Source organism: Rhipicephalus sanguineus, chromosome 10, assembly GCF_013339695.2.
Source record: "Rhipicephalus sanguineus isolate Rsan-2018 chromosome 10, BIME_Rsan_1.4, whole genome shotgun sequence".
Lineage (NCBI taxonomy): Eukaryota > Metazoa > Arthropoda > Arachnida > Ixodida > Ixodidae > Rhipicephalus > Rhipicephalus sanguineus.
Window position 1 is genome coordinate 142,971,439 of NC_051185.1, and position 58,330 is coordinate 143,029,768.

The following is a 58,330-nucleotide window of genomic DNA, read 5'->3' on the forward strand; positions in this document are numbered from 1 at the left end:
CCCTTCAGGTCGGCCCACTCGAAATTAGTCAAAAGAGCTGTCGCGAACCTCTGCATGAAAAATGCTTTGGAAAAGTCTTGCCCCCACCAAATGGACCAATGCTTGAACCAGCAGATGACACGGCTCTTAGAAGTAGGGTATCCGAAGCTCTTAATCGTGTCGGTAGCGGAAAAGCTCCTGAGGAATCTCAGGGCGTCTAGCACGTGCGACCTACCCACTTCCCGAGAGGATGGACAAAAAAGAAAGAAGTTCGCGGTTATTCCGTATGTCCACCAGGTTTCCCACAACATTAAAAAGATCGCCCAAAGAGCAGATGTTAAATTAGTGTTTTCCGCTCCGCAGAAACTTGCCAAGGTGTGCAAGATGACAAACCCAAATCGTAAAGATAAGAAAACCTGCACTAAGAACCATAAAACTGAATATGTGAAATGCAATGAAGGCCTCGTCTATGAAATTCCTTTAACATGCAGCCGTTCTTACGTAGGACAAACGGGCCGTTGTATAAACGACAGGCTTCGTGAGCACGCCAACAATGCATAAAAAACAAAACGGGGGGATGGCTTGCAATTCATTGCAATAGTTGTGGCTGTATTCCGGAATTTCGTAAGTACAACATAATCGCAAATAGCAACAACGAAATGTCGCGTCTCATTATCGAGGCTCACAAGATCTTGGGCTTAAAAGAAAAATGCGTCAGCCAAGCGTCCATCTCACTTTCCGACAAGGAAATCGCGTATCTGTGTGGCACAACACGTGTATATTGATTGGACCGTGTTGTTGGTATTTACTTGCTTTCATGCGCATTGAGTTTTGCCAGGTATATAAGGTCACGTCGCTCTGCTAATAAAATTTGTTGACAGTGTGCGCTCCGTGTGTGTCTTTTTGTGTTCCCCGTCTACGTCTTTCCGCGCAACAGTTTACGAGTATGACAAACCAACAAGCCCAAGTCGACACCCTTCTGATCAATGAATTAACAACGTAACCTCCTTGTGTCACCCAGGATTTCGCAGATGGCCCGCCCCGCAGACGATCCTGCTACAATATTTCAATGAAGCAGCCCCAAAGGAGAGAATATTTAGAGTACTTAGTGGTATGCCTAATTTTTATTGCGATAGCAATTATATGGATACTCTCGGCGGGTTTTGGCCGTCGCCGTCATGTCCCGGATATATATATATATAAGCCACAAATAAAAATAAATTAATAGAAAATTTTCGGAGCGTGCCACCAGGATTCGAACCTGCGACCCCTCGCTGGGCAGCGTGCGGCGTTAGACAACTCGGCTTCACGCCTTTTTTTTAGAATAACAGAGAGCTGAGCTAGTTGGTAAGTATTCATTCTAAAAAGACAGGGCGTGCAAACACGGACACAAGAAAGAAGTCAGGACACCACAAACGCCGACTAACAACTGAAGAGACGCACAACGGCTGAAAAGAAACAAGGCACGAAAACTTATCTGCGCATGCCCATGCAACAGGCGAACCAATCAATCCGGCACGCGTGGCGGTCTACGTGGAAGATAACTGTTAAGGCATTTGATTTCATCTTTATGCAAGTTAATCGACGGTCGGCTCACGCATGCGCTACCACTATTCTCGATATGCCATGCTTCAATCATCAGGCGCGTTTCTTCATTTCTATGACGGTACAACACTGCGCATTCATCGAATTTTAGCGTGCACTTACAATCTCGACAATGTAAAGATAGATTAGAAGGTGAGCCGCCTGTTAGCGATCTCTTATGTTCCGACAATCTCTGGTTGATGCATCGGCCCGTCTGTCCTACGTAGAGAGAGAGAGAGAGAGAAAGGTTAAGTGAAAGGCAGGGAGGTTAACCAGAAGTTTTTCGGTTTGCTACCCTGCACTGGGGAAGGGGTAAGGGGGATAGAAAGGTAAGGAAGAGAAAAAAAAAGAGTAAGAAAAAAAGGGGGGAAAACGCACACACTCTAGCACGGGAGCATTATAGAAGCGACTGCAGCTGAAAGGGATCTTATACACCACACTCGTACGGCAATCAGTGAATTTGTTGGTGTGTTTTACGAAACAAATATCGGCCCGCTTCTTGTCTTTTACTCCCTCATTCTTCCTCTGCACAGCGGCACAAATCTTACCTAGCTTATTGGCAGCCGTGAAAACAACATTAACGCCGTATTTAGTTCCTACTTTAGCCTGTGAGATATGCGATGAATGTACGGTATACCTACGACACGTTTCTTCCTATCGCTTTCTTCAACCATGCTCGGGCTTAACACAATAGACTTCTTTAAACGTTCAGCGACGCCAAAATTTGATGAATGCGCAGTGTTGTACCGGCACAGAAATGAGGAAACGCGCCTGATGATTGAAGCATGGCATATCGAGAATAGTGGTAGCGCATGCGTGAACCGACCGTCGATTAACTTGCATAAAGATGAAATGAAATGTCTTAACAGTTATCTTCCACGTAGACCGCCACGCGTGCCGGATTGATAGGTTCGCCTGTTGCATGGGCATGCGCAGATAAGTTTTCGTGCCTTCTTTCTTTTCAGCCGTTGTGCGTCTCTTCAGTTCTTAGTCGGCGTTTGTGGTGTCCTGACTCCTTTCTTGTGTCTGTGTTTGCACGCCCTGTCTTTTTAGAACGCCTTTTTTTTTAATTCATGGAAAGATGGCCCGTTATTCGGCTTCGCGCCTTTCGTTCTTTGGAATACTAACGGCGAGCTATTTACATACAGTTTACTGCTGGCGGTACGCAGAGCTCGGAGGTGCTTCAGCGTGTGCATTATCACCCGCGAGATTGCCCGAAGGGCGCACTTTATAGCAACGCTCCTAGATTTTGCTTCAGTTTAACTGCCCTTGAGACGCGCACTAAAAAGTGGCCCATTTCTGTATCCACTCGCAATGTGAACCGCTGGGCAAACAATGTGTCGAACGCCGCCGCGCGGCAGGATACGCGGAGAGGCCACTCCACGCGGCGCAGTTTTAAAGAAGAAACAAAAATAATGTGGGCATTTATTATACAAATCTTCACCTGTACACTATCATTATCATAAGGCGTTTGGTTATGCATCCTCATCTTCGTCGTGTATCATCATACTGTGGGTTCACCGTGTCTGTTCGCTGCCGGGTACTAGGGCTTATAAAGGTAAAAAGAACGTAGGGTTGTAGCGCGCTGCTCAGACACAAAGGAATAACAACCGTGACAGTTGTTAGTTTGCGCTCATCCTGTGTATACCTGTGTGTTATTTTCGAGCGTTCTTCCTTGTGTTTGAGCAGAGCGCTGCGAGTGTCGAGTTGTGACCGTTCTTAGTTCGCGTTCGCCCTGTGTCTGTTCCTTACGTGCGTCCTTTGCGCTTGAGCGGCGCGCTGCAAGTACCAAGCTGCTTGCCGTTCTTCGTGTGACATTCTAATTGGTTGCTATCGTATTCATTGCTTCGCCCTTGCGGCGAAACTGTGACTTTTTTAAATGAGATTTCGAAGTGCCTTTTTTTAAACGGCCTCAGCTTAGTAGATAATGGTTGACATTTTCAGATTCGTTACAACTAGGGAACAAATGGCATGGTACCAGACCAGACCTGTTTAAGTAAAAATTAAGCGGTGGAGTACAGCATCATAATTTTGTGATGGCTACTTCCAATTTACACGTGGGACACCATTTATTATCCTATGCGAAATGCAAGCGCAATAATTCTGAATTCGGTATTTTAACCTTTGATGAATGTTCAAGAAGAGAACATTTTCTGAACCTCGCCGCTGTAACATAAGCTGTAAGAGGCATAACAGACAAAAATGGGCCGTCAAGCGATACTCGTGCGAGTGAGTCAGCCATCTCGTTTACAAATATACCACGGTGTCGCGGCACCCATAGCAATCGCACTAGACGAATTTTTACAGGGATTAACGATTTTAATGTATTTAGTATAACTAACTCCGAAGATGAAGTGAGAGATGAGCAAGCGGATAACGAATCAGTCACTACAACAGCTGTCAAATGACTTGTTGGAATTTTTCAAAGAGCTAGGATTGCCGTTAACTCCGCTTCAAATATGGGTGTACAATCTGGGAGGCGTAGTGGATATGACCAGGATAATGATTGAGAAAAAATACCCACGCCTGTTTTCTTATCACTCCTGGATGCATCCATTGCAATTACATTAATTCTTAATTGTAACAGGTGGTCTTCTAAGATGCCAATCAAATACTTCGAGGGCAGAAGTTTAGCATTTTTGGAAAATATGCCATCGAATTCTATTTTTACATTGAACATGGGTCTATCTGATAGAATGATCTCAGATATATTAATATTTAAAGGATCTAGTAGAGTTCAAACAAACAAAACCTAAGGTTTATATGCACGGCACCAATGCTCATTAAAAAGGGCACTCGATTCGGCAAAAATACGAACTGCAACTGTCTTAGAGTAGACTTACAAAATTTTAAATGTGTTTTAACTGTTAAAAAATTGAACCTGCAAGCAAGAGTGGGTATCCGAGCTTCTTGATAGAAAACATTCTTAGCTGTAAATTTTGGCACACCAAGCCAACTCCGAAGAGCATCGCGCGCTCTAAAAGAATCAGAGGGTTAGCCTTGTATGCTGGCCTACCAGAGAATAATACACAACCAAATTCAAGAATCGGGCGAACATACATGCGGTAAATTGTTACATTCGCATAAGATATTAAGGCGAAAGCCTTAGATGCATCATCAAACGCGAAAAGTGACCGTCGGCGGCAACACGAGTGATGCAAAAATCATGTGATGATGTCATCATCACGTCATATGGTTACGTCACCCTATGACGTCATCACGGACCACCAAAATCGGCGACGTCATCATGGCATCACATAAAAGAGACGTCACATGATGACGCCATCACATGGCAAAGGTGGGCTGATCCCAGACCACTGCAAAACCACGTGAAGTACAGAAATCTTCCAATGCCTCCAATCCTGGAGGCAGTGCAAAACCACACTGTGTGCAGATAACTTTCGCACAGGGGGCTCAGAGGAACACTGCTTTCGCCTTCGAGTCGCCTCACGCAAATGCACAAGGGACCGTCTGACTTTTTGTATACTCGGCCAGCGACCTTGCTGTGTAAAAGGTACAAATAAATGAGCTTTTGTTGCTTTTTGTTACAGTGTACTGCGTCCTCTGTTCCTTGAGCGTGAGAGACCCCACACACTATTTCCAGAGACTTCAAATCAGTCACACAAGTCACAGTAACAGTGATTTAAAACTTTATAAACACGAAACAACGTAATCAAAATAACAATAGAAGAGCACAAGTGGGAGAGCTCAACCCAGGTGCAGTGGCTAATTAGATTAGCATTGATTAGCAGTTCATTCCAATTTACATGTGTTCGACACCACTTTAGGCAAATATAATTTCTTTAATGTAATGGCTCCTACCAGCTGGGAAGTGGACAATAGGAGCCTTGCAGGTCACTTCTTTCACTCGAGTATCAAAAAGATTTTCAGTAGTTGCCTTCAGTAGCAACAACCAATGCAATTCACTTATGCAGATTAATTAAAAAGGAAATAGGGGGCACAAGGAAAACAATGCCAAAGCAACAAGGTTCAAGACAATGGTGTACTTTCACTACAGCCACAGTTGTTTCGTAATGGTAACATTATTTTCTCTTGTCAGTACTATTTCTTAACTTAAGGGCACAGTGCCTGCACCATTACAGAAAATTTACAGTTGCTCTCACCACCAAAGTTACTAAACATTTCTCCATGCACTTATACAAGAATCTACTGGACATCAAAGTCACTTTGCACTGTTGCTTACGTGTGTGACTGTGTGTGTATATATATATATGACTAGAAGAATTTACATCAAAAATACACATGTGAATAAATTTCTGTAAGGTGAATAACAATGACAAGGTTCCTTTTTCTGAACTAGCATTTGTCGTCGGCTCGAGAAGTTATGTCAGCTTTGCCCACTGCCTATGCCACAAGTTCTGCCATAAAAGGCCTCACAACACACATTAGTTTGAATTACAGCACTTACATGCTTGGTTCAATGCTTAACCTTAACGCAGACTAGATTTTGCTTGTAGCCTTCCCTAATCAGCAAAACATGGTCACAAAAGCAAAAAAACTAAAGTAAAGGTCTTTCATTCTTTTTATAACCCAGTGTTTCATTAGTGTTTTAGAAATTTTAACAAAGAAGTTAGTCGCTTTAGGCAGTAAAGAAGGTTTCATTATTACTGCAGGCTCTGTGCAACGTAGCATCAATCATCCATTGCCACAGTTTAACATTTACAAATGTGTATTGAAGACATCAAATACTGTATATGCAGAAGATGAAGCACCATGGGCTTTTTTTTTTTCAGTGCTCCATACCATGACATTATGATGGCTCCAGCACTTTCCAGTTACCAGAAGTCCTCCTCACTGTACGCCTCACAGTAGGCCAAAAATAAACTGTGATCACTGCATGACAAATTGCAGGTAATAAATTAATGCTCAGCAGCCAGTAAAGAGGCATGTGCCCTTAAACAGAATATTCCAGCTCGGTGGATGCAGCAGTTCAAGACAGCTAACAATGAAGTTAAACAAAACCAGACCTTTCATGTGACACAGCATGTTTACTTTCGGAGAAGCTGCGACGAAACACGAATGCAGAGGCAACACTATGTGGACTAGTATTTTTACTTGTTTTCTTCTCTAAGCTCACAGTTTTTGATGCTGCCTTAAAGAACACCAGTCACAGGTAGACACATGCACATCACATATTCCAGTAGGTGGTAAACAAAAAAAGAAACATCAGCAGTGGAGACAATGTTCTGGAATGATACCACATTACGTTAAACAAAAAAGTGGCAGTGTGTAGCGATTCACCAGAAAACACAACTGCCACGCTTTAATGGATATTTTAAAAAAAGCACAGTCATTTGGAGGTTGTTTTGTGTGTCTTCATCTAGCAGTCTTGCCTGTGAGAAATTATCTAAACATGTCTTATTGACCGGTGTTGATCCATGTGTGAGCCAAAGTGGATAGAAAATAATTTGAGAGCAACGGCCCTCAGGCTGCTGCTATTGGGAACGATCTGGTTGTCGCAAACTGAAGCTTAAAGGCCACCAAGGTATACCAATCTCATCTCAACCATGCCAACTGTTCGCAAGTGGTAAACGCAAGTTATGCGAAGTAATGCCTTCTGCATTACCTCGCATAACTTGCTCAGTTATCACATTTCAAGGAATCATCATCTTCACTTTTGAGCAATTGAGTCGATACAAGAACTTTCCAGCTCCATTCATAGTGCTGCCACCCTTGAGGCATTTCCAGAAATCAATATTGCACCTACAAGGGTAGTTGTGCAATTATGCTTTTGATCGTGTGTTGCACGTCAGTGTCCCTCATGCAATAATGACATGACATGTGCAAGTTTCTTAATCTGAAGATCCCTGCCACACTGCTTTGTCCTTTCCAAGCTATTATGTTTGCTTGTCATAAAGCCAATTTTCTCTTGTTTCATCAAATGAATCATTTTTTTTTAACTCCTTGATCAGCCTCGTGGCTCACTGACAAACTAAGCGCGTGCCGTAACAAGTTGCCAGCATTTGATGTCGCAAGTTGTGAGACACTTTTGATTGCATTTTGTTTTTGGCCTACTACAACTGCACACCCCAGAATGTCCTACAGCCTGTGGTGACGCTGCATGTGGGTCTGCAAATAGTCCCTCCTAGTGAAGGACCTCGGGCAGGCAGTACACTGAAACTGCCCCCCAGTCGTGTGCTGCTGCATGTGCACAGTCAGGTTGGACTTCTGACGGAAGGCGCGTGAGCAGACGACGCACTTAAACGGTTTCTCCCCTGTGTGCACGCGCATGTGGGCCACAAGGTGGCCCTCCCGGCTCAACTCGCGGAAGCAGATGTGACATGTGTACCTCTTTTCTGGCCTCCCGGGACACTTGTGCTTCTCCAAGAGCACCGCGCTTAAGTATGTACGGAGGCAAATAGGGCATTTGTGTTGCGCGGGCGAGGCCAGTGCGTTGCCGTCCGCTCCATCTAGGGAGCCCTCGATGTACTCATCACTGCCGGACCGAGCGAAATCTTCCGGTGCATCCTGAGTGTCCTCGTCGGGATCGATAGCCGGTGGGCTCCGCGGTGGCTCCGCTTTGGGATGCACCACTCCGGTTGATAGCTGGGGGGAGGCTTTGGGATAGGAGACTGCAAACCACAAACAAGGTGTGTCACAAAACCATCACCACAGAATCATTTAACGCAGGTGTGAGAATGTCATTCACTTCTGGACAATTAACTTTGTAAAATCCCTTGGACTTGCGCAAATAGCTATGTAGGCCACCCCAAATAATTTAAAAATGCCTAAAAATCGCAAAGTGACAGCACACAAGAAAACCGAGGGATGGCCATTCTCTGTATGAAGACAGCTATACCACAATAAAAATTGCATTCACTAAAACAGTGCTGTGAATGTAGGCATACCCTCCAACTTCAGTAACACTGAGCATTTCAAAACAGCAAGCCACAGTTGCTGAGCTACTAAGCAAAGAAACTACTGTGTTATTACACTGAGCATTTAGTGACCATCAAGAGAAAATATCCAGCATAGAAACAAAATTTTGTAATTAACTGTAGTCGGGTACTACTTAGAAGGCAGCAGCATCAAAGGTGGATGCACACAAGACTGCACCAATGAGCGTGCACTCTAGATTGATAAAATTTTGAAATCAATTGCAAAACAACCCAAGGTGCACTGTGCAATGGCCACCATGAGGCAAAAGTTCCGGTATGTCTCTGTAAGAGGCGTGCAGTGGTTAGAAATAGCCACTGACATCAGTGGCAGAGTGAAATGCAAAAAGGAAAGTTTTTTCTCGTCAACTGCTGAGGTTTTGAAGTTCGAAAACTAATGAACTTCCATTACCATGCCAAAATTCTTTTCATGTTCACCGCACTATTCAACATCGCACACACTCCAGTGCTGCAGAAAGATGAAAAACATTGCAGGGCCCCTTTAAGTTTTACCCAACAACAGAAGGAACACAGCAAAAAGAAAAGCTGGGAAAGTAGAAAGGCTTACAACACGCACTGTGACTTTAACTACAGTCAGTGAGAAGTTGGGTATCTAGGACAGGCTCCTCCCGAAAAAATATGGATTGCCTGCTGTTTATCATCGTTGCACACTTCCAAACAAAGAGAACAGGAAAGAAGATGTTCAGCAACAATATGCATGCTGTGTAATCAGAAGATTACAAGATACACATTCAGAAAATGTTTAAACAACTGCAAATAACAACTTGTAATGTCAAACAGGCCCACATATCAGTAGTGAACTACGTATAGAGGGCAAGCAGACCACCATGGCATTTTTGCTTGTGCATGACACCCAACCACACAGCATATAGTCGCAAAAATGGCATAACGGTAGTATGGCCGACATACGACTTTCAGATGCACAAAACAAGAACACTTGAAGAAAGGCTGATAGATATCTATAGAAAATTGTGATATCTATATTACTCTGTACAACAGAAAGCTATGCCTTTACCTAGGTGCCACTGCAGATGATGACAGCTTCTGATTATCTGGTTTAGCTAATTCTTTTCAATATTTTTTTTCATCATAGTAACACAAAATTCAAGTTCATTAAACAAAAGATGACTCTGCCAATTCTACCCATATCTTTTTCTGAGAATTGAAGGTTAACAGTGCAACCGTAACAAAAATAAGTGCTTTTACACAAATCACTACTCAAGATAAAAAATGGCTGTGACACAGTTCAGAATAGAATGAAATACACACACATAACAGGAGCTAGAGTGGAAGGCTTTCCATAAATCAGCAATTTGCATCATAGCTGCAGTAAAAGTTAACAATGTACAAAGCTCAAGCATATTGAAGAAATGAGACTGAATATATATTCAGGACAGTATCAAGCAACTGTGGCATGTACAGTACTCGCGGATTGAAATAGGACAATTTAGGGCTAAGTAACGCATATACTTTCGTTTCCACTGTCTTCAGTTCGAGTCGTATCAGCGTAATTTCAAATCGAACGCGTAGATCAGAGACAACATTATCTTTAGAGACCAGATTCATCGTGACATGATGTAGTTATCTTGAGCAATTGTACATACCAGTCGTTATACTAAAAAAATTTGATGTCGCGTTTCAATCCGTGAGCACCGTACATCTCGCACTACACAACAATTTTGCTGGCAGTGGGTCGAATGTTTATGGCTGAGTATCGCACTTTATGTCAACAATCCTATGACATAAGTTTAATTTAAAGTCACAGTGTGGTCATCTTTCAGTGGAATACTGACCAGTTGATGCTGATGACCGTCTCATGCAAAATGCAACACAGTCCAGATGTTTCTAGCTTCAAATTTCCTGATAGAAGGACTCTATTTTTTTTTTTTCGTACAGAATCAAGTATGACTTAATACCAAGTGCTCTGATCGTGAACTTAGGTTAGTAACAAAGAGCAGGGCAATGAAATGAAATAACAGAACTAAATGCTCCAAGCCAAAATGCAATCTAAGCAAAAGTGTAAAAACTGTGAATAAGTTGAAAAACCTGACTTTCATTAAAAGAAAGTACACTAGTAAGAATTTCCGTGCTCTGCTCCTATTGGAATATGCCAATTGTGGCCATCAGTCACACCTAGAACTTCATACGAATGGCTGCATTCATAGCAACGTATACATAAGCTACTCTGACCCAGAAAGAGCAGTGCTCTGAAGCCATGAAGTATGGCAATTCACGATCAGTAATACAATTATAGAGGTTTAGAAATGATGCAATAGTAAAAAACACTGTATAGGCTGCATACTGTATAGGGGCTTCATTTTACATCACAATAAACAACCACAGCTCGCACTCCAAAATGAGTGCTTTTCTAATAACTGAAGGTAGAGAATACGTTTTCTACATTCTCTCCAGACTTTTACAATTGCCGTGACACCGCAGCACATATGTGCAGCACTTGGGAATGAAGCCTTGTGCAGTTAGTTTCAGGGACAAGGCATGAGTACACGATCTGTTAGGCTAGTCAAATAAAGGCCACTGAATATTTTTTCAACAAGTGAAATGTGGCATTATCTGAGCCTAATCTCTTAAAAACATTATATAAATGATAACTCCAGCTTGCTCTAGAAATCCAAAGAGCAGGTTGCCATCCATAACCTGGAAAAAGAAAAAGTTATTCTGTTTGCATAAACTGGAGTCACTTTTATGCAAGCCAAAATTGAGCTTATTAAGCATCATCTGAATGAAAAAGTGAAGGTCCATGCAATATTAACATTTCAAGAGGTCAACAGTTCTAGAGATTGCTCAAAGTGTAGCCAATGTTCCAACCTGTCTTTGAAGCAAGGCGTGTGACCGGCTAAGTAGGTATTCCATGGCGACGTGAACAGCGCAGTGAAACGCACAAGGACGAGTAACTGACGAGGACTAGCGCTGCCCTCGTAGTTACTCGTCCTTGTGTGTTCCACGCGCTGTTCACATCACCATGTTTTTGAAGGTAAGTTCCCTTCTTAATACATTAGCCACAACCTGACACACCCGAAGACACAACCTGAAACCCCGGCCCACAGACAAAAAAAAAACTATAAAAGATACAAAAGGGCGATGCTTTACTCACAAGTGAAAATTCTTATAGACATATGTATGCACACATAGCAGAATACAGATACAGGTTAACTAAACAGCACCACTGTAATAGAAGATGCCTCACAGCATAAGAAACAGCATTGAGCTGTTAACTCTCAAAGTCTACAAGCTCCTGCGGCAACAAAATCTAGTAATATATGAACCACAAGCAACTAGCCTGAATCACCATCCTGTCGCATAGCATCACACGGCCAAATATGCTGGTCCAAGAGATAAGACATCTACAAAACAAACGGGGAGACACCGGCCTTGCATTGGCCTGTCAATTTGCACTATAAAGTAGCATGGCAGTGCAGTGATGAAGTAAATGCAGGTGCTAAACTTCAATCTCGTCAAGCGTTAGTGAAAAATTGTGAAATTACTTATACAGACATTATGGTCTGTCTTGAGTGAAGTCAAAGACTACATATGAAATTGAGAAAACTTACTTCTGCACTTTTACACCCCCACAAGCAATAAAGTGCTTTCATAGAGAAGGGAACAGATCAGAATTAATTTTGATAGCCTGCACTTTACACACAAACACTCGACACACCACTAACGTTGCACTTTGTGCCCACCAAAATGTGCTCAGCACAGACGTTAATCAAATGGGAGGCCTCATGCTCCGCACCGAAACAGGGTGTCCACGAAGACCCAGAACTTAGGGTTTCAGTGCAAAATATTCCTGGAAGATGACTGCAAGAGAATCATGCAAAGTCAACAAAAAATGCAAAAGTAAAAGATAAACATAATAAATGAAGGGAACAAGAAGAATCAGCACAAATGACACTGTCACGTGTACGGGATTGAAAAAAAAAAAAGAAAACCAAGGGCACTGAGGTTCTTTGAAGCACCAATTGTAGGGACATACGATGAAAAATTTGTTGTTGCCACTGCCTTGGTGACTCCTTGGTGATGTAAGAGGCAAGCTCAGAGAAAGGTGTAGCTGCCTGCAAGTAAATCACGTATTTCCTCCTTTAGCCAGACATTTTTGACACTGAACAGTGCTCTCGCAAGGTTTGCAGAAAAGCACGCCATACTCTCCTCCTGCTAAGAACCACTTCTAGTCAGTCGGTCCCTGAGCGATCAGGCTGTTACTCCATGCCAGCAAAAGATGTACCAAAAAGACGTTGCGTGCATCCTATCTTGCAAGTAATCTGCGGCAGCTGAAAATGCTGAGCAGAGAAAGATGGCTGGCCGCTCTGCTGACATACCCATATCTTCACGCACCAAATGTAGCAGCTCATGCTATCTCGAAGAAGTGAGAAGCAACACAATACATTTTATCACTCTTGTTTTCACAGTTCATCATGCCAGCATGGTGAAGGCCAGAGACCATACTCGTTGAAAAGTTCTATTTATATTTGCCTACACACACAGACACTTGAGCTATTTAATTTAGCGAAAATGTTTACTGCAGTATATCGGACCGATAAAATGACGAACCTTTACACAGGCTGTTCAATGCATTGTTCCGGATTGTTTTCAGTGATTCGCCTATTGGGTGAAACTGCAAATTTTTTTGTAGGAAGCCATATCAGCATTTGTGATCCATTTCTTAAAAGGATGTTCTACATCTGGCACCATGCTGTTCCCGATTCATGAGCTCCTTTATACTATTAAAAGCAGTTTCATTTACTCCTTTTGTGAATCTATTTCAGCAGCACATGAGCAACTCACTATAAGAAAGTCTTCACATTGAGAAAATTTTTTGTTTGAACAAAAATACACTGCTGATTTCTTTCAGACTTTCCACAGAAGATTGTCTATCGGTTTGATTTAAAGGGGCACCAAAATGAATAAATTAGCTTAGGTTGACAAGTTGTACTCTGAAATCTCTAGTGTCATTAATTTCACCACCATAGGTTTATTAATAGATAAGAAAATCAATGTCAAAAGTTTGACTTTTTTTACTTTTAAATTTCCCGTCGATGTCTCCGATGGTGATCACAGAATTCAAAGTGTTTTTTCATATTTCGGCGACATTGGCTCAACGAAATTTCCTGAAACTTGGTATGTTTATGTTTAAGCTATAGTGCCCCCAGAGGACAATTGACTTCATTTTTGCTGGCTAGGAACTACGTAGAGGTTAGTAGACGACGTCAAAATCTATGTCACAGGTTTGGTGTGGGAATATTAAGGTTGTGTTGCCACCCGCACTTTCTTTTTGCGTGTTTTCTTGCTTACCAAGCGCCTTCTTGTGGCAAGTGTGGCGATTTTGGAATTTTGAAAGAGTAATTTACTGATATGAGAAAAAACTTTTTTCTCTTTAGTGTCCCTTTACTCTGCTGAAAGCATGTAATAGCTTTGTGCTCAATTTTCTCGGGAGATGCGCAATTTGAATTATATTCCTGTGGCATGTGTCTTCAATCTGAAAAGCAATCTTTGATAAACAGCGACAAAGATTATCCATGGAAAACAACGTGTCATTCAGCCACTGATCGGAGCATTAAAAGCTATGTTTGTTTTTAACATGTCTCCGGCACGTCCTTGAAATCAAATCAGCAATACATAGTCTGTCCAAATGCCGTAAACCATGCCCAATACAATGAGAAAAACCTAGATGATACATTCAGTTCTTCATGCTTAGCATATTTAATAATGCTGAGAGAGTACATAACTGAAAGTGCTGAACCACTGCATATATCTGTCGGTAAGTGGAATTTCTGTTAAATGGAACTTGCAATTCTGGTTTCTTGAGGCTCCCTTTCATGCGATTCCACTCTACAGCTAAAAACACACTTTTGTCTGTAATACTTAAATTGCATACTTTTCCTCCTAGTGCACTTCATGCTTTGTGCATGCTTCCAATGGTGAAGAGGATCAAGCCGATGAATCAGTACAGAACTACATAATAGTACAACAATCTGAACTAAATCCTCTAATAAGGCTGTACAGACATCTATCAAATAAGGTTAATGCATGTCATTCCCCTGGAGCTCCTTGCTTCCATTTCATATTTTTTACAGCCCCCAGACAAACAGAAACTTGAAGAAAAAGAATGCCTACTTCTTTTCATTAAAACGTCACAGGCAGTATGCAAACTGCCAACAAGTGTTTTTTGCAGGATATTTTCAAAAATGTACACGAGATTTCTCGAACTTCTTTCTACATCAACACTAATAATCTCATTGGTAATAATTACCGTGTGTTTCAGTCACATTTTGCTTGGAAAACACATATGTTGCTTGAGGTGAGGGATCACTATCTGAAATAAGTGATTCAATTTCGTTGCTTTACACTCTACATGCTTTAAACAAATAACACAAGCATGACATCTTAATTTATTGCAGTCTGCCTGTTTGACATTTGCACAAAAATGCTACTTATCCCCAAGGTCCAGCTGCAAAAGCATTTGGAACTGTTAAACGGCAAACATGATATAACAATCATAAGCAAAATGTATTTCGAAAACTTGGCAACCTACTGCACTGAAACATGGTTATGTCACGTATATGCCGCATAGCCATTTCCTCAACAAATTAAACAAAATTAAGCCAACGAAGACATAGGGGACATTATGCGTAGTCTTTTAACTGTAGTGTAGTAATTGCTATGCAAATGAAAACCAATTGAAGTGGGCGAAAAAAACAACTTGCTGTTTGTAGCTATATACCCCATAAAGTGGACGGGAGGATGACCGCCGCCGTAGCTCATAGAGCATCGGACGCGTTATTCGAAGGTCGCAGGTTCGGTCCCTGCCGGCGGCAAGTTATCTTTTCGTCCACTTTACTTTCTTCACATTTATATTCTAAATGCTACAGATAACACCCCCTATACTTTCCTTGACGTTATTGTCTGTCAGTTCTCATTAATATTGTGCTAACAAAGAAAACGAGCCCTTAAGAGTCATCTTCTTTCCTTCATTCATAGCAAGGTCTCGTTCTGGCAGTCTTGATGCCTTCAGGTAGTATGCGTGGGATTATTGGTCAGCTGCCAGCTCGTAAAAAGATCACGTGCTACGTGACGCCAGAAAGGCAGAAAAAAAAGAGTGTTCCACACTCGCCGCCATGGCTGCGGTTGGCGCTGACTAACACTCCAATGTTTAAATGCACATATATACCCCATAAAGTGGACGGGAGGATGACCGCCGCCGTAGCTCAGTGGTAGAGCACTTAAGAACAACAAATAATATCCCCTATACCCTTCTTGGCTTCACTGTCTGTTGGTTTCATCATGTTGTGTCTAACAAAGAAACAAGATCTTGACCTACTCCTTTTCATTCTTTATAACTGTTTCCTGCAACAAAAGGACATTGGCAAAGGCACGACCATCTTTCTTCAAAGGCACATACAGAACAAACTTCCTTAATGCTATGTGTTTTTCACTGCTCTCCCTCATCACAGAAGGCATATTTCCTCGGCCACCTTCTAAAATGCCCCCATGTGCTGTCAAAAGGATACTCCATTAGGTGAGAAGCATGGCACACACCGACGAGCTTCGCTGCCCACATTGCCTAAGTCCCTGCAAGAGACAGACACTTTATCCACCACTGATCTTGGTAAATGTCGGAGATAAATCAACTTGCAAAGATCCTATCGTACTTTTTCTTCACTTCCTACCTAGTGTGAAGCTGTAGGGATTCGTTTTAATTACCATTCTATGTAACATAGGGCCAATGCTTCCAAGAAAGGGTTTCAGCCGGAATTGAGCACAGTCATTCTCTGTGGTAGTCAGGTATTCCACCAAGGAGAATCAAAAGCTTGAAACTGCTTTGGAAAGAGCCTATAGAAGCATCATGCCGGGCGAGGAGTTACGTTAGCAGCTATGCAAATATTGCGCAGCAGAAGAGTGGAATCATACCAGGCGTCACACCATGTGAACATGCAACGAGTTGGTGGTTTAATGCTGCCTACACATTACAAAAAAATCATAATTCAACATAGTCAACAGCCACAGCATCAACAAAGTATGCAGCTACATGGCTGCACATGCCTTAGAGATGTGTAGTGGGAACTTCAGTACTTCATGAAATCGATGAGTTATAGTGTAGTTTGTACTTCACAACTGTACTTGCAACAGGCAACCAAGCGAGTTTACAACGGCTACCAAGAAGGCCATTCCTTCAGCTTATGCTATTACTGTGCTGCATCTTCCCTGCTGGCCTAGAGATATTTAATTACACATGACGTAGCAAGAAGCAGCTGAAAGAATTGATTGAAGAGCACATTTCCTGTTAGACAAACATGTATTGCAGGACAATCAAAACGCTCATTCACATTTACTAATCTAAAAATGCTTTAGAACACTGTGCATACATTTCAGCTTCCATAGCGTTTCTTCAGTGACTGGCCTTGACATTAGAGGGAACAGACAAGCAAGTCTTTTATCACTTTGATTTTTCATTTCTAGGTTTCAAGCACCTTGTTTATCAATATGACAATTACACACCACAATGACCACACCGATCAGTCGTGAGAAAGCCCTGCATCAACTAAGAACAGTATCATGAACGTAATTCCAAAGGACAAGTAACATAACAGTTCCACAAAGTGCCAAGTCCTTCAAATCGAGCAAGAAATGTTACTGAGCTAGTTTTGCACACAACGATGAAGCACCGCACACGATACTTGCACAACTCTTTGTAATTGCCTTCATCTTCTTGTAGCCTGCCAGCCTACACTTTCTGAGGTCATCTGCTAGTTAGAGTTATGATTCATATAGCTCCAGTTCATTGACATTGTAATTTCTTTAGTTTTAATGATAATATCTGGGGTTTTAAGTCCCAAAACCATGATATGATTATGAGGGACGCCATAGTGGAGGGCTCCGGAAATTTTGACCATCTGGTGTTCTTTAACGTGCACTGATAACGCACAGTACACAGGCCTCTAGCATTTCCCCTCTATCGAAATGTGACCACTGTGGCCACAATCAAACCCGCAACCTTTGGGTCAGCAGCCGAGCACCGTAACCGCTACACCACCGTGGTGGACCTTCTTTAGTTTTACCAGGATGAGTTCTCACATATTGCTATTTTGCGTTGCTTTTCTAGAATTATTATTAGGTTATGCAAACAAGCATAAATTTTTCTTCTAACTACAAAGTTTAACTGAAAAGCTCCGGCTCAGCCACAGTAAAAAGTGCAATGACAAAGCTCCAGTTTGGCGATTCGCTGTTGATGACAATATTGCACTTTAATCGTAAAATGCCATTTGAAATGTGGTTTCCTATACTGAGCTGGCCGCAACAAGAGCTTGCGAAAAGTTTTCGAGATTTAGTAATAATAATTTCCGGGGTTTTACGTGCTGAAATCACAACATGAGGCATGTTGTAGTAGAGGGCTCCGGAAATTTCAACCACCTGAGGTTCTTTAATGTGTACCAAAATCAAATACACAGGCCTCTAGCATCTTCACCTCCACCGAAAATGTGACTGCTGAGGCCAGAATCGAACCCGTGACCTTCGGGTCAGCTGTTGAGCACTGTAACAACTGTAACTGTGGAAGCTATGAAAAATGATAGGCCTAAGATTAAGAGACAGGAAGAGAGCAGAGTGGATGGGAGAGCAAACAGGGGAAGTCGACATTTTAACTGACATTAAGAAGAAAAAGCGGACCTGGGTAGGCCACGCAATGCGAAAGACACATAATCAATAGTCAAGAGAGACGGAATGGATACAAAGAAATGGGAAACATAGCTGAGGATGGCAGAAGGTTAGATGGAGTGACAAAATCAAGAAGTTCACAGGCATAAAATGTAATCAACTCTCACAAGATAAGGTAAAGTGGAATCATTGGGAGAAGCCTTTATCCCGGAGTGGACAAAAAACAGGCTGGAAATGATGTTGCAAAAATTATCGTAGACCAGACTCTAATCAGCATCTTACTCCTAACCTATACCAAAATTTGCAGTGGCACCTGGCCACTCATACGTTTATGTCGGACCAACTGGCCAAACATGTGCCTCTATGCCATGCAACGAGTCAAAGGGATAAGTTTAGGGATAAGGATAGGTTTAACATGCCAAAACCACGACACGATTACAAGGCATGCCATAGCGGGGGACTTAAGACTAATTTTAACCGTCAGAGGTTCTTTAATGTGCAACAAAGTACACAGTTTCTGCATTTTGCTCTCATCGAAACGCGGTCATTACGGACGGGAATCGACCCTGCGTCCTGGCGCTTAGCCAAGGAACACCTTAGCAGCTGCTCCCATGGAAGGCATCATTTGTCTCATACCCTATCTCACATCTCATGGACAAGAAGCTGTAGCAGAAGGAAGGCTGCTACAGTAGCATTTTTTGACTATTTGCAATGCTCTCGATCAGAACAGAACACAAGCATCCTTGAAGATTGCCTTGATTCTCCAGTCTGAACAAGTTTTTCATATGTCTAGCAATGATAAGTTATCACACCATAGCAGTATGCATTTTAGAATTAATAACATAAGCAAAAACCATGCATCTCCAAGTGAATCATGACGAGTGGGCGAAGCTCTGGGTATCATATGGGTGAGTAACCGTACGTTACCCGAGCATCGCCCCATGTAATGTAAATTGAGTGACATAAAATGACAAAGAGTCGACGACAAAGCTAGATGCTCAAGTCCATAATGTGTACGTTGATGTTGCCTACTAGTATAAAGGGTTTGTGCTTGTAGGTGTCTTATATTGTTTTGTCACAATTATGATTGATGCTAGTCTATTGTTAAACCTGATGTTTCGATTTTACACAGTGCTGTGCCGTGCGCATGGACGCCTATGGACAAGCCTCGGCCTTAAGGTGCTTCGCCCCTAAAAAACAAATGGCATCAACTATAAGACAATCGCAAAAATATGGGACTCGAAAGTGTTTACGCATAGCAATATTCTAATAAAATTGCATACAAGAATCTAAAAAAGCGCAAGCAGCTGACCAAGTTGGTGCTGTTGCATTTCTAAAAAACTGTGAGTCTATTCAGCAATGGTACTCATCGTTTTTACATTACGTGCCAAGCTATCTTTTAAAAAAATGCTCAGGAAAGAAAAGTATTGTTTTAAGCATGACAAAGTGACCCTGGCTTATGTTGCCCTTGTTCTACACACAAATACATTTTTTTTTGTTCTGTAACATTTAGAGCTGCATAACGTTTTTCTTTATTTGTTAATTTGTTGAGACAACCACCTGTTTTTGTATTCATCATCATCATTGTCAGCCTGTTTTAGTCCACTGCAGGACGAAGGCTCTCCCAATGATCTCCAGTTCACCCTATGCTGTGCGAGCTGATTCCTTTCTAACCATGCGAACTTTTTAATTTCGTCACTCCATCTAACTCTCTGCCTTCCTCGACCGAGCTCCCCATTTCTTGGTAACTATTTTGTTGCTCTTACTGTCCACCGGTTATGTGTTCTACGCATTATGTGGCCAGCCCAGGTTCATTTCTTTCCCATGATGTCAACTCGGATATCTGCAACCCCTGTTTGTTCTCTGACCCATTCTGCCATCCTCCGATCTCTTAATGTTATTCCAATCATTTAACGTTTCATGACACGCTGCGTGGTCCTCAACCTTTTTTCTAGTTTCATCCTTCACGTCTCAGCCCCTTATGTTAGAACTGGCAGTATGCAGCGATTGTATACTTTTCTTTTTCATGACAGTCGTATGAACGTAGGTATATTGACATCCAACACATTATGTTTTCACCGTAATTAACAGTACTTCTGAAGCTCTCCTTTTTCACGACTGCAACGTCCCTCACGTTATGCCCTACATAGGCCCCCTGTGAGGTACTCATAAATAAAGGAAAACTCTTCATCAGGTACACCTGCAGTTAATTTGCGTTGTTATTTAAATTTTCGGACACACTTCCCTATGCTCGACTTTTCGGCGTCACTGCGAAACATAACTCGGTGGCGTCATAGTGTCAAGTTACGACTGAGAGCGGCGTTATCCACGCGCTCGTTCACAACAGCGGGTAAACGCACGGCGTCCTTTTGCCGTGCAGTTTTTGGGGAGTTTTAACGTCACTTACAGCCTTTCATGTAGCGGCCGTAAAAGTATCGCCTCTAAGGACAGCTAAGGCTGGCGTCATTTGGTTGCCCGCGTTGAAGCGAAACTGCTCGAGCAGAGAAAATATGAACGGGATGGGCACACACGATGCATGAGAGAAGCGTCGATTCCTGTGAAACATATCACGAGAAGATACTGGCAAGGTTCTGCCTGGTGTTGTGACATGGTCCAACACTAACACTGGCAAAGTGTCAACGCCAGGCAAAACCTTGCCCAAATGGTTTCGTTGTAGGACGTCCCAAGTCGGTGCCCTTGACCGGTGGTAGAGCGCTTTGGCCTTCCGTCACAAATGAACATGTTGCCGTCGCAAAGTTCGTCGCAATTTATGAAGTCGGTGACATTGAATGAAGCCAGGTTTGGCACGCAGCGGCGAGTTGTTTCTCCCGAGTCGACAGAGAAGCACTCAATGCCCAACATCACACTCGCGTACGAAAGAGCTACTTTTGACGCGGAAACCGTCGGAAAGAGATGACGTAAACAGGCTGCGATAACTGGCGCTAATCGCCGCACTTAAGCATCGAGCACTACGAGGTGAGATAAGCGGAGAGCTTCAAGAGCTCCGCGCAAGTTTGTGCGTGCTCCTTTGGCGAGACGAGTTGTTGATTTTACATGGCGGCCGCCATCGCGTAACGTCGCAAACGATGCCACTTACTGCAATGCAATAGTTATTGCCATGGTTATTGCTAAACTAAAATACATTAATTAAACCGACCTAACTTATTGCTTTTTTTGTATATAGAGTTGGTAGAGACTAACAGGTGCAGAGTTAGTAAACAAACATAGACAAACAAATATAAATATTTTTTGTGAACTACTTTAAAAAAAACCTAAATATAATTTTGAAGCGGCGCTATTTGTTTTTGCACTGCTTTTCTTATCAAGAAGAAATCCAAGCATTAAAAAAAAACATCATATTTTTGTATAGCTGCTAGCGCCGCCATTCAAAGTCACAATTACGGCTTTGATGTACCCGCCTTAGCGACGTGCGTGGCTACATGGGAGCGAAAAAAATACCCGTTCGCTTGTTCGCGTTATGTGCATGTTTGCGTGTGCTTGTTTTGCTGTTCAAGTGACGTGCTGCTGACTGTCGCATCCAGCATGGAATACTGCATGCTCAGAGTGCATTTATTGCAAAAGACTATGCGCTTCACCCCGAGGCGTGGACGTTTACGTCTGCAGCGCCTACACGAAGCGCACTAGAGCGAAGACACAGTTCGCACTACAGTGTGGGATATTCTGCTTGCGTCAGGTAAGCTATCGCTATGGAAGAGCTTAGTTAGTCTCGGTACTCTTTGTTAAGAGGTAGTTTAAGAATTGGTACACAAAAATTTTCGTTAGCATGTTGCCACTGCGCATGCGTCATACGCTAACCTCTTTGGTAGGCACGTTATATTTCGATTAGAGTACCCAAGCAAGGCAAACCGTACAAATCAAACCACCTGTTAGCGTACGCACCCGAGCAACACAAACCCTACGAACCCTCTTCTGAAGCTCGCGGTCTTGAAAAGGATAGTGCATTCCCAGGATTATGTTGTCGCGGTTACTTGCACCCGTTCTTCACCACATTAAACTTCTCTAACCGTTGATGTGACAAGCGATAGGCTGATTTTTCAGCGGTGTTACACGTTGAATGTGTTCTCTGGCTTGGAAGTCTACCGGTTTTAGGTTCTCAAAACAAAAGTCAACACGTTCTGCTTTTCAAAGCGCTCGTTACAGTGTTATGATGCTACGACAGGTGCGCGGAACTGCTGAAGCTGCTTGTTGCGGTTAGAAAACGTGAACCCAGCCGTGAAGGCGGAAGCCAAAGGCTTCTCCCAGGAAGGAAGTGTCTAGCGACACGACCACACGTAACGATAACAAACTGAAGAAGTTACATACTAGAATAATATTTTAAAACAATATATGTAGCCTGTAACCCCTGCCGTTTCTGTTTGGTGGCGCAACGGGCTAACGCAAGGCGAAAGCCTTAAAAAAAAAAAAAACTCCTTATGGGAAGGATCACGTGGCAAAAATCTGGCGCGTACTACAAAAAAAAAAAAAGCAAAAAGGCGGCGTTCGCGTGACTCGACCGAATGATCACCCGCGCGCTTCGTGTGTAGAGGCGTGCGAGCTGCGCTTTCACTTCGTCTTTGCGGCGTTCGCGTAACTAAAAAGAATTTAAGAAAAAAATTGGCCGCGTATCTGCGTGCTTCGCTGCAAATGTCGTCTAAAGACGATAGAAGAGGCGCTGCGTGAGATATGGACGCCATCTGGCCAGTGTTGGCGGTAACGCGTTACAAGTAACGGCGTTACCGGTAACGCGTTACTTTTTTCGGTAACTTAGTAACGTACTCGTTACAATTTAGAAACTGTAACGGGTAACGTACTTACGTTAACATTTTCCGGTAACGTGTGGTGTCACGTTACTCGTTACTGTTTCATCCTGGGGGTGCCGTTTTCTCAGAGCTCGCCCCGACAAATTCTTTTGTCGCAGCGTCGGACTGCTGTCGGCCTGCCAGGCATTGACCGAGAAAGCGCGGGCGGAATCGCTTTTTTTTTTTGTGGAAGTTTTGGAGACCAATTTCTTAAGACGCGCCGACTCCTTGTGTGGAGGTTTGGGCCATCGCCATACAAAGCTTGATGAAAGCCGCATAATTCGCCATGAGAAACTGTACGGACATGCTTCTCGTGGAAGTGGATGTAGCAGATGGATTGCTGGCACCTGCGCCTTTTCGTGCCCAAACGACAGGCCGTCCGAAGAGAAAGAGCAAGGGCTGGTTTACTCCATACCACGTGCTGATCGTGAAATGTTTTACGTGGGGGAAAGGAAGAACTCCCCCGAGAGGCTGCGACAACATAAAAACGATGTCCGCAAGTTTGCATGACAAAGGAGTACACTCGCTGAGCATAGCATGGTAAACGACCACCGCATCGAATTCGACAACTCCCGCGTTGTCGGCTTAAGCGGCTTTCTGTGGAATTCTGGCCCATCCAGGCGACAGCCGGTAATGTCAACCGATCTACAGGTGCGCTGCCGATCGAGAGTCGGCCTTATTGTGGAGAATAGGCGTGACCCCCAGCTGGAAGAAAAACCCTGAGAAAGAATGCGAGCGGGACGCGAAACGTAGAATTTTTTCTTGTAACGCAAAAAAAAATCTTTTTTTTACTCACTAGCCTTAATACCGCTTTCTCACGAACAGCCTTAAACCGCGATTAAGCTAACTACGGTTACGGCTAACCACGGTTGCAGGTAGCTACGCGGCAAACATTACCGCAGTTAGTGTACTAATCGTGGTTATTCCAAACGGTTATTCCACGAGAGATCGACACGGATCCGAAAATAGATATTTTAGATTTGATTGAGTATTTTATATTTTATGCATGTCCCATGCCAGTAGCCCGAAAAGGAACTTAATTTCCTATTAACTGCATAATTTACGAGGGAAAAAATATCAAACGCATTCAATACGGAGGGACCAATTTCATTACCTGTCGTTCTCCAAAGTTCACGACATTGTAAAACACAAATATTATCGTTACAAAGAAGATATTTTATGTATCAAATGTATGCGCAACAAAGAGTAAAGTAACATTGTTTGAAACTTGTAGAGCTAAGGAAACTGTTTTTGAAAAATGTCTAAATATGCGACATTTTATAGTAGCTACAAAGTTGATAAGGCTTATCAACTATGTTTTAAAAATAAATTTTGCTTTTTCTATCTGCAAATGCAGCGAAGTTTCTGGTTATTGAACTCCTGAGCGAGTGAGGCTGATCTTGAACACCCTCACATAAACGCTCGCAATTTTTGCGGTAATTATACAGGTTAAAGTGAACAAAAAATGTTTATGCACACATATTTTTTACGGGACTAGCCCATTTAAGCATTTCTTTACTACTACAAAATTCGCGCATCTATTTTGCTAGCAGAAGCACACCATCAGAATTATTGCAAATTTCTTGAGATTTCATTGATGCTTTCTTTGCGAATAGCGTTGATGATTGAATCTCATATTCTGTATAATGTCACATTGAGAAAAATGGCTTCACCATGTGTCAGAGTCAGAAGCCATCACACGTAACTCTATATATACACGCAACTTTAGGCCACTATACCATTGCTAACGGCCCGTACATTTGTGAAAGTAATACTCGTTAAACCAGCATTTTGGGTGTATTCGTTGTTTGCGTTAGAAGTTTTATGTGAAACATAAATTTCAGATTTAAATTATTGTTATTTTGGGTTCCTGCAGCAAAGACACATCGAATAAAATTTATGATTGTGGAGTAACGGCAGAGGTAACGTCCGTTACTTTTTTTCGGTAACGGTAACGCGTTACATTTTTTGTAGGTAACGTAGGGCGGTAACGCGTTCCTTTTTTTATAGTGTAACGAGTAACGTATTTAGTTACTTTTTTCCAGTAACGCCTACAACACTGCATCTGGCAATACGTCGGGAAACATGAGTGCTGTGTTGCGGGCTGGTAGTCCAGGCGCAGCAGCAGGCGAAGACCGGCGGTGACCAACGCGACCGGCGGGGACGCCAGCCAGCCCGAACACGCAGTTTGGCGCGAAGCGCCGAAGCAGAAAAAACGTCCGCACTCAACGAGTACTCTCCACACACACTTTTATTTACACGTCGCCGGGGTAAAACAGGAATGCCAGAGCGGCGCCCCATGGCATTCGTACAGTGCAATACTGAACCGAAACCGAAACACAACAATGAGCTCGTGCAGAGGGCACGGAGGAAGGCAAGTTTCAGCGCAGCTTAAGAAACTAGGGTCTCTAGAATTACGTATCTATGTATTTTCAATTAAAGGAACACACCACCTAATACTTACCTAGGGATGTTGCGCCTCAGATATGCGTAATGTTTGCTTTTTGATCAACAATGTACACAAGTATGAATCTAGTTAGCTGATCAAGATGGCTGGCCATTAGGCAAGTGGTTCAACTTTGGCCGGGTGGCTGAATCGAGTGACGTGCCGACAAACAGAAAGACAGACCAAAATTTCTGCGTTCAAGTTCTCCAAGAAAGACTATCGTCTTTAATAAACACTGCGGGATCGCGTGCCTCACTTCGTCTTAGCGAAAACCGAAACGATAAAAAAGACCATCCCCTGGCGCAGCAGAAATCATGGAAAGCTTCTGCGGTTCGGCGCAGACTGCTAGGAGAGAAAAGATCCAGCTACATGCCGCACTAATTCTGCTCTAGTCTAGAGCTAATTCTGCGGTTAATGTAGCGCTAATGTCGTCCTTTTATAGGACCCGATGTAGTTCTAAATCCTGCGCTTAATGCAGCTCCACTACCGTGAGACCTGAGGAAGTGCGTAGCATGGGCAACACAGTGATTCCCTTGGAAATCGCGCTCTTGCCAGTCTCGGAAATCGCGCGCTCGCCGGGGAGGTGGCGCCCTCTCTTGCCCGGCGCAGGTATCAGCCGGGTCTTTCAGAAGCGTTTTTCGCGATTTGAGGTAAATTAGTGCGACTAATTGGTTATTTTTGTAGTTTTTGTTATTTTAGACCTTGTTAGTTTATTTTCCACCAGTTTTGAGTATATTTAGCCTTGTTTTAAGCCTGTATTGACCACTGTGTGACCATGCCACTTGAGACAGTGGATGGATGACAAGCTGGGCCCCTAAAGTGCTACATACTTAAAAAGCGGCATTCGGGGGACTCGGCTTACTGACATCTAGGGGAGCAAAAGACATGTAAAAAGGGAGTGAAAACGTGACTTTCGCATATATATATACATGATCTAGCATATTGAGCGAGCAGTGACCCACGAAACACAGAACCTCTATAAAACGTCCTTAAAATGTTTAAAACCTCTATAAACCTCTATAAAACGTTTTATAAAAGTTTCGTGTTTCGTGGGGAGTTAATTACTGAACGTTGGCCATTGATATAACATGCACGATAAAAATAGCCACGCCACATGGGTTTCGCCTTCGAGTAGTCTTAGGCAAATGCATATGAGAAGCTGCGAGAGTTTTCCTCAGAAGGCTTTGGGTGTAGGCCAGTTGGTGATTCATGATTAGCAAAGGTAATCGCGAAAGCATATGGTACACACACAAAAGGAGACGACACGAAGCGGTACTGACAACTGTTAGTTTAATGAGACAATGCCGAGCTTGTGCAGATCAGAAACGCTTGTGCGCCATAAAACAACAAAATAAGATTATAAAAAACACAGGGCAACCTTCAACATTTCAGAAGGGAGAAAGAACGTTTGGGCGTACTGGTAGTTCATCGTACTACAGGAACCATAGACGTCAGACTCTGCCCAGGTGGCGCTGCGAAAAACGCCGCCACCAGCACCCTCATCGCAGCCCCAGTGCTAACTGGGTAGTGCAAAGGGAGCTGTCCACAAGCATATGTGTATATGCCACAATAGAACCTTTCTTTTTTGTTGGTGTTGAGGCACGGTATCCTGCAAATCAAAGACCGGGACTGCTTCTTCCGCCAATCCAACTTCAAAAAAGTAGGACGCTTATCAAAGTGAACTGCGGGTACAATGCAAAAGAAGTTTGTTATTTCGGTGTGCTGCAACTCGCAAGCACAAGCGAGCATCACACGACATTGAGTTCAAGGCAAGCCCTCCGACGTCCGTTCCCTCGCGCTGAAATGCGTTAAATTTGGGCATATACATAACGTCAGAGTGATTAAATACGTACACGATGAATTTACTTATCTTACGATCAATTGTACAAAGCTTGCTTTGTCAGGGACGAATGGTCCCAGCAATGTTTGCCTTTTCAGTTGCATTCTCCCTTCATCTCTTGCTTCCTGTGCGTTGGACTGTTTTATTACGCATCCTTGAATTTTCTCTTGATGGCTGTCTTCCATTTGTATATTCCGCAAATAGGGATACGTGCGTGTCCACTTTCGCGAGTACAACCAAAGGCAAAACCGTGGCTTCTGAGATTAGCTCCGGTAATCACGGAGGCCATGGGCAAAACAAACCTGAAGGTGGTCACAAAACATTTTGCGATTTACTTGTATGAGGCACGTGTTATTATTTTCTAGTTAAAGCGGGAACTCTGAGCCTTCAAAACGTGCGGGCACGATGGTGTGTGGTGATGACCAACTCGGATTATGGGAGGTTGTGGCGTGCGTGTTTTTCACGTGCCTTCAGTCTGCCTCTAGCTGCTCACAAAGGATAAAAACCAGCGGAAAACACAGGACACAGCGAAAAGAAGTCGACGGGACAAGCTGGCACTTACAACTGAACATGAAACCGCACTTGAAAGGCCATGCTTCGCCTAAAACGAAGTATGGTTTAGGCGAAGCATGGTTGCTCACACATGCACAAAGTGGTTGCCGGTGGGTTTAAATAAGCCTTTCAAGCACGGTTTTCTGTTCAGTTGTAAGTGCCAGCTTGTCCCGTCGACTTCTTTTCGCTGTGTCCTGTGTTTTCCGCTGGTTTTTATCCTTTGTGAATATATACCAACTATCTCAGTTCAACGCCTTGGTCTAGCTGCTCACTCCGTGTTACATGGCGCGCACCGTGGTCAAAGGCTCTGCCGAGCTTCATAGTCAAAGTTACCACGGTTCTTCGTCAGAGCTACATAAAACAAGCAGAGCCACACTATCACACTTTCTCATGCGACCGGCTGTGGAGAACGTGAGTAATTTCGTATGACGGCTATGGAAATCGACAAAACTGAACATTGTTGTTCAGTCCTTTGCGTTCGTGGTAATTCACAACGCAACAGTAGCGTTGATTGCGGCGTTTCTTCGTAGCGCGTGGAGCTTTCGCATCTGCTTTTGTTTTCGCTGTCGTTCAGCTGAGTGATCCAGCAAGCACTTCATGGCGGTTTGGTGGTGCATTCGACGAGCGGAGAGAAATTCATGGCTCTCTTTCTGAGTGTTATATGCGCAAACACATGCAATATTAAGCTCAATCGTTGTTTCACACTCGCTGGTTGCATCTGGTTCTACTGCAAACTTTGCAAGGGAGTCGGACTTTGCACTACCCAATACTGCTCCAACAGGTGGCGCTACGCGTCTTGCGAAACTCCAGAGTCTGGTGTCCATAGCGCGCAACACGAGCCCAAGACAAGATGAAAACAGGACAAGCGCTTACTGTCAGCAAAGGCAGCGTGAGAAACCAAAGAAAACAGATCTAAAGGAGCAGCAGAAGAAAGGCCCAAGTCATTAGAAATATACTTCAGAAGGGAGGATGCTTGGGCATGCACTTCAGCTATGGTTTCTGAAGTTTCCCATCCTGCCTCTGGCAATAATGACACGTGCAAAATAGAGTGCCAAAGGTACACTGCGAAGCAGCAATGGGTATTACTGGCCCCCTCAGTGACATGGGCCGACCACTGTCTCTGGCAAGTCAGATGTGCATCGCGAACAACACACTGGCGTTAACTTTAACAACTTCTTATCGCTACGTCTGGACTTAACGCTGGACACAACCTTCAAGGAAACCAGGTGTTGCAAACTGATGGAAATTGCAGTCCGGTGTGATGGATGGGGGTAGAAAGATACAGTTGAAACAGCGGCATGATGGTCTACCTTTCCTTTGCGAACGGGAAACTTGCCTATATGTCCTTTTCAATAGCAAAACTGCGGGGATGTCTTGAGAGAGAAAAAAACTTGCTTTGCATGTTATGTCGCCGAAACAAAAAGGGATGTCGAATACATTAAAGTAACATGAGTGGAAAAGCTCACTTTAATGCATTCACCAAAGATGACTCAAAGGGGAAAGCCATCTGGTGTCGCTATTTTACCACATCATCCTCATCGGAGCATGAGAGGTTACATGAGCTTTTGTACTGCATGCTGCGTTTTCAAGGCCAGCATCTAATGAGGCACTTAAAGGCCAACAGAGAGATTTCTTTACCATGTCTGTAGTCAGATGCAACATTTCAACTCTGTGGCATTTCCTCCTCAAAGGCAGATGGACACAAGCCTGCAACAATAGGCACATGCTCCAGACTGACGTCATGAGCTGTACTGTAGGAGAACATTGCCGAGTGCACGAGCAGGACTATTTCTTTAGTCATCAATGCGATACACTGTCGCGCTTAGGTCATTTAGGCTAGGCCTCTCTCTACCTCTTCAGCTATAGCCGACCATAAGTAATGGCATTTCTCGGGCTGTGTTCTGAAACGATCGCGTAAGGCGACATTCACCAACTTGTCGCCTATGGTATGTGCTGATTGACTATTTAGCAAAACCGGAAAAAGAAGGGCACCATCTGGTATTTCCGTCAACATCACGGTGCTCTATGATGCTCTTGACATGTCTGGAATAAATGAACACACCTTATCATCGTCGTTTGGTGGTAAAGTCGAGCATTTCAGCGACATACATGGTAGCTTTGGTGGGTGTGCCCCATACACGGTAGCCTTGGGGGGTGTGCGCAGCATTTTTTACGCTAAAGCTTTCAGTGAGCATTACCGTGGCGTGTTTTCAGTAATTGTTGTTTTTCGAGCGCCTGTTTTTTTGTGGTTTGAATGTGCCAGCAGCTTGAACCATGTGTTGCTCGCATGGTTTATTGTGCGCTGGTAAGATGCTGAGATGTTGAGACGATGTCGGTGCAGCAGCACACCACAGCTGAACTCTTTGAGTATGCAGTGTTAAACTCTCAGCAAAAATACACTTCACACATGGTTGCACTCCTTAAATAATATATGGTGCTTTCAACAATCACACAAGAAACGTTTTAAGCACTTTCAACAGTTCTTATATCTCAAGTAGCCAGAGCCAAACCTGGTCACTGCGTAGAAGCCAGCATAAGCTCAAAAGTGCCACACTCGGGTTGCTCTGCACTTGTACAGTGCGCTCATCCTCTTGTTTTGAGACGTCCGAACCACGACCTACTGTACTCCTGACCTGCCCAGATGTCCCCTCTCCAGCGCCCACGTTCTAGTTCACACCTCCTGCCTCTAGGGACGTAACCTATGAGCGTTGTGGCACTAGTCAGCACCTGTTCACTGATGTCTGCTTTAACGATCGTGGTGAAGTTTTGCCAGCACAGAGTGCTCATATCATGTAATTATTGTGCATAAGTGTAAAATACTTCGGAAATAAAAATACGAAAAGTGATTTATAATTTTTTTGCATTTAAAAGGACACAGCCGTCCTACACTATGCAAGTCTATGGCTTCTCACGTTAGTCAGCCAGTGTGCAGTAAATACTTAACCGCACTGAATAGCTTACTTGGCCCTCCATCTAAGTTTGCAGAAACAGCCACATAATGCCGGCAGTTCGTCACAGAGTAGCAGACAAACAGGTTATAGGAAGCGCCACCAATGGCAAGCGGTTGAACGATAGCGGGGACGCACGCTCCCATAGGACCCCCGCTATCTCAGGTCAGGAGTACAGTAGGTCGTAGTCCAACCACCAATGGCCAATGTAACAATGATGTCGCAAGCAAGTAGGTGATTCAACTATTGAACACACCAGGCTATGCGTCACGTCACGCAAGGCAACACTGTCGCCTTTTGCGATAGTTTCAGAATACGGCCCCTGTGTTCCTGAGACGCTTCCGTCACACGCCTGATAGAAGAAATGACCAGCAAATACTAGGTCACTAGTAGCACATCACCAGGTCTTCATGCAATCCCAATCATGTTAATAGAGAAATTGGGTCCAAAGTCTGAGCATTTGCTATAAGAGTCAGTGAGCAAAATAATGGATGGGGACTAAGCAGGATCAGCGTGACAAGGCAGAAAACTGGGCAAGTTGGTATGTATTCATTGTCATAGGAGTGCGCACAGTGGGGGCAGGGGGGGGCGGCCGCCCCCCCTAATCATCCAGGAGGGGGGGCGCAAAATCTGCTCCGTACATTGACCCTTCAAGTCACCTAAGAGGGGGGGGGGGGCAAAATCTGCCCCATACATGGACTTAGTAGGGTGGGGGGGGGGGGGGGCGCTGCGATGAACCTTCGCCCCCCCCCTAATGAGGAACCCTGCGCACGCCTATGTTCATTGTTACCAGAGAGCGTGCACTGACGACGGAGGCGAAGAGAGAACAACACGACACAAGCGCTCACAATCAGGATCAGCATGTATGAGTAGGGCCGACCTAAGTGGCTTTCCCTGAATATCTCCTTGTGACCCTCCATCTCATTTGGCTGGATATCTGCCACTGTCGACACGTAGTAGACAGAGCTGAACGAACAGATTGATTTGGGAATGATTCTTTGAAATAGCTTTCACTCATAATTGACGCATAGTAAAAAGCCCTCTTGGTTGGGCAAAGCTTTTAGGGGTGAACAAGCATTGAGGAAAGCAGAGGTGAGGGCACATTTGAAGAGAGTGAAAAGGAGAATTATGTTATTACTGCTAGACACCATCTACTCGCTGATGACTCCTGGTAACACCATAAGTACATAAACTCCAGTGGGGTATATTTAATACAGCTCTTTAAGCCAACCTGGATCTTCTCCTATGGCCTGAAGTATTCCACCTAACCTATTCGTAGATGGACTGTATTATTTTCTCTTACCTCTTAGGCAAGCAGGTAATGCAGGCCTGTGCATACATGTTGCTATTGAGGGAGACTTGTAGCTGTGTTTTTTCAGCTGTCGCTCATTATACGTAGTGCCGCTTTCTTTGCTGCAACACATGCATCAGCGTTACTAGCTATGGTGGCTTTTGCCTGTTGCACAAAGTATTTTACATGTGCATGAATTTGCCAAGCTTTGTGGTAGCGGCAGCACTGCTCTTAGGTGACAGAGAAGCGGGACGTGCGCAACACTTTCGCTCGTTATCGTGATGGGACCTCTTGATAGTTTTGCTTGAAGCTTTTTTTACAACTGGTAAATCTTATCTGTGTGCAAGCAGCTGACTTGTACATCATTTTGCATACGTGGCTTACGAATAGTATGGTCGGGTACAACTTGAGAGGCCCCGCCCAGATGACTGAGGCGTGGCAGCCAATCACCTCCACATAAAGAAATAGCCCCGCTCATGCACTCGGCAAGGTTCTCGAGTTGTCCGGCTCACGACGTCAGTCTGCAGTTCACTCATTGGTGCAGGCTTGTGTGTATCCGCCTTTGAGGAGAAGATGCGGCGGGCTTCTAAAGTTGTATCCGGCTATAGTGGTGCCTAAAGTGGGGATTTGTAATGAGTGCATTGATTGCTGAACTTTGGTTCCCTCGTAGTAATACTGTTTCTTCTTCTTGACTCGCAGGCACAGTAGCTGGAACTGGGCCTGGCAACGATTGTTTCTTCTGGGTTGGACGATAAGTCGCACTGATGACAGATTCGAGACAGACAAGATCCGGCCATGCTAATGCAACTTTGTTTTGCTAAGTTTGAGATCAAACAGCACTCTTCAACACATAGCTTGTGGGAGGAAGAGGTGTACTGGTGCGGCTTGTTCTGTTACACCAGGCACGTGACATAGCACACGCAAGACTTCATGGCAGAGAGAAGTCTTTCTCAAGGGCGACACATGCTGGGCCATCTCCATGCAGAAGGCACACTGTCATCAGAATCCCACCAACAAGCACTGTCGTGATCCTAGTCGGAATTTTTGCAGTGTGGTGCATACCTTGAGTGCTGGCTTTTTTTTTTGTTAATTGTATTGTGAAGTACAGTGCAATTTTATTGTGAACATATGCTTTTGTCTTGAGAGCCAGCTGTGTTTTTGTAAATTGATAGCTTAAAGCAGGTGCGACTGTTACAAGCTGTCACATATGATGCAAAAGCTCTGTTGTGGTTGTGTTGAGCAACCTTCTGCTTTTCTTGCACCATGGTTATTGGTGTCATATTTCATCTCAAGTGTCGTACTGAAACATCCCAACTTCACGCTAACTGCTAAAAGAATATTCTATGAACTTTCTCAACGGATCTAAAAAAATATAATAATAAAAATAATTGTTGGCATTTAACATCCCAAAACCACGATATGATTATGAGAGACCTTGTCTGATTATGAAAAACCACGATATGATCATGAGAGACCTTTTGTAGAGAGAACCTTTATGCCCAGTAACTGTCAGTATCGATATGTTCGTACATCGCTAGCGTGAGGTTGTGTCAAATGGTGCTGGTTAAGCAGGAAGGAAAAATTACTTAATGTGAGTACCTTTTGAAAGAGGCCCCATGCTTGATAACATAAAATGTGCTGAAACAACTGCCACGAACAGTCATTTCAGCGCAACATCTGACATAATGCACAGGTTGCATGAAATTGATTTTCTATGCCTGAATATTTTTCTAAACCTTTTGCAAACTGCTCACTGTCATTAAAGCTAAACCATGGCGAAAGAAAATTACCTCCTTGATATTTAAAGCTAAATGTTGTCAAAGCACATTTCTGCCAATAAAAATGCAAGAGTTTGCTAGGTCAACTGACAAAAGCTACTGAATTGGGAACATCAATGGACTTTTAAAGCTTGAATGTAGCACAATTTTTTACATGTTCAGTACATAAGAGCTTTGGAATAGGTCATGCAGTCACTTTTTATTTGGAAGTGAAATTTGAAAGTGGTTGGATGTAATCAAAGGAACAAAGTGGTTCTATAGTTTAAAGCAAGGTTTTCTCAGTTGTATTTGTCAGAAAATTGAAACAACGAAATTTACTTTAAGATAATGTGGGGAAAAGCTTGGCTGCGTATGTAGCTGGTGCTGGATAGAGTGAACTCAGAACAAGCTGAGTAGAACAGTTGCATGATTGTGCTTTCTACGTGAACACGTCTTTTATTGTAACATGAGTGAGTGCATTTTTAATTTCATTCTGCTGGGTGCATACATGTTTGGTGTCTTTGTGTGATGAGTTTGCACTTGAAAGTGCAAGTTTTCTTCCCACTGCATCTTGCTTGTTCTTATTGAGATAGAAGAATAATTTATGTCCAAATTGATTCATTCTTTCACTTTATCGTCCCTTTAAGGCCGCACGCTAAAACAGTTCGCACTGAGGAACATTCACTGCTGGTAAAACAGTTCAGGATTTTGGAAACGACTGAAATATAAACTGCAGTTTGATGGAAGAGGAAAGGAAATGCTATGAGACAAGTAATTGCACAATTTTGAGAGAATGAGTAACATAATTGTCTCGGTGAGCAAAAGAGCAATATCTCGCTGCTGGGCCCTTAGTTGTCAACTTCTTTCACCGGCCACTGCCTCCGTCATGAGCCTCAGTCCTTGCTTCTGATGGAAAAAGTTTGTGCTAAAATGTTTCACGCTATTGTCTCGTCATTTTGCAGGGACGTTATGAACTGGATATACGTACTGTAGTCTGTTACAATCTAAGAAAAATGTCAGCTCTGCCCACAGCCATCGCTGTCCCTCCTGCAGAGAATTTGCATAAATGCTACGTCCAATAGCATTTGCTCATGTTCGTGTTGTCAAGCACTTGTCGAGAGTTTCAGATGGTTATAGTTGACTTTCCCATACAGAGACATGTTTGTGTACCTAGTTTAAGCTCAGAAACTTGAATGTCCTGGTAAATTTCGTCAGGGGTTCTGACATCGCTGCTCTGCCAAACGTAATGTTTTAGGTAGTAACGACAAACCTTTAACTATTAATATGCATGGTATTTACACTAGCCGAGAAAAAGTATTTACAGTTTGAGTGGAAACCAGCCATCACGACTCTCTGTCACAGGTGAAGGGCAGGGGTGCTGTGATTCTTTGGGCAGAGCTCATATTTATGGTGAAAGCTGTTATGAGAACGCAACAACAGCCAATTTTGGTGCCATAGTTGTATGCCGCCGCCAGCACCACCGGTGTCTGTAACCGCTATCGCGCGAAATGACAAAAAATTATCTAGGATCGAGCGGGATTTGAACCCAGGCCCTCTGCGTGTAGGCGAGTATTCTACCACAGAGCCACACTGGTCCTTGAAACTCCTTCCCAAAAAGCCCCTATACAGGCGTCATGTCAAGTAAGGAATCACGTTAACAGATTTAATATAGCGTTGTAGAAGAGTAAAATAACAACCAGGCATCACACCATGCGAATTGCATAACGAGTAAGTGGTTTAAAACTTCCCACCCATAACAAAGGGCTCAGCCATAATTCTTCGTCATCATCAGCCGCAGCATAACAAAGTGCACATAATGCTTTGCAGATGTACAGCAGGTACCTCACTTCTCGGCAGAATGAAGAATGCCCTAGTGGGTGCTTTCCTCCTTCGTGAAAATTGTGATTTATGGCGTAGTGAGTGCCCTGCAAGTGTACTTGTAGTAGTTGCCGACGAGAATTTACAATGGGCTCTAGAAAGGCCGCTCTTCCAGCTTTCGCTACGACTGTGCCTGCATGTTTTGCGTAGGCCTGGCATTCTTTCTTAGGTTGTAACCGAGTATAGCATACTGAGAAGCCAGTCCTTTCAAATGGCTAATCGTTTTTGCAATTGTCATGTTTGCCTTATAGATTGGCTTAACGTGGCTTCTTCACTGCAGCACTGGTATTTGTCTTCCTCAGATGAAGCAGCATTGAGCAATACTGCCAAAGGTGCTCCACTCATGAAGTCACAGCCAGCAGATCTTCCTGAGGAGGCGGGTGATGTCGGACCGCGCAAGCAGCGTTTCTTCAAAGGCGGCCAAGAAAGCGGCTACCGGGTATGCGTGGCTGGGATGCAGAGGCCACCGCTCAACTGTGACCTCTGTCCTTGCAAGATGCGTTTTGACTCGCTTCGTGGATCACATGCAAACTCACAATGGTGAAAAACCCTTCAAGTGCATAAACTGTTTGGCCACGCTTGCCACGAGGAGGAGCTGTTGGGACCACATGATCAACCTCTGTTGCAGGAGGCCTCGTTGATGTGTTGTGTCGGTCTGTGCCTCCGGTAGGAGGGTGAAATATTCATCAACATGATAGCTGGTTGAGCTCACATGATTGCATTGCAGCAAACTGCACATTAAGATAAGATAAAGGTAACAGGCAGACACAGAGTTGCAGCTCAGGTTGAGAAAATTCAAAAAGAAAAACTACATGTGATAGTGTGTAGCCATTATTGTGTTCATACAATAATTGCTACAGGTGCAGGCGTACAGTACGGTCCACTATTAAAGAGAACACTCAAATGAGCGCCTTTCATATTCCTGGACCCCCTAAGTGCAAGCGGATGTGAAAACAATGTTTTTGCACCGCATTGGTTTGTCAAAAAGTCTGAACCGTCAACCACCAGTAGTCATGGGAATCTAAGCCCCTATGCTTTTGCAAGACAGTCATATCTGGACATGCCCTCCATGCAAGTGTTCCCATTAAAAGTGGACCCATCTGTACGTAAACGGGTCCAGTGGCATTTTGTCACACGCGGCATTAATTGTTTCCCTCTGCTTACCTCTTCGTAAGAAATAGTTCAGTGATTTCTTCGTAAGAAATACATCAATGATTCTAAACCCACTGAACATTCGTTCTTTGGGGCAGAACTGCTGCTGCGTCATTTCTGTGCGAATGTAATTTTTTTTGCATGCAGGAAAGACATTCCTTGTGCCATCTCAACCTGAGGTTAAACATTAAGGCTTTTACTGATGCATTGGAGAATGACCTTCACCCTTGTAGACTGTGCAGTCTGCTGTAAATTTCCAAAACAGAAAAAGCAATGAAAAGGAAAACCTTGCACAAACTTACCTGCATTAATGGCTTTGTCATCGAGCTGCTAAGCAAAGTCAGTGTTGAGGGTTCTGTTTCCGGCCACTTTGTCTTTGTTATGCAGAAAAAAGTGTAAAAACTGTCGTATAATGTGCTTCAGATGCTTGTCCTAGAAGTCTGTTTATAATCTGAAGCCTTCTACTATGGCATTGCTTTCAACCCAGTATGCAGCCTTCAGTTGTTTCACCCAATGCACTGTTTCTCAACCTTAAGGCTTTGCCAAGCAGTTTCCATTGCCTTTGGAAAAAAGTTAGTTGATTCCTTGTTCATAGGAATTGGTTTAATGCCGAAATGAAATGTTTCTTCACAGATGCAGTTGCATGTGGACTGTACATAAAGAAACAAGAATTATAACTGTACCAATTCACAGTATGTCCACTGGTAATTGGCCGGCATGGCATTGTCTGACAGGCATGCACCCACATTGACATCTAGTGGCAAGTCTCCATTCTTAAGACTAAAGTTGACAATCTTAATCGACTCCTTGTGGTAACTAATGTAATTCACACAGCACATGGGTTCCGGTGAGCTGCAGCAAAAAGTGTGTTCATCCAGAAACTCGCTTGTCAGGCTCGCAACTCTCTTCGGTGAAGGCGCAACCATTTTAGTCTAAATGCATAGTGTGTTTGGCAGCCAGTTGAAGTGAGACAAACTCAGCCACAGGAATGAAAAGGCACCACTTGTAATGTAAAATATTTCATTGTGTAGCTCTTACAAGAGCTTCTTGAAAGATAATTTTATCGCTGAGCTGGATAGTCTTGAGCATGGCTTTCAACCAGCACTTCATTTTGCTGCCAGTGATTCGTAATTTAGTTAGTGTAACCTTCAAATCGAAGTAGTAACCTTGATGAGTAGGCTAGCATAACATTGGTAGCTGCACAAATTACTTGTTATCTAGAGGCTGAACACCAAAATGATAGAAGCTACAACATAATTTATGTTGTTCCTAATGGAAAAAAATTGGTACGAGTAAAATATTCTTGGTACACAACTAGTGTGGTGCTGGATGTTTGTTTCGTGTGCCCATGCAAGATAGCCAGGTCTGTACTGATAGAAGATTAGAGCTGTTATTGTTTTTGTTAAAAAGACAATGTAGTTGAACTGAAATTTATCGGTTGCGGTCGCTTCATTGCGGCATTTGACGGAAATGCAAGTCTTGTAATGACAAGGCATTTTCAAATATTTTTAAATTTCTGAACAATGTACGAGTCGAATGTTTCTGTTTCTAGTTCAGTGCAGCTAGTGTTTTATGTTGACCTGATTTATTTCACTCAGTCCACCTTTAAATTAGCTATTAAATTATGTCTTTGTATTCTTTCGTGGTGCTTTCATTTTGTGTGTCTGGCCACTGTGTACTCTTTGCCACAACATATCATGGAATTACTGCTCCTCATAAGCATAACATAAACTGTTCCACCAGATATGCACGAGCGATGCGTTTTTGCCATGTATGTATTGTGTGGGATGAAGGAAATCTTAAATATGCACACGTAATGAATACTGGCTATTATGAAGGTTTCTTTGTGTTGTCTTTGAATTTGTTACGAAATAACTCGACTGTACGAGCGATAGGCTCTTCCAAATTGCCCTTACGATATGTGCCTGATGCTGAAGGCTGAAGGATTTCAATCTTTCGGGTCCAATCATGGATATGGTGTGTGGAGTTATTTTTCAGAAAAAAGTGCGATCCATTAATCTGAGAACATCGCTACATATGCTGTGCTTGAGCTTGTACAGGAAGGCACTTCTGTACTCGATTTGATATTGCATAAAGCTGTGAAACTGAGAATAGTACAAGAAATTGTGCATCTTGAGAGGGAGGCCTAACTTTGTGCAACCTTGTTTTATCTTGAGTGAGTGCTCTTCAAGAAGTGCAACTGAGCGGCATTACTCTTTTGGTAAGCCTAGTAACATGCTTTAATTTAGTGATGTATATGTGTAACTTTCACTGAGTAGCCTGGCTCTTTTGTTATGTGACTTTGAATGAAGGTACCAATGTTATTTCTCTCATGGTGGAGTGTTTTGTCTTTTTAAAATTCTTGCTGTTTTTGTTGTTGGCCGGTGTTTTAATTCGAGAAAACAGTTGTGACCCACGCTGTCTGTGGAGCATTCATTCACGCTTGTATTGCTACATTGTATTTTGAATTGAAAGTTGCAGCTTGTGTTATTTTGTCTTGTTCTCTGTCCAGCCTCTTGACACTGTTTTATCCCTGACATTCCTATGTTAACCAATCTATACGGCTACACTTAAACTATTGTTTACATTGTTTATCTGCAGGCACATTTCCTGCAGGCAGGAAATGTAGTCCACATGTGTGTGCCAGCTTGCTTCTTTAGCAACAATGAGCATGTTCATTTTCATTTCAGCAAGCAGAGCCATGTAACGTAGTGTCTAAGGCTCCAAAATGCATGTTTCATGAACATACTTATGGAGGGGTTCAGCAGCTGACATTGTTTCTGATACAAATGCTGTAGCACTACTGTGTATTTCCTGCGTCATTACAGATGACATAACTTAATGTGCATGCATCACTTTTCTAAACACACGTTTCCCCTCTATCCTATGCAGCACCTTCATCCTATCTTTCCTTCTCATTGAAGGTCGCTGCTCAGTCAATCTTCTCACTCGCAAAACAGATACATCAATAGAACGCATTTGCTTGTCTGTGTTTCGACAATGCCCAAGCTGACTTTGTGAATCAGGCCTTGGTTCTTCACACACCGGCCACGTCTGCGGGCCTTCACAATACTATTGCAAGTTTTTTGTTAACCATGCTCACTTGACTCTGCCTCTGTCCACTGCTCTTAGGACTCACCTGTGGCATCTGCTTGCTAGACAACAAAGTATCCTGCAATTTTTTGTCCTTTCTCCTTAACACTGTCTTCATTGTGCCTCTGGCTCAGTTGGAGTAGAATTTAAGCTGGCAGCTGCCCAGGAAGATGGCAATACATCTGCCTACTTAAGTGTTTGTAATGTGCCAACTGTAGGTTGATATGTGCTTGTAGCTCGGGTTTCCTTAGTTCATGCAGTTTGATTTAGTCATGTTATTGTAGTTTCTATTTAGGATACTGACATTTGTGTATCTAAGCACCGTCTTTGCTACACGAGTTGCCTCCTGATACTTTATTTCCCTATTATATCACATGCCGACCATGACTTCATTGATGGGATTGCTATAGGGGGTCTTTTTTTTTTTTACAAAAAGTGCTGGTACATCGTTCTGTGTGCCAAGTCCGTTATTAGGCCTTGTCATGCTTTCTGGTCAGGTCTTGTGGCTTAGTGATGGTCTTATGACTAATCATGAGAATGAATTAAACTTAAGTTAAATTGAGCAAACACGGGAGCCACATTGTATGCAATTGCATAAACTAAGAAAAAATTCTTTGTCTTGAATATGAGCTGACCACTAGCAGTGCCTCCTCTGACTATGTACCTGGAACATTGCTCTCTTTCCTATGAAAAGCATGCTACTCCATGTTGCGGCTGGGCACTGTGGGAGAGCGCTAGCCATCGCGTCTTGCAGCTGCCTCCAGCAGGTGCGATGCACTGCAGGCACAGAAGGAGAAAAGAATGGGCAATAAGCAGCAGAAGGAAGGGCAGCATGTTTGTTCCTGACATTGCAGGCATGTTATAGGAGGCAGTGCCAGTAGCACACAGACTTCTTTTATTTGACGTTAGAATAACTCCAGTGACTTTCAGCAACGTAGAGTCTGCCAAATCTTTTAACTGGCCTTGCGCAAGTGGTGACCTTTCTGTGTGTCAGCGCCATATGACTTAGCCAAGTTGCAAAATGGGCAAGGGTAAGCACATGCCCACAAAGCACGTGCAGCTGAGCCCATTTTCTGCTTGGCTGTTCTTACTTAAGGACATCATTCTATATCAGTGTGTTTCAGATTAACCATATTCTGCTTATCACATCAATGGGGGCATGTGGCATATCTCTAAATTTTATTTCCTTGATTGCTTGCTGCAACATTCATTTTCATTCGCCTACTCGCACTGCCTGTTTGTCTGCAGTGTGCTAATATGGGGTGACATCCATAAGAAGGAACAGCCTAGCAGATGATGGGCCCAGCTGAGCGCGCTTTGTGGGCATGCGCTTGTTTTTGCAACTTGGCTTCGTCATATGGTGCTGACATGCAAAAAAGTCGCCGCTCACGAGTCTACTTAGTCTGCCCAAAAGCTTGGCCCTTCCAGTATAACACTGGCATTCTCTCTCACCGCAGTTGCAACTGGACATGGCATTCGGCCCAAGAGCAGGTCGTCTCTCCGGATGTGGACTGCTAGGGAGAGTTACGAAGGGGATGTGGAGGTCGAAGGGGCCCGGCCGCGCAAGTTTCAACAAGTGTTTGGAAGCCCTTCCGTGGAAGGCGGTCCTGCCACTTGGGAAAAGAAGACGCGAAGGAGTTTGTTTCTCTGCGACCTCTGCCCTTACACCACTCGCCACAAGACCCACATGAGGGACCACATGCGAGTGCACAGCGGGGAGAAGCCCTTCAAATGCACCAAGTGCCCCGCCGCATTCACGCAGGCCACGAACTGCCGGCGCCACATACTGAGCCACTCGCGCCAGAAAACCCCGCGGACTTGATCATGCCTGTGTGCTCTCGCTTCTCGTGGTTGTTTGTGAGCACGTGCCACCCGCGTTTTGTGCTGATGTGTGGGAAAGAAGAGCATTTGTGAAGGTTCTCTGAACAGCACGCAAATGATCTGGAGCTCTTTTTTCAGGCAGGATGACGAAGGCATGCATGTAATGTACATGGGCGTTACTTTTTGTGGGTCCCACAAGGCGCAAAAGAATCTGAAACTGAATATTTGGCAAGTCACTTGATAGCACTGCTCTAGCTTGAATCAACAGGATGCGAGGGCATAAAACTGACACACAGAGGCTCTGTAGTTGCCATATTAATGCAAGTTACACTGCCTAGTCTTTTGGTCATCCTTGAGAATGAGTGTGACGTAGAGCACAGTGGTACACATTTTGTTCTTGTGTTGACCGCATTTGAGATACCGGCATTTGTTTGGTCAACTTCATTTTATGTGTTGTTTTGTCCTGTTGTTGTCATGCCAGAGTGCTAATATTTGAAGAGCAGTGGGTCAGCTGATCCATGAATTAGTTTGGTGGCGGTGTACCAGCTTTGCAAAAAATATGTGTGACTCTCTTGTGTTCTCTTTCTGCACTGCTCGCAACTGGCTTGCTGCTCTTGGTTTTGACTGCAGCAAGAAATCTTAGCTTGCTGATGTTTGGTGTCTTTTTGTCTTTTTTTTTTAATAGCTGTGCACAGCACAATATTCTTGTGGTTACATGTTGTAATGTTGCCACCAAGCACGGTGGTCGACCCTGTGAAATTTTTTGCAGAGAGCTATGTGGCGTTAAACGCCATTATGAAGAAGCAACACATTGATTTATTGTGCTGTGAATCAAATTTCCTCAATTCATGCTGGTTTTAAAAAATGCACGTATCTAGATCTGAAATTACTAAAGAATCCGAAATTGGATTAATGTTGATTCATGGTCCACTTGAGAAAATGAAACGTGAGATAATTTACACACACACTACCTGACTAAAAATTTTCGTGCAGTGCTTTCAGGATTTTATCTGAATTTGAGCTTTTCATGCAAGCCGTTTTCCTCTGCCTCAAACTCTATTTTATTTAACCCACTTAAATGGAATTGACATATTCTACAAGATGTAGCTCAGTGCCTCTGCGAAAGCAAAAATATTCAAGAAAACAGTATGTATCTATGCTAAGCAGGCCTGTAAACAGGGGGGGGGGGGGGGGGCACCCCCCCCCCAATTTTGAAGCAGGTGTTTTTACCAAAAATAATGAAAATAGGTGTTTTTCTCAAAATAGTCAAGGTTTTCAGCAAGTGGGCCCCCCCTGAAAAAAATTTCCTGGCTACGGGCTTGATGCTAATAAAAGTAGCAGATGAACACACGAGTGATATTAGGCATCAGTTTTGCTGTGACCATTGATGCTGCAGTTGAGGCTTGATTCATTTACAACATTTCTTAATGGATCCTCCTCGCAATGCTGTGTCATAGAAACCTGATTTGCTGCACTGATCAATCTTTGGCAATGGTGTCTGCAGTGTGTTGTGCCGATGTTTGTTGGGAAAAAGAGTGGGAAATTTGAGAGAACACATGTTCTGTGCATCACGCAGTCAGAAAAGATAAGTAAACAGGAAAGCTTTCAAGGTGGGGACCGTGTCAGAAAGCTTTCGGCTACATTATGGTAGAAGGCAGAAGACGGCTGAGGCTCTTGCGGAACGATATCGTCTGCAAAAGTTGACTTACTTCCTTGAACCATTGCCTTATGACATTGGTTCAAGGCTTATCAGTTTCAATAATAATAATTTTGGAGGTTTAACGTCCAAAAACCATGATATGTTGGTTTCAAGAGCCATTGTGGTAGCTTAGCAAGCAAGTCTCTCACTGCTAAGATCGAGGGTGCCGCCTCCGACTTCCAGTAACGGCAGTCACATTTCAGTGGGGTTGGGTTAAAATGAAAGAACACCCTTGTAAATAAGCTTTTGTGCCTGTTAAAGAGCCTTAGGTAGTAAATTAAAAGGACATTCTTCACAACAGCCTGACTCATAGTTGTATTGTACGGCATAATATACTTTTTTTATCGTAGCTTGATTGTGTGAAATGGGAAGCCCAAAAAATTCTTCGTCTTGGCTCACATGTTGCAAAGTGAAATGCTTGCTCTTGCTTCAGTATTCTTCAGTGATGTGGGCATGCTGCTTTCCTGTCAGGAGTTGCTGAACTTTAGCATAAATTTCATGTTGCTCAGCAAAAAAAGAAACTGAAAACTCTCAAAACTCGCAAAAGGTGATTTCATCTAAAGAAAATGCATAGAACGTGTACAGAGTTTTTAATAGAGAAAAGGAAGGTATGGATGTGAGGGACAGTTTCATAGGAAAGCATGCCTTTGAGCAGGAAATCTTGAGTGAAGGATGAATGCTGTCTGTAGTAACCGTTTCGTGCACTGACATTCTACCATTGTCACATTTTCACTCTGTTCGAGTGCTGTGATCTTCTGTACTCCTTTTCTCTTCTGCATGCTGCAGGCTGTCTTTCTAACATCGAGGTTGAACGACCTTTAAAGCGACGTCTATTGACCATTGCATGTAATGTGGTTGAAAGGAAAGACAAGGGAAATAATGATACTGTGTGCCCCTGCACTGTACTGTGAAACTTTAATAAAATTGAAGTGTTTACGATGAGGCATTTACTAAAGCGCGAAAACGTAAACAGCTTTTCATGACATATTCCATGTAACTGTTGGTGATCGTGGATTATGCACTCTTCATTGCACTTAAAAAAGCAGCAAGAAGGAATGGGAGCTCTTAGTTGGCCTCTTTAAATAGCAATGTTTTCGTACTATTTGCATTCTCAAACTTGACGGGGCTAACAATACTGGCATCTCTCTTTCTCCCACAGATTCGATATCATTGAGCAGTTCTGACGATGAAGAGGAGGAAGAAGTCGAAGTAGAAGAGTTTGAGGAGCCAACACCGAACAGGCACGCTTTCCTGCAAGGCGTTGACGAGAGCGGCGTCATAGTGCTCAAAAATGGGATGCGCAAGGAACCGCTGCGCTGCAACCTCTGCCCTTACACGACGCGCTACTCGACCCACTTCAAGGACCACATGCGAGTGCACAGCGGAGAGAAGCCCTTCAAGTGCACCAAGTGCCCAAACTCATTCACGCAGAGGGCGCACCTTCAGCGCCACTTGCGCACTCACGAGCCCCGGAAGCCTCGGCAGCTTGCCCTAGCACGTGCCTCCGTTCGGAAAGCGAGGTTTGTCCCTTGAGGAACTGTTCTGCAACTTGCAGTAAGTTTTGCGAAATGACGAAGAAGCGAGAGCCCCACTTGGACACTTTCAAGGAGTACTTATTTCAAGGAGTATTCGATGGGAGCATTTTGTTTGGCAGTAGACGTGCATATAATTGCTTAGTAATTGCACTACAGAGATATAAAGGTAGAACCCCATTCGTACGGAAAGAAAGTTGGGAAGGTAGATGATCAGGTTGCCCTGAGCTAGCACATCTTTGGCTTAATTGGAGAAATAAGGGAGACTTTTGCCGTGCAGTGAGCGTAGTCAGGCATAAGTTATGATGATGACACACATTAAGTGAACTTATTTGGATTGCATCAGGTGCTGTGGAGATCTTGCAATCGGCACACTGTTTATCATGCCTTTCATATGAAACCTGAAGTAGCATTTCAGGCTTTCAACCAGGCAAACATCTTCAGCATTCCTTCAAAGACAGCATATCTCATTTAGTTTATTGTATCATTATGCAAAGTAGCTTTTCAGCGCATACTTTTGTTGGTTTACATTGAATGTTTTTCCTTCAACTTGTGTTATGAATGAGTTTACAGCCATTGTAGCACTAATGTTCAGATTGAAGGTTTGTTGCACAACAATGTGTCTTTGCTTGACTGGCAGTGGTGTGCTTAATGTTTTTTTTTTTTTTTTTTTTTGTCATAAGGTAGAAGCCCAGATATTCAAATCTCTTGAAATTTTTGTCATTTGTGTGTTGGCTAAGCCAGTAATTGTGGTTCCCACTGTCTTTTTGCAAGGTACTCGGAGCGCAGCGATCAGTCGAGAAAGCATGTGCTTGGAGGTCAGTGGTTTGCATGCTTTTTGTCTTGGAATGTTGATCTCACTAGGGAGCAACATCTTGTAATCGATCGGTATAGTCACATTGCACATGTAAACAGGCATTCTGCAAGTGTTATCTAGGTGATGTGGTACGAAAATGTTCCAGAAAGTAGAATTCTTTGTTTTGGTGATGCACAGCATTCATTTTCTGTTAACACTGCTGCTTTTACAGTGTATGCAAAAAGATTCGAATGGGCCCCGCAACCATATTGCGCCTGCCGTGTCCTACATCACTGTGCATTCCTTATTTTTTTGCCAAGGGTAATGCAAAAAGAATCTGAAAATTTGCGAAGCAAGCAAAAGTTCACCTTACAAATTCAAAATACTAGTAGCAGAGTACCAAGAAGCACACCCTTTCGCATTATGATCATGCTGTTTCCAATCAAAACTCAACTTTCAAGCAACAGTGGCAGTAGCTTTGACCTATCCATGACAACCATAGCCACACTTTCTCTGATTGATGACAGTGATGGAAGTGCTGTGCCAACTGATCTGTCTTGCTCCAAACTTTAAAGCTGTGCCAAAACACAGAATTCAATTCAAGTGGCTAAATTTAGCAAAAATGTGCGCTTTCAGTGGCAACCACAAAGGCATAGCCAAATACTCTAGCATAGCTGTGTGTCCCTTAGTGTTTGACCTTAGAGTCAAAGGTTACCTGCCACAGTGGTCTAGTGGTCATGGTGCTCAACTGCTGACGCGCAGTTCACGGGATTCAATCCCGGCCACGGCGGCCGCATTTTGATGGAGGCAAAATGCTCGAAGCCTGTGTACCTAGATTTAGGTGCGCGTTAAAGAACACCAGATGGTCAATTTCTGGAGCCCTCCACTACGGCGTCCCTCATAGTCATATTGTGGTTTGGGGACGTGAAACCCCAACAACAACGAGAGTCGGAGGTTTAGACATTGTCATTTACAGGGTGTGTGCGCGTGTGTGTGTGTGTTTGGTAGCAAGTATAAACTGAGCTCCGGAAAAACAGAACTCTGTAGTTCTGACCACGGTTTGAAAGTTTCCACAGGGGTGACTGCTTTTTGACGGGGGCGAAATTGACCAATACAGGTGCAGTTAAATTCAGGCAGGACATGAAATAACCCCACGTGATAAAGTCTCCCACGACAGCATGCTTCTTACGTAAACTAATAAAACCAAGGAATTTCATTTTTAATTCCACGAGTACCATACCATGTTCTGTTCTAAACAGTGTCTTGAAGTGACACTCTTTTCATGGTGCACTTGGGAAAGGACACAAGTGTGTCATCGGAATAAGTAAACCATACAGTTTGTTTAGCGAAGCTCACGAGTTTAATGATGCATTGTGAAATGCGCCCGATTGTTTTCGCTATCAAGTTATGTCTGTCACCTTTATATCCTGGTGGCAGTGAGTCCGAATCATAAAGATGCACATAAGATGCATATGTCTCATGCATATCTACGTAAGATGCGCCTGCTTGTAGATGTTTTGTATTTACAGTTGAACACCTGAATAACGAAGGCCCTCAAGAACGAAATTCTCGCGACAATAGAGAAATCTGGCATGCCCGGCAAACGTCCATAGAGTTCAATGCATTTGCCCCCTCTCGACAGCGAAGAGACTTTAAAAAGCACTTCCACAATAACAAAAGTTTCAGGTAGTAATCCGCAACATTTTTTTCAACCCATGGCTAGTTGGGAACACAGAAGTTTGAAAATTGCAGCACCGCTCATTCGTCAAGTCGGGCACATACGTTTCCGTCGACAAGCATCGGTGCAACCATTGCTGCTTACATTCGGTCGGAGGATGATGATAACAATGATACGGATGAGGATGACAACCACAAGTTCAACAAGACGCTGTTGAACTGCACGACTTTTTGTGTGCTGACGCCGACCAGATTGTGCATGAAGAGTTCAGTGACGATACTATCATCCACGGTGTGCACAAAGAATATGAGAGTGAGGAAAGCAACAAAACATAAGAAAGGCAAGTAAGCTCGCGTAAAGTTCGTGATGCTTTCGAAATCATTCGCTCTTTCCTCGGCACCCACGATGACGACGACGACGAAGCTAGTATGCAAAGCTTATTAAACTGTGAGGCTCGAGCCGTCAAGCTCCTTCAAGGCAATGTGAAACATAGCCAGATAAGCAACTTCAACTAAATTTAGTTGGGCGAAGTAATTGGTGCAATTGGTGTGCGTATTTTTCTATTTTCACGACAACAAAATTCTCACGATAACGAACAAAACTCGTTTCCCCGGCGATTTCGTTATTGAGGGGTTCAACTGTTCTTATAAAAATAAACTTGAACGCAAAGCTTGTTTGTGACTCTCAAGCGTTATGGTTCTCACAGATGCAGGATGGAAATGTAGTGAATTATTTATAGTCTTCAGAAATATAATTGCATGATATAAGAGACAATGGCGAACATGCATTGACCAATAAATTAGCTTCATATGTTCCTCTGTGTTAAAATTACCACCTACTCAATGTGAATGTCGCTATGAATGTAAGACATTGCAGACAGCTTTACGTTGAAAAAAACTTCACCGTATGTTTGTCAGGTGTTGATATTGTTTGAATATTCCATGATGTCTGAAAATTTATCAAGGAAACGTTTATTGATTTTGTGGATAGGGTGTCTGACGTTGCGGAAGACGATGAGAAATGACTGACAACTGCAGTTAAGGTGAAGGTGGTACTGTTCACGTTAACTTGTCTGTTACTATTAGAAAAGTTTTTGGTCATGTTCAGCTAAAACACCACAAGTGCACAACATTGTAGCACTCTTTAAAGTCAAAGAACGTGCATTCTTTATCTGCCTTTATTGCACTCATGTAGGGCATCATAGAGCTGTTCCGAAAGGCACATCTTGTGCTCCAGACATGGATAATTACTGCTCAAAACCTGCTTCAAAGTTGTAAATATACTGCTCCGGGAGATGCTGCAAATATCTTTTGCCGCTTTCATTGCTGGGACAATGTTATGTTAATGAGGCTCTATGGGCCGTAAGTCAGGTGGAATGAATGACCACAACAGCATCCAGCACCTCAGTATTCCATGCCTGCTTTCAATGTTTGCCTGCCGTCGGCTGCCACGTCACTGAACGTGCAATTCCTGTGCTGGCTGCTTCAAAAGGCAATGCTGGGGTCACAATTGTTTATGCTTTCTCAAAATTGGGGCTGGGAGTAAAAAAATTTGTTGTGTAGTAACAGAAGCTCTGCCAGCCCTTCCTCCCCACCCCTACCCTCTGTTTCTTCATACAAGCCTGTTGTAACAATTAAGGAAAGAAGTGGAAATTTTTAAGGGCCCGTTTTTCTTTGTTATACACAATATTAATGAGCACTAACAGACAATAATGCCACTAATGCCTTAGCAATAACAGACAATAATGCCTTGGCATTATTGTCTGTTAGTGCTCATTAATATGTTGTAACAATTATCACTTATAACAATGGAACCTTTTTGGCACTTGAAAATGTTGCTTTAAGTGTGTTTGACTACATCTGCGCCTCGCTCGGTCAGTATTGCAACTGCACATTCTAGTCTGTTTAGAGGTCTTTGTGGAGACTTGTGATGGCCGAAGATTTTCTGTCACCTTTTTCTTGCTTTTTGTAGCGTTTGCTAGTGTTACATTTTATGCTGCCTCTTTGTTTAGTTGTTGTTTATAAAACTTTAAGCTGAATGTTTTAGCGGGCATGTATTACTCATTTGGAGACAGCGGAGCCAAGGATTTGTGTGACCAGGGTCACGTTTTTTATTTAGCACTGGGGGTTGGCTTCCAGAGGGATGATACATATGGTTTGTTGGAAGGCTGCCATGTTTTGAACTTAATCCTGTTGCTTTCATTTTAGTATTTTATTGGCTAGATGTAGCATAGTCTTTAAGCACAGTGATAGAAGTAACTGGTTTCCATTTGAATGAGTCTGAAGAAAATTAGTGGACTGCATACAGCCCAAATGAAACAAAACATACATGCACAAATCACAACATACTGTGAACTCATGTGCGTTGATATCATGGTGCTGCTAAAAATTGTTCAAGTAAAATGAAGTTTGAGATAAAGAGAGCCGCTTTGAATATAGCCTCCAATGAACTGTGTGTTTTCTTGGGCACTGAGGGCCGGGGTCACCGTAGTGGCATAGCGGTTACAGGGCTCAGATGCTTGCCTGAAAGATGCGGGTTCAATTACAGTCGCAGCGGTTGCATTTTCATGAAGGCGAAATGCGAGAGGCCCATGTATCTGAATTTTCCACTCATTCAAAAAGCCAGGTCCTATTTATAGAGAGCTGCAAAATATGACAAGATTTTTACATTGTCTGAAAACAAAAGCAACCAATTAAAGGCTATTTTTGCTGTGTGATATTCTACTTTATTAGATCGTCAGCTTGGCAATTTTCAATTCCAAAAGTGTCTACTGTGCATTGCAGTGGTAATGCACTTTTTCAGTTAAGTATCTTTTGTACGCACACTTCGTCCGATTCATTCAATAGGCTTTGTAATCTATAGGAAGTTCATACCGTGTTATGCATAAAGTGTGGTTTTTACAAGATTTTTTGCACTTTCATGCTTGTGAAGTGTGAGCTGTTGTTCTATTCACTTGGTTCGTTCAAACTTTGAGTTGCTGAAAAAAAACAAAACCGGGTTTTGTCTCTGCACTTTATCACTCTTTTGACAACACTGACATTAAGACGTGCATAATTTGGTCTGTTAACCATCCCAAGATTGCTTGTGCAAGAGAAGCCATATATGAAATGATGCAAACAAACGAAAAGAAAGCCAGCAGTTAGCATAAAGGCTGTCTGAAATTTTGCTTGAATAAAAATGGTACCCTAATAATTGGTATGCATATCGTCACATGGTTGTGATGGTTGAGCACAGATGTCTGTTGTCGGTAATCTGATCAGCGGTATCCAGCCTTATCGATGGTGGCTGCATTATTTCCAGAACTCGACTGTTCATGCTGCGCACTCAAGCTTATCAGAACAGTCTAAAACACATGTAACGGGTCGAGTACATGAAAATTGAAAAAATTAAAAGAAGCGTGCACACCAATATGTTCTCTGTTCTGTAAGTTGGCACAGGTATTTAGGCACTCTAACACGTGTACTTTGTCTCCTTTGTAGTTCCAACAGGACGAAGTGCTCGAGGTAAAGGCCGGTCATTTCTTCAGTGGTGGTCGGTGAGGGAAAATTCTGAGGATGAAGAGAAGACCGAGGGGATCAGGCCACGCAAGTTTCATCAAGTCTTTGGGCATTCCAACAACGCGGGCGCCACAAGTCGGGAAAAGAAAGGTTTCATGAGGAAAGATCCGCTAGTGTGCGGCCTGTGCTCGTACACCACGGGCTACGCGACTCACATGAAAGACCACATGCGGACGCACAGTGGGGAGAAGCCCTTCAAGTGCACCAAGTGTTCTGCTGCATTCACGCAGGCAGCCAACTGTAAGCGCCACCTTCGCACCCATCACTCTTAGGAGACCCCGAAGATGAAATTTAGGGTCCGTACGTGCATACCTTGTGTGGCACTCGCGTATCGTGCAGGTGTAAGCAAACAAATGTGTGATCTACTGTCGCCATTCTTCAGAGCGCATTGTAGAAGACAACAAAGGACCATCAATGAGAAACTGTTAGGGGTGTTTTTTCCCAGAAACGCAGCTAGCGAAGGCAAGTAACGATTGGATGGCAAGAAGCACCCTGATTTGTCATCGGCTCTCTGTCATGTCAGTGTTTTGCCTTCTCTAAAAAGGATAATAAGCCTTTACCAACTATACCACCTAACCACATTCATTCAAGAGAATGCGGTTGTTTTTTTGTTTTTTTTTATGGTCTTATGAGATATATATGAGCATAACATGGAAGTAGTTTGGTCTAGGACAACTCATTGCTGGGCTTATCAATAAATTACTGCTAAATATCAGCGCTTACTTGTGGAATTGCATGCTGAGCTTGAAAATGGCCTAATGTAGAAGTTTGATTAAGAAGTCATTACCAGGCAACTTTGTACATTGCTGTTATATATCAGTGCTCGAGTGTGAATAGACAGCTACTATGGTTGGGCCATGTAAAAAGACCATTGTATGACAAAGGCTCATTTTGGGCACTATCATTTGTCGATGTTCACAAGGTAGGCTGTCAGTGCTGTCGTGTGCATGCTTTGTATGGCGAGCACTGTTTTGCAAGCTGTCAGTGATCAACTTCAGATTCACGACACTGTGTATGTGCTTTTTTTTTACGCTATGCATCGATATCAAGTGTTCCAATTTTTCTCTGTCCATCACGAATTTGTAAAGCTTCCTTGCCTTGATTGCACACATGAAATGCTCTTTTGCTTTGTACATGTGGTAGTCCTTGTTTTTTGCCTCTCTGAATATATTGAATTGCCTCTCTGAATATATAATATTGTCAAAAAGTACAGTACTTTTGTAGTCATGCATTTCAGAACTCGTCAAGAAGTCATCTGTTTGAATGCAGAATCAACGCACAGAGTTATGTCTGTAGAGGTGAATACTGTTGATACACCCATTGCTTGCTTTGCTATATGTTTTCTCATTTTCTCAATGTGCGATTTACGACAAGAAATACAGATGCCCAGCTATGTGTTCAAGTACTTACTTGAGTGGCCATTTTCGATCCAATCACCTCTGCAAGATTTGACGAGCCTAGTGCCGGACTCTTTCGGCTGTCTACAGGCCACATTGTTCTGGCACAGTGCGAACTTGTATATCAAAGCATGCCATAGTTATTACTCGCAGACATCAACTCGCCCCGCACTAATCTTGTGAAACCTTGAAAAAGTGAAAGTATTGCCAGAGATGATTGCCTCAGAACAGCACTCCTAAATCAGGTTACATTTCAAATGTGCCTGATCTTGTACATATTGTCTTCAGACCCTGTTCCCTTCCCTATGGACAACAGCTCTCGTAGTTTTCTTTCGTAAGCCAGGATCTGTAAGCTGAAATGGCTTAACATAGTCTGAAGCTATATACTTGCAACATGCTATGTAACACTTGTTATAATTTTGTTGCTACTTGTTTTTTTGAGAAAATCACTGCTGCTTATCAGCGATGAAAAAGAATGAATTGAAAAGAAAAAGAATGATTTGTATGTTTCCTGTTCCACCAGATGATACAACTGAGGACGAAAAGTGAAGGGCGGGGGGAGGGAATGTGATGTGTTGTGTACCTGAATCTGTGTTTGCTTAGGGAAGGAAGATATGTGCTTTTTGTCTGAAGGAACTAGAGGAATGGACACTATTTGTATAGGCACATGCCTGTGTAGTCAGATCAAGCAGTGCATTTCCAGAATCATATCTGACAGGGTTACAATGAATTGACTTCAGAATGTATTCTGTCTAGGATTTTGTTGGATCTGAGGTGGCAGTGTTGGTACATGAGTGACTGTGTATATGCAAAAATATTTTCTTTTTGTCTTAATAAAGACAACCTTGCATTGCTTTAAGCATATTCTCTAATCTATATACTCTTACGTCGCGTTCACTACACTGGTAATTATATTTACACGAGTCATTACATCATGTACGCACCATCATAATAAATGAAAAAAAGTGCATTCATGCTGAAACACTTTTTTCATTTTTTTTTTCAGTCCCACTAACGTACCAATGAGACCAGCCATGCTGTTATTGCCGTTGTAGTGTGGCGGCCAACATACTCTTATTTCAACAGTACACAACCTGGGACATAAAGAGTACACGTAGGGCAGTGACATGTAAGGGTGTGTTAAACTAAGACTTAAGCAAAACTACATAAGGCACGAGAGACTGTCATACAAGCATGTGGTGTGGTGTATTTGCCTAAGACGGCTGGAAGGTCGAAGCCATCTTTTTCTTCTAATCGTGTGACGCCACGATGACGTCACAAATTTAGGCGATCTGTGACGTCATCGTGGAGAAGGTCACGGGGGTTTGTGGACTGCTTTGCGAGTGTCTCGCGGACGGTAGCGCTAACACAGCCACTTAAACGGGCACTAAAGGCAAACAAATTGTGCTAGAGTGATAGGTCAATACTTGAGAATGGCTAAAACATCAATATTAAGCGCAGCCTTGTTTCACTATTCGAGGAAATAAAGGGGGCCTGCAACACTTTTCCAGGTTGACATGGAATGGCTTCAGTGAAGGAGCTTATTTCCTCACCACCGCAAAAGCTTTTAGAATCCGTGCAGTACGAGCGGAGTTGCAAATATTTGTCGTAGAGGTGTGCACGGGCTCCGGGTAGCCCGAAAGCCAGAGCCCGACCCGGCCCGCGGGCCGGGCTCGGGCGGGCCGACGTGTTTTCACATCGGGCCCGGGCCGGGCTCGGGCTACTTAGAGTTTTATCGGGCCGGGCTCGGGCCCGGCGCAAAGCCCGACTCAAGCCCGAAATATAGAGAATGAGCGGGAATTGTTTTCCAGCACGCATACAGCGCCTTTTCCGCGACCGCCCTTTACCGTTTTTCCTTTCCATTCACTACTTTAAACAAAAGGGGAGCAGGTAAAGCACTGCCTGTGTTGCGCTCCGACAAACAGAGAAGTAACACCACCTGAGCTAGTGACGGCGTCACGCGACTGTTCGCGTTAGATTTAAGGCCAAATCCCATATGAGTGAAATTGTACGCGACAGCGACGAGCGACCCGACGCAGATCGCCTTCGTGCAAGCTGACGCTTGCATGGGCATACCCCATACACGTGACGGCTTTGGCGAGCGAACTCCATTGTTGCTGGCATGAGGCCGTCTACTTGTATTTTGTAATCTGTGTAATAGAGGCTGTTCGTCGTGTGTCGTTTGATGATATTTGATATGCTCAATAAAATGCCAAATTACCGGAAAACAATGTTTTGTTTTCGCAACGAACCTTCAAAAAGCCGGGCCGGGCCGGGCCGGGCCCGGGATTGTGTTTTCGTACGTCGGGCCGGGCCGGGCAGGCTCGCAGCCCTTTGCCGTCGGGCTCGGGCGGGCCTTCGACAAAGTCAGCGGGCCCGGGCCGGGCTCGGGCTCGGAAATACGGCCCGTGCACAGCTCTAATTTGTCGCACGCTGTAATTGCTTTCTCTCCTCGTCCTGACGAAAGCGCTGGAAGCTAAGCTGGAAGGGGTGGCATGGGGGAAGGAGGTACGTCGCGCGCGCCTCGTGACCTTGAGCACATTTTTTTTTTTTTTTTCAAATACGCGGCGTACTTTCAGTGCGACCGGGCGCTAGGGAGCCTTCATGTGCGCGCCTCCGTGTCAGGCACGGAGGCGCGCACATGAAGGCTCCCTACCAGTCCCTACCGCGCGATAGAATCACTAGAAAAATTTCAGAGTATCGCATTTGTTTTCCGCCGCCGACGCGATTGGCTTACTCGCATCACGTGACCTCTCGCCGCCATGTCCCTTCCAAGCGCTTTGGGTGCAGGCGCGTTGAATGCAGAGCGCGGCCGGACATTTAGCAGTACCACGGTCCCTAGGAGTACTTCGTCGCTTTTTTAAACGAGTCATGCAGATGCCAGAGAGTACCTCACCAGTAACCGAACGTTGCTGGTGAGCTACTCCGGGAATTTCGTATATTTTTGTATTCCGTGTGGGAAACATTAGCGTCAAAGAGCGTCGTTGTACGTGGCTGCATAGTTGGCCGCGGAATGAATTCGCCCCCCTCGAAGAACACTCCTTTCTGCAGTGAACTACACAAACTTTGCTGGAAAAGCTCTCATGCAACAGGATACTTCACCTTTTCGGTTCGCTATGTTCAGCGATATTGACAACTACATACTACATACCTTTCTATTTGCTCGGCTGTTTATCCCCGCCACGGTGGTCTAGTGGTTATGGCGCTCGACTGCTGACCCGAAGGTCGCGGGATCGAATCCCGGCCGCGGCGGCTGCATTTTCGATGGAGGCGAAAATGTTTGAGGCCCGTGTACTTAGATTTAGGTGCACGTTAAAGAACCCCAGGTGGTCGAAATTTCCGGAGCCCTCCACTACGGCGTCTCTCATAATCATATGGTGGTTTTGGGACGTTAAACCCCAGATATTATTATTATCGGCTGTTTATATCTCGATCTGTTGAACAGATTGTGCATGCATTTCGAGTTATAAGCGTGTCACACACGAGAGCGAAATCGAAGACTTATTAAAATAATAACTGTTTACTGTATGCCTTGAAGGCGATTGTCGCATGATCATTTGCCACTGCGCAAAACTGAAGCGTGGAACTCTGTTGATAAACTTGGTTTAAGGCAGTTATTAAGCGTGTTTTATTTTTTCAAAAAAGAATGTTGCTAATGCTGCAAGCGCCGAGCATACCCTTACAATACTGTTTAGAGGGTGAGAAATGGTCATAGAAAAAAAATTGGCTTATTCTCTCACGCATTGAGGGAATCGATTTCATGCGAGCCCTAGATCTATATACGTACTGTGTTGCAGTAGCATGCGCGTTATTAAAGATTTTCGGGATGTGCTATTTCTGATCAAAATAGCACTGCGCCGAGGAAGTTTTAACAAGAATGCATTACGAAAAAAAAAATCGCAGCATATCCACATGGTGAATGATGATGAGTGGGGCGAAGCGAACTCGCGCTGCAGCACGGCGATGGCATTGGCGCGACCGTGGTCCTTCTTGATGGAAGATATCGTGACTAGATTGTTTGAGAACCACAATCTGTTGCATGCACTGCAACTATGGCCGAAACTCTTATCAAGGAAGTCCCGCTGGAACCACGCATCTCGCTCCTTCTTGGTTTTGGGATATGCGTGTAAACTCACACTGGGCTCGGTCGAATACGTTCGGCACTGCGGCACAGAGCAATAGAACATGCTGAAGAAAAAAACAAAGCTTCAACCTCGGGCATCATGTAACCGTTTCAATTTACTAAGGAAAAACATTCCCAAAGCAGCGTTTAATCGAACTAGATTGGATTTCATTACTTCTAATATTCTATCCTTGGGAGCCTCCTCATTAGGTCACTGTCACCGGGATGTCTGTTTCGCTGTACAAAAATTCTTAATTGAATCAGGGCGGTTTTAATTCGGAATTTTAAATGAGCATTATGCATTTTTTCTAACTACTCTATAACTCATTAGTCATAGAAATCATATGTGGTCACTTCTACCTAAAATTAATCGTTTCTTGGCCAATCCGCCAGAGTGGGTGTGAGCCATGCATCAAGGAAATCATCATCATCTCGGGCATGAGATGCAGCGAGCAGCGTTGGCAAGGCTTTCGGCGGCAAAGGAGAGTCACGTGATGGCGTTTACCACGTCATAGCGACAGCAGCGCCGGTCTCTCCTGTGGTAGCCCTCGAGGCCAATACGCGCGCTCCGCGCGCAGGCAAGTGACGGCCTCCCGCGGCGGCCGCAGTAACTACCGAGCGCGCCATGTTCAAATCAGCGTATGGCGTGGAACTTGTTTCAGCGACTCAGTGATTTTGAGTCAATAGCATCATTTGTCGAAAGAAGAAGAAGCGATTTTTAGCTGACTTTGAGAATTAATTGTAAATCCCAGGCCGCGGGCTGCGCTATAATATTTTAGCTCGCATGTTCTCGGGAGCCTCGACTACCGATCGGCAGTGTTTTCTGACCATGCTGGAAAAGTGTTGCAGGGCCCCTTTAAGGTAAATGTAGGACACTATGCGCTACCAGTGGGACATTATGTAACAAGAGCCCGGTGACGTGAAACGTCATCAATACAATTAATCACTACTACTGAAACCATCCACGATAAAAAAAAACGCGTCGCTCGCCGGTACAAACTGAAAACTTTAATGATTATGAAACGGCGCAACGAAAACAAAAAAGGTTGACCTTACTTTTAGGTCTCGCGGTCCCACGCCGCAAATATCTCGCAGGATAGGTGCCCTCCAAAGCGATTATGTACTTCGTTCTGCCGAGGCACCACGTCGGAAGTGCGCTTGTACCTATTTGATCGGTAGGTACCCGGCGCAGCAATTCTCTGCCCCTTCCACAGTAGCGGCGGATGCTCGACTATTTCACCAAGGCTGTGATGGGTAGCCACATGAACCCTTACCAAATTCATCCAACTATCGATGCTACTGAAAACTTTCTTGCCCGGATGTGGTCGCGTGCTCCTTATCTTGACAAGAATCAGCCGACTACTCATGCCTGTGTGTGTGTGTGTGTGTGTGTGTGTGCTGTGCAGTTCGCATTGCAGCGATAGACACGAAGGTCGCGACCTTTTCGTTCGCTGCAGCGGTCGCGTTTCCTGCGCCGGCGTTTTCTTGAGTTACCCAGGTCTCAAGCTAAAGAAGTTAGCTGTCAGCCTTACTTCCAATTTATTGCTATCGCATTCATTGCTTCGCTCTTTCGGTGAAACTTACTTTCTCTAAAGCAGGGGTATCAAGCTCACCTCAGCTGGCCGCTCACAGTCATGAAATTTAGTCTCCCGCAAGAGCCGGGACAGGGAAGAAGGTTAGAACGGGCGGGAGGTTGAACAAAACGTCAGTTGACTTTGCCATTTAGAAGAAGGCCTTCCCTATACTTCATATTTCTGAAGGGCTTTGACGCCAGGTTTCGAGAAGCATATATCTGTGACTGATCTCCAGAATCATTGAAATC

General features: G+C 43.7%; 3 protein-coding genes and 1 long non-coding RNA gene across 4 annotated transcripts; 3 read left to right on the forward strand and 1 right to left on the reverse strand.

The window, feature by feature from the left end:
• Positions 1 to 7,623: 7,623 nt before the first annotated feature.
• On the reverse strand, positions 7,624 to 12,821 carry LOC125760316 (replication initiator 1-like). The gene is made up of 2 exons (XM_049420207.1): positions 12,818 to 12,821; positions 7,624 to 8,156 (listed from the first exon to the last, which is right to left on the reverse strand). Exons 1-2 carry the CDS (start codon positions 12,819 to 12,821, stop codon positions 7,624 to 7,626), a joined length of 537 nt encoding a protein of 178 aa, XP_049276164.1.
• Positions 12,822 to 21,602: 8,781 nt separating this feature from the next.
• On the forward strand, positions 21,603 to 34,909 carry LOC125760117 (uncharacterized). The gene is made up of 3 exons (XR_007417782.1): positions 21,603 to 21,843; positions 32,725 to 33,122; positions 33,198 to 34,909. It is a non-coding gene; the product is annotated as an uncharacterized LOC125760117 (long non-coding RNA).
• A 507-nt stretch (positions 34,910 to 35,416) lies between these two features.
• On the forward strand, positions 35,417 to 41,727 carry LOC125760317 (zinc finger protein 513-like). Its single transcript, XM_049420208.1, has 3 exons — positions 35,417 to 35,423; positions 35,912 to 36,136; positions 41,363 to 41,727. Exons 1-3 carry the CDS (start codon positions 35,417 to 35,419, stop codon positions 41,725 to 41,727), a joined length of 597 nt encoding a protein of 198 aa, XP_049276165.1.
• Positions 41,728 to 44,511: 2,784 nt separating this feature from the next.
• On the forward strand, positions 44,512 to 52,728 carry LOC119372525 (zinc finger protein 513). Its single transcript, XM_037643005.2, has 3 exons — positions 44,512 to 44,945; positions 45,732 to 45,775; positions 50,911 to 52,728. The coding sequence occupies exons 1-3, from the start codon at positions 44,722 to 44,724 to the stop codon at positions 51,258 to 51,260; spliced, it is 618 nt and encodes a 205-aa protein (XP_037498933.1). The 5' UTR covers positions 44,512 to 44,721; the 3' UTR covers positions 51,261 to 52,728.
• The last annotated feature ends 5,602 nt before the right edge of the window (positions 52,729 to 58,330 follow it).

What these genes read in the sequence shown, in the direction of transcription:
- LOC125760317 (XM_049420208.1), top strand. An exon ending in GCAGAGGCCACCGCTCAACT is followed by an intron (nt 36,137 to 41,362) that starts GTGACCTCTGTC and finishes CTCTCACCGCAG; the next exon opens with TTGCAACTGGACATGGCATT.
- LOC119372525 (XM_037643005.2), top strand. Translation starts at nt 44,722, where the DNA reads ATGCGCAAGGAACCGCTGCGCTGCAACCTCTGCCCTTACACGACGCGC. An exon ending in GCCTCCGTTCGGAAAGCGAG is followed by an intron (nt 44,946 to 45,731) that starts GTTTGTCCCTTG and finishes TCTTTTTGCAAG; the next exon opens with GTACTCGGAGCGCAGCGATC. An exon ending in GAGAAAGCATGTGCTTGGAG is followed by an intron (nt 45,776 to 50,910) that starts GTCAGTGGTTTG and finishes TCTCCTTTGTAG; the next exon opens with TTCCAACAGGACGAAGTGCT.